Here is a 72,089-nt window from a genome sequence, read left to right on the forward strand (position 1 = left end):
CGCATTGAAACAAATGCACTTCAGTCCACCAGACCCTCTCTGATTAGCAATCCCACCCTGCCTACTGTTTCTCTGAGTCTTACTGGCCCTACTCTCTGGTTCCCCATCAGCTAATTCACCTTTGCTTTGGTTCCCACCCCCCTGCCAAACTAGTTTAAATCCTCCCGTTTAAACTCGGATGGTAGAAGGTGAACTGGTGGATCCAGGTCTTTTCTCATCTAATGATTCCTACTTCCCTGAGTGGTAAATCCTGTACCATCCAGTCATAGAATCACAGAAATGTTATGGCACAGAAAGAGGTCACTCAGCCCATCATGCTTGCACTGGTCAAAAAATTGAGTCACCCAGCCCAATCCCAGTTTTCAGTATTTGGTACATAGCCCTGCAGGTTACAGCACTTGAGATGCACATTCAAACAAATTGAGGGTTTCTACCTGCATCACTCTTTCAGACAATGACCTCCACAACCATTAGGGTGAAAATCTTTTTCCTTATCTCCACTCTAATCCTTGTACCAATCACTTTAAATCTATGTCCTGAGTCACTGGTCCCTCTGCTAAAGTAAATAGGCCCTTCCCAACCACACTATTCAGGTCCCTTCACAATTTTATACATCGCAATCAAATTGCCACTCAGCTTCTTCTGTTCCAGAACAACCCCAGCCTACCCAATCTATCCTCACAGCTGCAATTTTCCAGCCCTGACAACATTCTTATAATTCTTCTCTATTCTTTCTTATGCAATTACAACCTTTCTCTAATGAGGTGACCAGAACAGCACGCCATATTCAAATTATGACCTAACTGATGTTTTGTATAGTTCTAGCATTACCTCCCTGCTCTTATAATGTATGCCTCAGCTAATCATAGAATCATAGAATCCTTACAGTGCAGAAGGAGGCCATTTGGCCCATCAAGTCTGCACTGACTCTTACCCAGGCTTATCCCATAACCCCACGTATTTTCCCATTAATCCCCCTAACCTATATATTTTGGGACACTAAGGGCAATTTAGCATGGCCAACCCACCTAACCTGCACATCTTTGGACTGTGGGAGGAAACCAGAGCACCCGGAGAAAACTCACGCAGATTCAGAGAATGTGCAAACTCCACACAGTCACCCGAGGCTGGAATTGAACCCGGGTCCCTACCGCTCTGGGACAGCAGTGCTAATCACTGTGTCACCACGCCGTAATAAATGAAAGGATTCTGTATGCCTTCTAAACCACATCTTCAATCTGCTCTACTTCCTTTGGGGAGCTGTGGACATTCACTCCAAAATCTCTCACTTTACGCCTCCCATTTATTGTGTAATTCTTTACCTTTTTTGACCCAGAGTTCTCCGACTCTGTCAGTTGAGATGAAATGGGTTGCATCTGTATAGTGTAGTTCATGCCCTCACAGCATCCCTAAGTGCTTTACAGCAAATGCATTTGAGTCCAGTCACTGTTGTTACTTAACCATATACAGCACAAACATTGCATACAAAAAGGTCCCACAAATACCAAATGAGGTAACTGACCACTTGGTCTGTTTTGGTGGTGATGGTAGTGGGATCAATGTTAGTCATGACACAGGGTGAGTTCCCCTGCTAATGTTCAAATAGGGCTATGAAATTCCTTTATATTCACCTGAACAGGCAGACAGAGCCTGGTCTGAAAATTTGTCAGCAATGCAGAATTCCCTTAGTACTGCACTTACGGGTGCTCACACCCTGCAGTAGAATGAGCCCTTTGATTGAGTGCTACTATGGAAGCAAACTGTTCCTTCCTTCATCTAGCAGAGAAAAAAAAATCAATGACTGGAAAAGTAGGCCACAAGAAACTAAAACAGCAGACTACAAACAGAAAATACTGGAACCATTTAGCAAGTCAGACAGCATTTGCAGAGAGTGAAGTGCCACTTATTTTCCAGGAATGCCTGCATTGAAAAGATTCTGGGGGGAATCTTACCAAAAATTGGCAGAGTGTTGGTTCTGGTTATCGCTCCACGGTGGCAGAGTGGTCAGTGCTGCTGCTTCACAGCACCAGGGTTCAATTCCAGCCTCAGGTGACCGTCTGTCTGGAGTTTGCACGTTTTCCCTGTGTCTGCATCGATTTCTTCCGGGTGCTCTGGTTTCCTCCCACAGTCCAAAGATGTGCAGGTTAGGGTGATTAGCCATGCAAAATTGCCTCTTAGTGTCTGGGGGATTGACAGGGCAAATACACAGGATTACAGGGATAGGGCCTGGGTGGGGTTGTTGTCAGTGCAGGCTTGATGAGTTGAATGGCCTACTCCGGCACTGTAAGGATTCTATGAATTCCCTCCCTCCCCCATGAGGCTCCCACTGGGGTCTGCCCCAGCACAGTTGGCATTGACATGGTGCCAAACTATGCCGGAGTCATTGCCAGGCCACCGCCTGGTGATGTCCCTCTTTTCCCGGGGCTATACTCACCTTTACGTCCCTGGGGGGAGGGGGGTTCCACACAACCGGTTCATGTCTGGGTGAACCTGTTGTAAACCGCACCAACATAACATCAGAGAAATACCCCATTTATCCAACAATACTAAGCCCTTTGAAAGCGCATCCACAACTATCCATTAAAATGATAGCCAAGGATGCAAACAGTTAAATAAGTCCAGAACTAGACAATGTCCATTTCTTCCATGTTAGAAGACAATGAATGACCTTATTGCTACACCAGGGTTATTAGAATTTGAAGGAAAACAAGGTTTTGATCAAGTGTCTTCCTTACAGCTTCCTATTCTGCCTAAACAATTATTTCTAGGGGCAGCAGTAGAGGATTACCCAAGAGTTCACGAATAAGAGGCCAGAAGGAGTAATCACTGTAGATGGACAAAACCATCAAAAGCAACCAGGGTTAACTCAACTGACAAGGGTAGGGAACATACATGGCATCAACATATGAGACAGGTATAAGAGAAAGGAGAGGACAAAGAGGATAAGTCTAGATCCAGAGAAGAGAACCATCCGTAACACATTTGGAACAGCCAGATGTTGACTCACAAAATGACAATGTACCAAATACTGCAATTCTTACCAAAGACCAAAACAACAACATCTAAAGGGAGACTACCAAACTTCTTGATCTGACAACTGTAAACAGGGAGAGTTGTGAAACTTGCAGGCAGCTCAAATCTATGAAATCAGAGACAGGGGGTAGATGGTTTAGTATGCAAATATAACATATACTTGGGAGGAGATACTATTCGGTTATTCAAGATTGGAAGAGTTAATCTGTGGGATTGGAGAAACAGTATTATCACATGATAGTGTAAAACTCACATGACCAAGAGTCCAGAAGTAGAATGCTCATGGCTTAGACAGAGTAAAACCTAATTTTGTATATCTGTACATAATTGTGTACATCCAAATAAACCAGTTAGTGAGATGTTTCTATGTCTCAGCAATCATTTCTTAGACAGTCACAACCAATACACAACAGAGCCAAAGGTTTCTATAGGAGGGCTTCTATAAATGAGCTGAATGGTTTGTTCCATCTGTGCTGAAGTTGGTGAAGCCTGGAAGTAATGAGCTTAGAACAAGCATAGATCTTCTGCACAGAAGGTTCCATACATTTTGTGGTACTGGAGCACCCTCTCCTGGCTAAGTGTAACATTATCTATCTTTTGGATATCACCATTACAACCGGAAACTGTAGAAATAACAACAACTTGCATAGCATCTTTAATATAATAAAACATCCAAGGTACTTCACAGATCATCATGTGATACTGAAACACATAAGAATTTATTGGTCCAGATCATCCATTCTGTAGGTAGTCTTACCATGGAAATAATCCAGAAGGTACGCTGGATGTCCCTAGGAAGTCCCTACCAACTGACTACATGGGAATTGCCCAGTAAATTGGGCAATTACTCCACATCTGGAACCCTCTGAAACTCTGGGTTAAACTCAGAGACTGTGGATGGTCCTGACCCACTTTGCAGAATAGATACCAAGGAAAAATTGTAAGGGTTAAAACCAGTTCTAACTCCTGGATAGCTTATCCCACCCCTTGGACTCCCCACTGAACTCCTGACTACCACCCCTTGACTTTCCCCTCAACCACCCTACAACTCACCCCCAACTAAGAGAGAGAGTGAGAGAGGTCAACATAAAAAAAAACTGCATTAACTCAGATTAGAATAAACATCCCAATAATTAGGAGCAATTAGTCTTCTGCATGTTTAGCATGTGGGCTGCCAGTTGTAGACAATCGGCACCATTATCAGAGCTGAAGTATAAAACAGTCCGCTCACAAGAAACATGACACAAACACATTTCTTAAAGGCATAGTAGAGGTACAAGTGTTCATGAGTTCCTTCAGCTGAGCCTTCACCTCCATATTGAGAATCTAATAAGTATGAGGATACCCCCTGAAAGGGCCCTGGAATCCATCCATGAACATTTAACATACTGCCACAGACCCCTCTTTTGGAGATTTTGTTTCAGTTTCCTTTTTAAACTGGATAATTGATTCAGAGTCTCAAGATGCTAGTGTTGTACTTCTACTTCCAGACCACCTTCTCCCTGTCACTATTCAGGTCCCTCCGATCATTCTGGAACACCACGATGAACATATATACCTCCCTTCAATAATTCTTTGGCCTCCCCAAGTAACCCTGCAGCCCATAGTAATTTTAATGTACATTCCTGTTCTCCCCTCCAAAGTCATAACTGTGATGTTCCCATGTCACCTCAGCCCTCCCAATCTTGAGGCTGAATGCACAGTCACATCCAAGAACAAAGAACAGTACAGCACAGGAACAGGTCCTTCGCCCCTCCAAGTCTGTGTCGAGCACGTTTACCTATCTAAACCAATCGCTTATATCCCTCTTCCCCGTTTGATCATATGCCTATCAAGATAAGCCTTAAATGTGGCTAGCGTAACTGCCTCAACCAATTCACTTGGCAGTGCATTCCAGGCCCCCACCACCCTCTGTGTAAAAAACATCTCCCGCACATCTCCACTGAACCTTTCCCCCCTTATCTTGAACTTGTGCCCCCTTCTAATTGTCATTTCTGCCCGGGAAAAAACTTCCAACTGTTCACCCTATCTATACCTCTCATAATTTTATAAACTTCTATCAGGTCACCCTTCAGCCTCTGTCTTTCCAGGGAGAACAATCCCGGTTTATTCAATCTCTCCTCACAGCTAATACCCTCCAAACCAGGAAACCTTTTCTGCACTCTCTCCAAAGCCTCCACATCCTTCTGGTAGTGTGGTGACCAGAATAGGACACAGAAATCCAAATGTGGTCTAACCAATCTTTTATACAACTGTAACATAATTTGCCAACTTTAATACTTGATGCCGTCTGATGAAGGCAAGCATGCCATATGCTTTCTTCACCACCTTTTCCACCTGTGCTGCCACTTTTAAGAATCTGTGGACCTGTACTCCCAGATCTCTCCGTGTGTCCTCCTGATTGTTCTGCCATTTATTTTATACTTGCCACCTGAATTGGATCTACCAAAATGCATCACCTCGCATTTGTCTGGATTAAATTCCATCTGCCATTTCTCCACCCAATTTTCCAATCTATCTATATCCTGTTGTATTTTCTGACAATATTGATCACTATCCGCCAATCTTAGTATCATCCGTAAACTTGCAAATCAGACCAGTTTCATTTTTTTCCAAGTCATTTATATATATTGGGAATGGAGGGATACAAACGATTGGTCTAGTTGGACCAAGGAGCGGCACAGGCTTGGAGGGCCGAAGGGCCTGTTTCCTGTGCTGTACTGTTCTTTGTTCTTTTTGTATTACAAACAGCAGAGGTCCCAGCACTGATCCTTGCGGAACACCACTAGTTACAGACCTCCATTCAAAAAACACTCTTCCACCACTAACTCTGTCTTCTACGGCCAAACCAGTTCTGAATCCATCTAGCTAGTTCACCCCGATCCCATAAGATTTAATCTTTTGCACCAGCCTGCCATGAGAAACCTTGACAAATGCCTTACTAAAGTCCATGTAGACAACATCCACAGTCCTTCCCTCATCAATCATTTTTGTCACCTCCTCAAAAAACTCAATTAAATTAATGAGATGTCATCTCCCACATACAAAACCATGCTGTCTGTCGCTAACAAGACAATTCAGTTCCAAATGTGTATAGATCCTATTCCTAAGAATCTTCTCCAGCAGTTTCACTATTACTGATGTCAAGCTCATTGCCCTATAATTACCCGGGTTATCACTACTACCCTTCTTAAATAACAGGACAACATTGGCTATCCTCCAATCCTCTGGTACCTCACCACATCATGACCTCACCAGTGGCCAACGAAGAAACAAAGATTTCTGTTAGAGGCCCAGCAATTTCATCTCGTCTCCCTCAGTAATCTGGGATAGATGCCATCGAGCTCTGGGGATTTGTGTACCGTAATGCTTTTTAATTCACCTTTTAAAATTTTTAATCCAGAAATAATTCCCCCACCACAAGAACTTTTTGTACCCCCACCCATCCCACTATTTTGTTTTTCTCATTTACAGGTTTCAGATTGTATCGACATTTCAGTACCAAGTAAATCACCCAGGAACACCATGTGTGAAGAACTGACTACGTCCTGCACACCAAACTATGCACGACCCCCATTGGGCACACTGGCCTTGCCCCTCCCTGGACCGTGGAACTATGTGTGTGCCATGCATAGCCTTGGAACATGCTGCACAACTCAGGATTGCATTTAATCCATCACCCCGACAATCTGGTGCACAAAGCCCAAAGAATGCCTTTAATCTCTTGTGCATCACTCCCTCATTAATACTCCTCTTAGAATGCATCACCCCCTCATTAAGTCAACCGACTTTTTAGCCTCAATCTCAGGACTATCACTGTCTGTCATTCAGCTCCCTTTTTCCTTCAGGACTGAACATACCACCCTTTTCCCACCCTTTCGGCTCTTGGGTCTTTCTGTGACCCTTCCCTCTTTGCAAGCCTCATACCCCTCCCCTGTCATAGGTCAGTGCGCAACACTTCATTCGTGTGCTACACCAATCCCCTCCTTCCTTAGTCTTGAGTCTGTGTGCATCCTCTCTTTCACATGCTATTCAAAGCCTATCCACCCCACTGACAAGTCTGCATGCACCCCTTCCATGTCGGACTCTCAATCTCCCACTGTCAATCATCCCTCTGGCGGCTGTCTTTCACGCCCTGTTCCCTTCACGCTCATGTCTCTGTCAACACCCCCACCCTTCCACACTGGTCTCTGTTGGTAGAGTACAGCCCTTCCTGAAAGCGCAACACACCTTGTGAGGAGCCCTGCTGAGAACTACATTGTGAATGGTCCTGCCTGACACCCCACCTGTCTCGCCTTACACAGCTGCTTTGACATTGGTGATGATTCGGAGCAGTGGTATTGCAGGTAGGCTTTCAATATTGCACTTATCTCTAAGTTACAAGGGATGTGAGGGTTGGCAGTTGCCTGTCACTTCAGGCATAATGAGAATGCTCTAATTTTCTGCTTGCACGGCATCTAATGAGAAGGGAGAACGTGATTCCAGCAAATTGCCTTTGTAATGAGTATTCATGATATGGGGTGGCACAGTGGTTAGCACTGCTGCCTCACAGCGCCAGGGACCCAGGTTCAATTCTGGCCTCGGGTGACCGTCTGTGTGGAGTTTGCATATTCTCCCCGTGTCTGCGTGGGTTTTCTCTGGGTGCTCCAGTTTCCTCCCACAGTCCAAAGATGTGCGGGTTAGGTTGATTGGCCATGCTAAATTGACCCTAGTGTCAGGAGATTGGCAGGGTAAATATGTGGGGTTACGGGAATAGGGCCTGGCTGGGATTGTGGTCGGTGCAGACTCGATGGGCCAAATGGCCTCCTTCTGCACTGTAGGCATTCTATGATGATTCTATGATATGTTAATGCATGCAAATTAAGTTCCCGACATGGATCAGTGGGAAAGTCGATTCACCTTTAGGCCACTATGAATGTGCTGAGAGGAAAATTCTGACTGGATTTCCCGCTGGTGGAAATCAACTTTTGGCCTGTTAGGGGCCAGTTCAGAAACTCCAAGGTATATTATGAAGTTAGCCTAGACCCCAACTTTTTTTGATTTTGGCATTAGTGTGAGCATAATGTATTTCCCGCAAGGTGTGATTCTATTGACCCACTAGGAAGCTTTTCTTAAAACAAACTTTATTTAACAACACAGTTGATATATAACAAAAATAATTAACATAACTTTTACCAATTGAAATACTGAAACATGACAACGTATAATTCTTAACTGGTAGCTATTTCTATAGTTCCAATTTAAGCAATATCACAAACAGTAAGGATAGGCAACCACCTCCTCCACGATCATCCTCATCACCGGTGTCCCACAAGGCTGTGTTCTCAGCCCCCTACTATACTCCTTATACACCTATGACTGTGCGGCCCAATTTCCCTCCAATTCGATTTTCAAGTTTGCTGATGACCACCATAGTGGGTTGGATCTCAAACAATGACGAGGCAATGTGCAGGAATGAGATAGAGAATCTGGTGAACTGGTACGGCAACAATAATCTGTCCCTCAATGTCAACAAATCGAAGGAGATTGTCATCGACTTCAGGAAGTGTAAAGGAGAACATGCCCCTGTCTACATCAATGGAGACGAAGTAGAAAGGGTCGAGAGCTTCAAGTTTTTAGGTGTCCAAATCACCAAGGCAAGAAGTGGGGGTGTAGGGATGGCCTTGGCGAGATGTTCGTCTTCATCGATGACATGTTGAAGGGTCCGGAGAAGATGTCGTAGTTTCTCTGCTCCGGGGAAGTACTAGACGACGAAGGGTACTCTGTCTGCCGTGTCCCGTGTTTGTCTTCTGAGGAGGTCAGTGCGGTTTTTTGTTGTGGCGCGTCGGAACTGTCAATCGATCGGTCGAGCGCCATATCCTGTTCTTATGAGGGCATCTTTCAGCATCTGTAGGTGTCTGTTGTGATCCTCCTCATCTGAGCAGATCCTGTGTATACGGAGGGCTTGTCCATAGGGGATGGCTTACAACCAATGTTTTAAGGGCTCTATTCTTTCCCCACAGGTCATAGAATCCCTACAGTAGAGAAGGAGGCCATTCGGTCCTAGTCTGTACCGACTACAATCACACCCAGGCCCTATTCTGTAACCCCAAGCATTTACCCAGCCAATCTCCCTGACACTAAGCGGCAATTTATCATGGCCAATCCACCTAACCCGCACATCTATGAAGTGTGGGAGGAAACCGGAGCACCCGGAGGAAACCCACGCAGACACGGGGAGAACTCCACACAGTGACCTAAGCCGGGAATTGAACCCGGGTCCCTGGCGCTGTGAGGCAGCAGTGCTAACCACTGTGCCACCCCTAAATGATGCTGTCAGACCTGCTGAGATTTTCCAGCATTTTCTATTTTTGGCTCAGATTCCAGCATCCGCAGTAATTTGCTTTTATCTTAAGCTCAAAGAAAATACCTCGCCAATTCCAGCTCCTTCGTCAAGTCACGCCCTTTGGGGGCGAGGGCTGAGTGTCAACCACGCCTGCTATCGCAAACATTCTCTCCATATTTTTATCGTAATCCCCTTCACCATAAAACCTGGCTTAAAACAAGGCTGGCTCCCTGTTGTCGCTGTCCCCACGGGGGAATATTGAGCGTTTGAGGGAGCTGCCGCGTGCCTGGCAGGTGGCCGTTGGGCGGGAATTTCAAATGCGGCTCGAGCCCCGGGGGCAGGGGGGAGAGGGGCTGGGAGGGCGGACGTCACTTCGGCTGACGTCAGCTATGGACGTCACGTGCTTTCTTCGCCCACAGCGGCGGCGGAGGCGGGGTGGAGGGAGTCACTCCTGCGTCTGAGCGCGCGCGAGTCGGTCTGTGCGTACGTGCGTGCGCGCCTGCCTGCCTGCCTGCGGGGAGCACGTCAGTCCGTGCGTACGTGCCTGCCTCCGGGAGCACGTCGGTCCGTGCGTGCCTGCTGCGGAAGCACGTTGGCCTGTGCGTGCGTTCTTGCGCGGGGGGGGGGGGCTCGTGCGTCGCGCACGCGCTGTGCGTCCACTGGACGTTTGAATGTAAACAGGCGACGTCGGGGTTAGCCGCACGCAGCGAGAGCGGGGGGTGAGGAAAGGAAGAAGCCTCCGACTATTAACTCCTGTTTCCCCTCCTTGCCTCCCCCGCTCTTTTAAAAATACAAAACTTCCGACGGTGTGTGCCGTGCCAGAGTCCCGCAGCTTCGTGTGTGTGAGGGAGGAACAGTGCGCGTGCGCCCGAAGAGGAGGAGGCAAACGCGGGGCCTAGGCCTCAGGCTCCGGCCTGTTCCTCACTCCATTCCCGCCCTGCCGCACAACCCAGCTCAGCTCTCGGCATCCCTGCTGCTGCTCATCCACCTCCTGCCTGATCAGCGGAGACGGAAGGTAAAATGACAACAACAGCAGCAAAAAAAAGCCTCGTGTTTGTGTTTGTTTTTGTTAAGTTGGCGCGCAGGTGAATTACATCTGAGTGAATAATTATCACAGAAATGTGACCTGACTCATCGTTACAGAGCCGGGGATGTTTGTACTGAGTCGGTGCCTAAATGTGCAGTGTCATACCGAGACTTCACATCGTTTAGTCTCGGGGTTTTTTTTATTCCAAACCTAATTTTATTTTCAATGCCAGTGGCAATAATTGGCCTGTGTTGTTTGTAAAGAAGTATTTTTTTTAGATAGTTGTTTCTTTAAAAATAATTGAGGCTGTTCGGTTCGGGGGGGCATCACTGGACCTAGTGTCGGTTTCCCTGGTGTTCCACTGTAGGAGGGTGCAAAGGGAAATATTGGACAATATTTTAAAAATTCATTAATGGGGTGTGGATGTCACACGCCAGCATTTATTGCCCATCTCTTGCTCCTTAAGAAGGTGGTGGGGTGAGTTTGTTTGAATCGTTCCGATCTTGAGGCCTTTTGACTCTGGCCTTTCCAGAGGGTAGTGATGGAGAGTCACCCATGTTCCTGAGAGTCTGCAATCAAATGTAAACTCGACTGGGCACGGCGGTAATATCGTTCCCCAAAGGATCTTAAAAGTTGGGTTTTTAGGAAAATCTAGTCGTTTCTTCTTCACCATTATTGAGAACTTTTTAAAGTCATCAGATAACCAGGTGTGGGATCTGAGCTGCTTTTTTGTTTTCTCTTCCCTATCCTGAGGATGTCATGGTCAGTTGAAATATGCCCAGAGGAAAGAGGAATTGTCTTTGAGCTTCCAGGCATGTCTAGCTCATAACTCTCTCTCGTTTACAGACTGCTACTAAATAGTGCTGTTCATTTTGGTTAAAAGTTAATATCAATAGCCAGGCATGTTGTGTATTATTGACTGAAATATTGAGAGTTCCCAATCTGGCCAAGTGACTAATTTGTGAAAATATTTTGGACGTAGTGTATTTTCCTGCTTTAACACACAATTGCGAGTGGGGTACCTGTGCGAGTACTCAGATGTTGCACGCAAAGCAACAGGCAGGAGTACTTGCAGATATCTTTAACCTCTCCTTACTCAGATCTGAGGTCCCTACCTGCTTCAAGAAGACGACCGTCATCCCTGCACCAAAGAAAAGTAGTAAGAAGTCTCTCAACACCAGGTTAAAGTCCAACAGGTTTATTTGGTAGCAAAAGCCACTAGCTTTCGGGCAGTGCTCCGAAAGCTAGTGGCTTTTGCTACCAAATAAACCTGTTGGACTTTAACCTGGTGTTGTGAGAATTCTTACTGTGTTTACCCCAGTCCAATGCCAGCATCTCCACATCATGACTACCAAAGAAAAGTAGGCAACGCACTTTGATGACTACTGTCCGGTGGTTCTGACATCCATCATTACGAAGTGCTTCGAAAGATTAGTCATGGCATGCGTCAACTCCACTCTCCCAGATTGCCTGGATCCACTGCAGTTCGCCTATTGTCACAACAGGTCCACAGCAGATGCCACCCCCCTAGCCCTACACTCAACCCTGGAACACCTGGATAACAAGGACACCGATATGTCATATGTTACTCCTGAAATCAAAAAAGAAAATGCTGGAAAATCTCAGCAAGTCTGGCAGCATCTGTTTTGAGTCCAGATGACCCTTTGTCAAAGCTGATGTCAGACTCCTATTTATTGACTACAGCTCAGCCTTCAACAACAATATTCCTCAAACTCATCTCCAAACTCTGTGGCCTAGGGCTTGGCTCCTCCCTCTGCGACTGGATCCTAGACTTCCTAACCCACAGACTGCAATCAGTAAGGGTCGGCGGCAACAACAACACCTCCATAATCATCCTCAACACTGGTGCCGCGCAAGGCTGTGTTCTCAGCCCCTACTATACTAATACACCTATAACTGTGTGGCTAATTCCATTCTAACTCCATTTTCAAGTTTGCTGATGTCACTGTTGCAATGGGTCAATCTCAAACAATGATGAGACGGAGTATAGAAAAGAGAGAAGGTACGATGACAACAATCTCTCCCTCAATGTCAGTAAACTGAAGGAGATAGACATCAACTTCAGGAAGCGTAGTGCACAAACTCCTGTCTACATCAACAGTGGTGAAGTGGAAATTGTTTCCAAGCTTCCAAGTTTCTCGGTGTCCAGATCAGCAACAACCTGTCCTGGTCCCTCCACACCGATGCTATAGTTAAGAAAGCCAACCAGTGCCACTACTTTCTCAGTAGGCTGAATAAGTTCTACATGTCTGCTACGACTCTCTCCAATTTTACAGATGCATAGTAGAAAGCATCCTTTCTGGATATATCACAGCTCTTGCTCTTACTAAGACCGCAAAAAACTACAAAGGGTTGTGCACGTAGCCCAGTCCATCATGCAAACCAGCCTCCTATCCATTGACTCCATCTACACGTCCTGCTGCCTCAGGAAAGCAGCCAACATAATCAAGGACCCCACACATCTCTGTACGTACATTCTTCCACCACCACCTTCTGGTGGAAAAAGACACAAGTCTGAGGTCACGTATCAACTGACTCTCGAACAGCGTCCTCTCTACTGCCGTCAAACTTTTGAATTGACCGACCAGATATTCAGCTGATCTTTCTCTACATCCTAGCTGTGACTGTAACACTAATTCTGCTTTCTCTTTCTCCCCATGTACTCTATGAAGGGTATGCTTTGCAGAGTACAGAGAAAACAATCCTTTTCACTATCCCAATACCTGTGATAATAAAAAAAAATGAAAATCCTGCCTCAGCCAGAGGTCGTGAGCTCCAGCCCCAGTCCAGAGACTTGAGCACACAATCCATATTGACAACTCCAAGGCAGCACTGGCTCATTGCCAACACAGTTGCTGACTTTTAGATGTAATCTTAAATCTCGGCCCTGTCTTCCCTTTCAGGTTCCATGATGCAATTTGAAGAGTTTTTAAAGTTTAATTTATTCGTCATAAGTAAGGCTTGCATTAACACTGCAATGAAGTTACTGTGAAATTCCCCTAGTCGCCACAGTCCGGCTCCTGTTCAGGTCAATGCACCTAACCAGCTCTTCTTTCAGATGTGAAAGAGCAAAAGGCTTAAGACATAAATAGGAATAAGAGTAGGCAATATGCCCTTTGGGCCTGCTGTTATAGAATCATAGACGTTTACAACATGGAAACAGGCCCTTCGGCCCAACTTATCCATGCTGCCCTTTTTTAACCACTAAGCTGTAGTCCCAATTGCCCGTGTTTGGCCCAAATCCCTCTATACCCGTCTTACCCATGTAACTTTAAATGCTATTTTAAAAAGACAAAATTGCACCTGTCTCTACTACTACCTCTGGCAGCTTGTTCCAGAGACACTCAACTCTCTGTGGAAAAAATACCCCACTGGACCCTTTTGTGTGTCTTCCCTCGCTCCGTAAACCTATGCCCTCTAGTTTTAGACTCCCCTACCTTTGGGAAAAGATGTTGACTATCTAACTGATCTATGCCCCTCATTATTTTATATACCCCTATAAGATCACCCCCTAAGTCTCCTATGCTCCAGGGAAAAAACGTCTGTCTATCCAGCCTCTCCTTATAACTCAAATAATCAAGTCCCGGTAGCATCCTAGTAAATCTTTTCTGCATTCTTTCTAGTTTAATATTCTTTCTATAATAGGGTGACCAGAACTGTACACAGTATTCCAAGTGTGGCCTTACCAATGTCTTGTACAACTTCAACAAAACATCCCAACTCCCGTGTTCAATGTTCTGACCAATGAAACCAAGCATGCCGAATGCCTTCTTCACCACTCCGTCCACTTGTGACTCCACTTCAAAGGAGTTGTGGATCTCTTTGTTTTTTAACTCTCCCAACACCCTACCATTAACTAAGTCCTGCCCTGGTTCAATTTACCAAATTGTATCACCTCGCATTTATCTAAATTAAACTCCATCTGTCATTCACAGCCTACTGGCCCAATTGATCAAAATCCCACTGCAATCCTTGATAACCTTCACTGTCCACTATGCCACCAATCTTGGTGTCATCTGCAAACTTACTGAAAAACAACCCTCCACAACCACCCTCTGTCTTCTATCATTAAGCCAATTTTGTATCCAATTGGCTACCTCACCCTGGATTCCATGAGATTTAACCTTATGCAACAACCTACCTTGTAGACAACATCAACTGCACTGCCATCATCTACCTTCTTGGTTACCCCTTCAAAAAACCCCATCAAATTGTGAGACATGATTTTTCACACTTGAAGCCATGCTGACTGTCTCTAAATGCCTGTATATCCTGTCTCTCAAAAGCTTCTGACAACTTACCCACTACAGATGTTAGGCTCACCAGGCTTTTCCCTGCAGCCCTTCTTAAACAAAGGCACAACACTGCCACCCTCCAATCTTCAGGCATCTTGCCTGTGGCTGTCGATGATCGGTTCAAATATCTCTGCTGGGAACCCACAACTTCCTCCCTAGCCTCCCACAACATCCTGAGATGCACTTCTTCAGGTCCCAGTGATTTATCTACCTTGATGCGTTTTAAGACTTCCAGCACCAGCACTTCTGTAACATGTATATTCCTCAGGATATCACTACTTATTTCCCCAAGTTCCTTAACATCCATTCCATTCTCAACAGTAAATACTGATGAGAAATATTCATTTAGGATCTCATCCGTCTCTTGCTGTTTTTAATAAGGTAATTGACCATGATTTTTTCCTGACCAATCCATATTTAATTCCCTCAAAAATACAGTATTCAACGACTGAGCATCCACAGCTCCCTCCTGTAGAGAATTCCAAAGATTCATAACCCTCTGGATGAAGATGTTTCTCCTCATTTCAGTCCTAAATGGCTGCCTCTTTATTCTGAGACCATGACCCCTCCCCCAGTTTTAAGCCTCTCTGACAGGGGAAACAACTTCTCAGCTGTAGATACTGTAGATACTGCTGAGAAGCTGTCTTGCTCTTGTATTCCAAAACCTTTGCCTTCCTAATTATTTGCTTCAGAATTACTTTTTGGCCGTAATATGCTTGGGGCCTGAGGACCTGAAAGATTGTGATGAAAGTAGTTACTATAGGTATATTTTTTATGGCTAAGCGGAATGTTTTAATATTCAGTTTCTTTTTCGACAGGTAGTCAGTATGTTTGGAGGGAATGCAGCTCAGGTGCTGGGAAAGCAGGATAATTACTCATTTTAGCTATGTACTGTTTGCTTAGAAGAGAGCTAATGGATTTTTGTTTACAGATGAAGATTTCCTCTGGTGTTTTATATTAGGTTGATAGTCTCATATGATAATGTGGTTAATGGGAGGAGCTAGGTTTGTAGCAGAGAAACAATTTTCAGTTCTGGGTTTGTTTGAAGACAGAGGTCTGCAAGCTGCTTTGAAAGTCCAATCTCTTTCTCTTGGCTTCAAGACTGTCTACACCCCTTATAGCAAGTATATTTATGATTGCTAACTATTTAAAGTGGAGTTTGAAATCTGTAGGAGAATGTTGCTTATTTGGAACTGAAACAGTGGAAAGTTAGAAATGAGTTGTTTCCATTCATTTTTTTAACTATTGGTCAACTGTTCAGAGTTAAGCTGCTTCAATTTGTTAAACTTTGTTCAATAAAGTTTCTTTTACTATAAAAATCCCTAATTTGTCGGCAGAATTACTCCTGTAGTGAAGCAGCCTGTCCTCACATTTATGCCAAAATATAAAATTTGTTGGTTTCTAGTCTGGCTTCCTAATTTATTTTGGGATTCTGGTCCAGGACTCTAAAAGACAATTATGTAAACTGTATGTTCCACCTGGAAGAACAAGTGTAACCGATGCGTGGGAGAGCCATCACTCCTAAGGCACTCATCTTTGGTCTCGAATATCTTCTTGTGCTTGACTTCACAGGAGATCCATAGCTATGTGCTAGCATATATAATGATTTTGCTTCCTTACATTATGGTATTGTAATTAAATTGGATAGCTATGTGCCAAATGTTTCAGTTGACAATGAGCTTCTCTTGATGATTTTCCATTCAATAATACACTTCTACATTTATGATTTTATGGTTCAAGGTGATGCATTTTTATAATCTGCAAATCTTTATAACTCACCTATAGACAACAACTGTACCTGATGTGTTTTAAAATAGTTTAGATGCCACAGGCTACCCTTTTCTGAAATCTATTCTGGCTTTCACCATACAGAGCATGACTGTAGAATTCCAAGGTACAAAGGGATTTGGGTGTTCTAGTTATGAATCACAAAATGTTAGTATGCAGGTACAGCCAGTAATTAAAAAGGCTAATGGAATGCCGTTGTTTGTTATGAGAGGAAGTGAACATTATGCTTCGTCATACAGGACATTGGTGAAATCACATCTCGAATACTGTGCAGTTTTGATGTACATATTTGGAAGTGGTTCAGAAGAGGTTTACTAGATTGATATTTGGAATGAGCAGGTTGCATTGTGAGAAAAGGTTGGACAGACTGCTTGTTTCTGCTGGAGTTTAGAAGAGTGGGGAGTGACTTGATTGAAGTATATAGTGAATAGTCTTAAGGTATACATGGAAAGAATGTTTCCCATTGTCATTTTTATGAAGATGTGACTAGGGCGGTTGATGGAGGAGAACCGGTGGATGCGGTGTTTTTGGATTTCCAAAAGGCGTTTGATAAGGTGCCCCATAAAAGGCTGCTGAAGAAGATTAGGGCACACGGAGTTGGGGGTAGTGTGTTAAAGTGGATTGGGGACTGGCTATCCGACAGGAAGCAAAGAGTCGGAATAAATGGGTGTTTTTCCGGTTGGAGGAAGGTAACTAGTGGCGTGCCGCAGGGATCGGTACTCGGGCCGCAACTGTTTACCATTTATATAGATGATCTGGAGGAGGGGACGGAGTGTAGGGTAACGAAGTTTGCAGACGACACAAAGATAAGTGGAAAAGTGAATCGTGTGGAGGACGGAGAAGATCTGCAGAGAGATTTGGACAGGCTGAGTGAGTGGGCGAGGATATGGCAAATGGAGTATAACGTTGAGAAATGCGAGGTTATACACTTTGGAGGAAATAATAACAAATGGGATTACTATCTCAATGGAAACAAATTAAAACATGCTACCGTGCAAAGGGACCTGGGGGTCCTTGTGCATGAGACGCAAAAGCCCAGTCTGCAGGTACAACAGGTGATCAAGAAGGCAAATGGGATGTTGGCCTATATTGCAAAGGGGATAGAATATAAAAGCAGGGATGTCTTGATGCACCTGTACAGGGCATTGGTGAGGCCGCAGCTGGAATACTGTGTGCAGTATTGGTCCCCTTATATGAGGAAGGATATATTGGCATTGGAGGGAGTGCAGAGAAGGTTCACCAGGTTGATACCGGAGATGAGGGGTTTGGATTATGAGGAGAGGCTGAGGAGATTGGGTTTGTACTCGTTGGAGTTTAGAAGGATGAGGGGGGATCTTATGGAGACTTATAAGATAATGCGGGGGCTGGATAGGGTGGAGGCGGAGAGATTCTTTCCACTTAGTAAGGAAGTTAAAACTAGAGGACACAGCCTCAAAATAAAGGGGGGTCGGTTTAAGACAGAGTTGAGGAGGAACTTCTTCTCCCAGAGGGTGGTGAATCTCTGGAATTCTCTGCCCACTGAGGTGGTGGAGGCTACCTCGCTGAATATGTTTAAAGAGCGGATGGATGGATTCCTGATCGGTAAGGGAATTAAGGGTTATGGGGATCAGGCGGGTAAGTGGTACTGATCCACGTCAGATCAGCCATGATCTTATTGAATGGCGGGGCAGGCTCGAGGGGCTAGATGGCCTACTCCTGCTCCTATTTCTTATGTTCTTATGTAACTGAGCACAGTTTTAAAATTGCCCTTTTCGGACAGAGATGAGGAGCAATTCTTTGCTGAGATTTTGGAACACTGCTTCAGAAGGTGGTGAAGATAGGATCATTGAGTATTTTTAAGGAAGAGGGAGATAAACTCATGTTGGGCAAGGGAATCAAAGGTTATTGGGGGGTTTGGGTCTGTGGAATCGAAAACACAAACAGATCAACCATGATTTTATTGAATGGCAGAGCATGAATGAGGGGTCAAATGGCCTGCTTCTGCTCCTATTTCCTATGTTCGTATTCATGCATCAGTCAAATGATCATGTCCAAATGCAGCAAGACCTAGACAGTATCCAGACTTGGACTGGCAAGTAACATTCGCGCCACACAAGAACGATCTTCAACAAGAGAGAATCTAATATCTCCCCATGACATTCAATAGCATTACCACTATTGGGTTCTCCCCACCCACCAAAGCCTATCCCCCATCTGCAAGGCACAAGTCAGGAGTGATGGAATATTCTCCACTTGCCTGGGTGAGTACAGCTCCAAATAACACTCAAAAAGCGAGACACCATCCAGGACAAAGCAGCCTACTTGATTTCTACCCCTTCCACAGACATTCAGATCCCTCCACCACTAATGAACAGTGGCAACAGTGTGTGCCATCTACAAGATGCACTGCAGGAGCTGATCAAGGTTTCTTAGGTAGCACCTTCCAAACTCACTACCATCTATAAGGACAAGAGCAGCAAATATCTGGTAAGACCACTACCTGGAGATTCCCCTAAAAAGTAGGTTTTCTAATTCATTGTCTTTATTTTTTAAAAACTTATTTTGAGAATGGGGTGGCTTGCTTGTCAGATTACTTGATCCACTTGGAAAATATAAAATTTTAGGATACCTTTCTGGTCCCATTTCTAGGGGTGGGAAGAGGTGACCTTGAGATGTGCAGTCTGGCTGGAAATAAACAATTGGCAAGAGTGCGGCAATGTAATTTGTAAGAAGAGGGTGAATTCTAGTGAGATTTGTATTGCTATGTGTTCTCATAAGTGGATCTATATATACAAAGGTGTTGATGTTCTAAATTCTGAACATTCACATCTTGGAAATGGACAGACTCCCCTCAAATGCAGTTTAATTATGGATAGTTGTGAAGAGATACATTTTGGAGAAATAACATGGCGAAGGCAGCCTCCTCTAAATGGGCAGCATGGTGGCACAGTGGATAGCACTGCTGCCTCACAGCGCCAGGGACCCGGGTTCGATTCCCGGCTTGGGTCACTGTCTGTGTGGAGTCTGCACATTCTCCCCGTGTCTGCACGGGTTTCCTACGGGCGCTCTGGTTTCCTCCCACACTCCAAAGATGTGCAGGTTAGGTGAATTGGCCATGCTAAATTGCCCCTTAGTGTGAGGGGGACTAACAAGGGTCAGGTGGGGTTATGGGGGTAGGGCCTGGGTGGGATTGTTGTCGGTGCAGGCTCTATGGGCCAAATGGCCGCCTCCTGCACTGGAGGGATTCTGTGATTCTAAATTGTACTATTTTGAGGAGAGTGCAAGAGCAGAGAGACCTGGGAGTGCGTATTCTTTAAATCCTTGAAGTGGCAAGATAAGTTAATCAGGCTTTTTAAAGGAAAAAAACGATGTTACATTTGACTTTGTAGACAGGAATATTTAAGTTGTGGTAAACCTTTCTAAATCACTGAGCTTCAGTAAGATATTTGTGTACAGTTTTGAACACAATTTAGGAAGGCTGTTGAGGTCCTGGAAAGGGTACAGAGAAGGTACACCAGGATGATATGAGGGAGTTCACTTATGTGGTGAGATTTGAGAAGCTGATGCTCTAAGGAGAGACCTGAGAGAGAGAGATTCAAAAATGATAGATTGTGATATTGCAAATGGGGTGATAATCAGAGAACATAGATTTTAAGAAATTATTTCACATGGGGTTGTTATGATCTGAAAGGGTAGTAGAATCAAGCTCCATACTAACTTTCAAAAGGCTATGCGCTTGGAAGGGGGCTTGATTTGAAGAGTTGTGGGGGTTGAGGGGAAGCTGCACTGTGGGGCTAATTTGAATAATTATTTCAAAGAAAAGAAGATTGTCATCGACTTCAGGAAGCGTAAAGGAGAACATGCCCCTGTCTATATCAATGGGGACGAAGTAGAAAGGGTCGAGAGCATCAAGTTTTTTTAGGTGTCCAGGTCACCCAACAACCTGTCCTGGTCTCCCCCATGCTAACACTATAGTTAAGAAAGCGCACCAACGCCTCTAATTTCTCAGAAGAATAAGGAAATTTGTCATGTCAGCTACGACTCTCTCCAACTTTTAAAGATGCATCATAGAAAGCATTCTTTCTGGTTGTACCACAGCTTGGTATGGCTCCTGCCCAAGACCGCAAGGAACTACAAAAGGTCATGAATATAGTCCAGTCTATCATGCAAACTAGCCTCCCATCCATTGACTCTGTCTACACTTCCCACTGCCTCGGAAAGCAGCCAGCATAATTAAGGACCGCACGCACCCTGGACATTCTCTCTTCCACCACCTTCCTTCGGGAAAAAGGTACAAAAGTCTGAGGTCACGTACCAACCGACTCAAGAACAGCTTCTTCCCTGCTGCTGTCAGACTTTTGAATGAACACACCTTGCATTAAATTGTTCTTTCTCTACACCCTAGCTATGACTGTAACACTACATTCTGCACTCTCTCCTTTCCTTCTCTATGAACGGTATGCTTTGTATAGTGCGCAAGAAACAATACTTTTCACTGTTAATACATGTGACAATAATCAAATCAAATCCAAGACACGACACATGGCATCCTGTGCTGTAAGAATCCATGATTCCTAAATGTACCTTTCATATCCTCTGGATGTTCCAAAGCAATTCACAGCAAGTAAGCAACTTCTGAAGTTATAGATATGAGACAGCCAGATTGTACATAAATAGCAATGAGATGGGGGCAAAATAATTGAGTGACTTCTGGGGGGGAAGGATAAATCTTGGCAAGGACACTTAAAACATCCCTGGTTTTCCTTGAATAGTGCCATGGGATCTCTCCTTTCAAGACACACAAGGTTTTGAGTTTAATGCCTTATCTGAAAATAGCACTTTTGACAGTGCAACACCCTCAATACTGCAGCAAAATATCACGCTAAGATGTGCTCAGGCCTCTGGATGGTAGGGACATTCAGAGAACAATGGCTCAGTAATTATAGCATTGACCGCATAAGGTACTCTGGGGGGAAACATGAATAGGTGCACTTAGTAGACTTCTCGAACCAGGGCAGAACTTACTCGGTTAATAGGGCATTGGGGAGAGTTATCGAGCAAAGAGATCTAGGGGTACGGGTTCATAGCTTGGAATACTGTGTACAGTTCTGGTCACCCTATTATAGAAAGGGTATTATTAAACCAGCAAAAGTGCAGAAAAAATTTACTAGGATACTATCGGGACTTGATGGTTTGAGTTATAAGGAGAGGCTGGATAGACTAAGACTTTTTTCTCTACAGCGTGGAGGGTTAGGGTTGATCTTGCAGAGGTCTATAAAATAATCAGGGGCATAAATTAGGTAGATAGTCAATATGTTTTCCCAAAGGTAGGGGAGTCCAAACTAAAGGACATAAGTTTTAAGCTGAGAGGGAAGAGATACAAAAGGTGCCAGAGGGGCAATTTTTCTCACACAAGGTGTTGAGTGTCTGGAATGAGCTGCCAGAGGTAGTAGGAGAGACAGGTACAATATTGTCTTCTAAAAAGCATTTGGACAGTTACATGGGTAAGATGGGTATAGAGGGATATGGGCCAAATGCGGGCAACTGGGACTAGCTTAATGCTAAAAACTGGGTGGTATGGAGGAGTTGGGCCAAAGGACCTGTTTCCATGCTGTAAACCTCTGACTTCTAAGACCCTCAAATGTGCCATTTTGTGCCACTGCTCCTTGTTCAAAGACCAGTTTGTATTATGGCCCAACAGGACCAAAAGGACAACTGGTCAAAACGAAAATCCCTACAGTGCAGAAGGTGACCATTCGGCGCATTGAGCCAGCACCGACAACAATCCCACCCAGGCCCTATCCCCATAACCGCACATATTTACCCTGCTAATCCCCCCCGACACAGGGCAATTAATCATGGCCAATCAACCTAATCCACTCATCTTTGGACTGTGGGAGGAAACCTACGCAGACACGGAGAACATGCAAACTCCACACAGACAGAATGATCTGAGGCCAGAATTGAACCCAGGTCCCTGGCACTGAGGCAGCAGTGTTAACCACTGTGCCACCGTGCTGCCCCTGACTATCGTCTTTAGATAGCACAACTAGAAATCCCAGTGCATGTAGGAGGTATGAAGAAATAAGTGACAAGGTAAAGGAGAATTTTGGAACAGTTTAGTCATGGGTTTCAGCGGGTTTTGAAGGAGGAATGGGACGTGGAGGAGATTGAAAAGAGCATTCAAGCAGAGGGGACTGAAGGTGTAATAGGCAAAGGTTGGGATTGGATGTCCGAATCAAGGAAATGGGGAGGTGAGATTGTAGGCTTGGATCAGGCTGGAAATTTAGAAGGTAAAGTCTATGAAGATAGTAAAATTCAGAATGAGAATTTGGGACCAAGGATTGAGGATATGGGTAATATGGACTCAGTAAATGATAGGATCCAGGCAGTAAAGGTGAAATTTACGTTGTCATTGATCGCAGGCTGGCTGAGTACTGGAGTAATGTAGTCTGGAGGTCATGGCGCAGGGTAAAGGCCTCTATTGTTATAGAGGTGAAAGAGGTTTGTGGCTCGGAGGGAATAGACAATGAGGATGTTAGCATACTGCTTTCACCTAAACTGGTGACCAGAAAGTGAGGTGCAGTTGGTTGTGACAAGTATATATTTTATAGTTTAGCCTGAAACACCATGGGTTCTGCCTTCCCAACATGTAGCTGGAGGAGATTACTGCTTATCAAGGAATAGCATACCTGGCAAACTGATAGTGTGGAGGGATGAGACTCACCGGAATGGAAAATGTTATCAGCAAGCATGATTGCAATGTTCCTTCACTTATTGTCAACCACTCAATCCTATTCAGCTGTCTTTCCTCTACCCAACTGTCTTTCCTTTCTTCTGTGGTCCATCTTTAAGAGGGTTCTTTTATGGCTTCACCTGCTGAGAGATGTTGTACTTTCAAAGCTGTTTTTCAGTTGAGACATCACACCAATGGCCCTATCTGCCCTTCAAATGGATGTAAATAATTCCATAGTACTATTTTGAAGATGTCCTGGTTAATATTTAGCCCTTAGAGGCTAAAACAGATGACTGTCATTATTGTTTAGAACTTGCTATGTGCAAATTAGCAGCCATGTTTCCTACAAAGTGCGATTGCACTTTGGAAATACTTGATTGGCTGTAAAGTGGATTGTGATATCCAAAAATTGTGAAAGGAGCTGTATAAACGCAAATTTTACTTTCTAGCTAATACGTTTGGTTGCTCTTTGTGTGTTCCAAGGTTTATCCTTTGCCATATCACATGTCTTCCCTAATTCTTGGCTCTGATGGTGTCAGTTTATGTACGTATTCTAAAGATGATGCCTACCTTGCATCTCAGTTTCATCAGTTGGCCAAATGACCTCTTTCTCTGCCTTTGATTTATTATTGTCACGTATTGAGATGCAGTGAAAAGTATTGTTTTTGCACGCTATACATACAAAACATACCATTTGTAGCATTCGTAGGAGAGAGTGCAGAAGATAGTGTTACAGCCATGGCTAGGCTGTAGAGAAAGATCAGCTTAATATATAGGTCCATTCAAAAGTCCGGCAGCAGGGAAGAAGCTGTTCTTGAATCGGTTGGTACGTGATCTCGGACTTTTGTACATGGGGTCTTTGATTAAGCTGGCTGCTTTACCGAGGCAGCAGGAAGTGTAGACGGAATCAGTAGATGGCTGGTTTGTATGATGGACTGGGCTACGTTCACAACCCTTTGTAGTTTCTTGCAATCTTGGTTGGAGCAGGCGTCATACCAAACTGTGACACATCTGGCAAGGAAGTTTTCTGTGGTGGACCTGTAAAGATTGGTGAGAGTCGTAGTGGACGTGCCCAATGCCCTGAGCCTCCTGAGAAAATAGCCCACTGCATGGGTGGGCTTACTTAACTATAGCACCAGCGTGGAGACATCAGGACAGGTTCTTGGTGATCTGGACACCTAGAGACTTGAAGCGCTCAACCATTTCGACTTCATCATTGTTGATGTCGACAAACATGTCCTCCACTACACTACACTTCTTGAAGTCAGTGACTATTTCTTTCGCTTCACTGACATTGAGGGAGAGATTAATGTCATTGCACCAGAATCTCAATCTCTTTCCTGTACTCCGTCTCGTCATTGTTTGAGATCCCACCGACTACGGTAGTGTCATCAGCAAAATTGAAAATGGAATTGGAGCAGAATTTGGCTGCATAGTCATGAGTATATAAGAAGTATAGTAGGGGCTGAGGACATAGCCTTGCGGTGCACCAGTGTTGAAGTTAGTCATGAAGGAGATGTCATTGCCTAACCTTACTGATTACGGTCTGTGGGTTCGGAAGTCAAAGATCCAGTCGCAGAGGGAGGAGGGTGAACATTTTCCTCCTACAATAAACACAGGAAGAGCTTTATTTGCATGAATAAATTAAGTGGCTAAAGTAGACCTCCTTGAGCAACCGTTTGAGAAGTGGGGGTAGATATTTGTTCTTGGATGAAGGCTTGGATTGAAGTTAAAGTCCATGTCTTGAGAAAGATCACATTGTTGCTGACACTGGGTCTTGAATATATCAAGCAGGCAGTGGGGCGGAGAAGGGCACAGTCAGCAGAGGAGGTAGCCCAAGGACTTGCCTGGTAGTTTGAAGCTGTTCATTGAGCCATGGTTTGTGTATTGAGGTTCTTTGAGGGTCTTGTAAGTGGTAATCGAAACATTTCATTGTCTAATTATTGTCCATTTTAAAAGGTGTATTAAGTCAGTTGCCATGTCCAGGCCTGAGATGTAATCTTGACTATCATTTCAGTATGGAGATACCAACTGTTGGTCTTTACATTGCTACGTCGTTTGCTGTCAAGTCATTGACTGCCTAGACCCTACACTCTGACACTCCCTCCCTAAACCTCTCTACCTTGCTGCACCTTTCCTTCTTTAAGATGTTCCTTAAAGCCTACCTTTTGACCAAGCTTTTGATCACCTGCCCTAATTTGACATGCCACATTTTGTTTTATGACAACCTTAATGCCCTAGGACATTTTGTATGTTAATGGTGCTACATAAATGCAAGTTGTTGTTTGTTGTCTGCCTGCCTTAACGGACATCAACTTTCTACTGCTCCAGTAGTTTTATGTGGCCCTAGCAAATTATCTCCAATTTTACCAAAGAAACCATTTAAACTGGCTATGTCTAGAAGGTAACTGATATAGAGTAATTACTGTATTTGCTCAACAAATACACTGTGCTTTTAAATTTTATAAGGGAACTTTAAACATTCTTATTGTGAGGCTCCTAGCATTGCACTGAATTGAAGATGCTGCCTGTACTATAAATTTGACATCAAGCAAGTCCGATGTCTGCGGAAATGACTTCCAGCTGATCCTTGTAGATGATGCAGTTGCTATAGTGATCAGTCCATGTTAAACCTTTTAAATCAAAACACCAATTAAAGAACGTGCTGTATTTCAAGCATGTGACTGGAGATATTAAGTTACATATTTCCTTTTTGTGGCAGTGTAGATCCGAATGGCCTTCTCCACCGTAGGAATTCTATGATAAGCTGTCGTACTGAGGTTAATGGTTGTGGAGAAGTCCCAAAGTTCATCCAATTTTTAAATGTTCTCATTGTTGCTAAATGTTAAACTGGCTTATGTGTCAAAATGGAGCATAAAATGTTATCTGCCTGGTAAATTATGCTTAATTCTACCACTGTAGCATACTTTCATCTAGTTAGCATCTTTAATGTAGTAAAACATCCTAAAGGACTCTAGCCATTTACCCAACTTGCAAGCATGATGCAAAAATGGAGTGTCACATCTATCCTGCATACTAATAGCTATCCTGATTTGATTATAATTCGCTTTGTGTCCTGCAAATGTTCCAAAGAGTGCCACCTTTGGGCATGAAAAGTGTCCATCCACCTCAAAGTACCCAGAAAAGGCAAAGTTTCTCAAAAATGTGAACAAGTTAAACAAGCTGTTTCATGTTGCTATTGTGCAATGGCTATGTGAATTTCATTTTCCACCAACAAGTTGCTGTTGTCAGTCTAAAAGTAGTTCCATTTACCATACAAATGAGCAATGTTGTGTATAAACTTCAGTCTCGGTGTAATTCCAGGTGCATAGGCTATAAATCCCAGTGACTGACCGATCAAATCAAACAGTTGTTCATAATAGGCAGAGTAGAGATTGTACTCGCGCTTGCAAAATCCAAAACAAAATATCCGTTGTTAGATGTGATTTGGTGATTGGGAAGCACTTGCTGAACAATCCTGATTGTGTGAATGACTATACTAACCATCAATTTAAGATATCAGTGGAACTTGCAATGGGGTCTGTAATGTTGCTTCAAGTGAGTGAAACATTCATACACGTTCCTATTATCAGCAAACAAAAGAATTTGTTCACCCCCCGTTGCTTTCTCCATGGTAATGCCTCAACTAATCAGTCAACTTGCACAGCTAGCATCCTTTTCTCTCATAGTATGAAATATCCTGATCGTTTGAAATTTAGCATTCTTGTGTTTGTCCTGATGAGTGGCTTTGACAGCATGCCTCTCTTTTTAGCAACATCCTAAATTGTTTCACAGAAGCGTATAATTCCCACATATGCAAAGTGAACCAATCGCCAGTTTTGGTGGCTTCCACAAAGTGCCTTCTTCATAAACTGGATATTACTACTTGAATCTACCAGTCCAGAAAGATCTCTCTTGATATTCTATTTGCTGGCTGCACACTGAAAGGAAGGACTGTTGCTCTTTGTCAGCTGTTTTTCTCTCTGTTGCTGTAAACATGCAGTGTGACAGTGGTGGTCTCTTTGATTCTGAGCCTATACGTTGAGGCAGAGGCTAACCTTCTATATTTTACGACAGGGGTATTTGCTCCATATTTCAAGCTCTGTTGTGTCAAACTTATCTATCAATGTTTTTATTTGTGTTTTGGAAGGGCACAGTTACTGTTTCTCATTCAGGGTAAATTGTAACATCACCCAAAAACATGTTTAATTCTGCTTGTAAGCTGCCTCATCTCTCACCACCTCTCTTGACTACTCCACTGTCTCTTACTTTGTCACATGCTTGAAAAACATCCAGTACTAGATGAGCAGCAATCTTCTACAAATGTCAAGAACACTGAAGGTATTGTCTTCAGTCTGTGCCTTAAGCTCTGTTTCTTAGCCACTGACTCCATTCGGTCACACGCTAAACCAGCCTATTTGCAAACTTGACTTTCTATTTGATCCTGAGATAAGCTTCTGAACCCACATTATACCGCATTGCCAAGCCCAGCTACCCCTCCTTCTGTAATGTCACCTGTCTCTACCCTTCCTCGGACCATCTACAGAAACCTTCATCTGTATTTCCCATGTCTGTTATCTCTCGTCTTGACAAATGTAAGGTTCATTTGGCTGACCTCTTTTCCACCGTGCATAAATTCAAGCTATTCAAAAACTGCCTCTTTCCTCGCTCGCTCCAATTCTGATTATCCATCGCGTCTGTGGTCATTGACGTACATTGACTCATGTTTAATTGATTTTAACATTCTCATTGTTTTCAAATCCCTCAAAGGCTTGGCATCTCCATAACTCCAATCTCCTCCAAGCTATAACTCTCCTCATTCCTCTACTTGTGACCTCCTTGCATGTCCTAATTTCAATCTTCCCAATGTTTGCGATTGTGCTTTTGGCTGTGAAAGCCCTGAACTCTAGAATTCTCTTCCCATGCAGCTGTCCTCTCTAATTCTAGCTCCTCTGTAATATACTCTTGATCTCCCTCTTTTGACCAAACATTTTGTCACCTGTGCTTATATAAGAAGTCTACAGCACAGAAAAAGGCTCTTGGCTCATCACGTCTGCATCCTCAAAACCAAACCACCCAAATATTCTAATCCTATTTTCCAGCACTTGGCCCATAGCCTTGCCTGCCTTGACATTGCAAATGCGCATCTAAATACTTAAATGTTATGAGGATCTCGGCCTCTATCACCCTTTTCAAGCAGAGAGTTCCAGACTCCCACCACTTTTTGGGTGAACATGTTTTTCCTTGCATCCCCTCTAAACCTCCTGTGCCTTTATCTTAAATCTATGGCCCATGGGCATTGATCCCTCCACCAAGGGGAAAAGTTTCTTCCTGCCTATGCCCCTCATAATTTTATGCATGTTCCCCCTCCGTCTCCTCTGCTCCAAGGAAAACAACCCCAGTCTATCCAATCTCTCTTCATAACTAAACTCTTCAGCCCAGGCAATATCCTGGTAAATCTCCTCTGCACCCTTTCCAGTGCTATCACATCCCTCCTATAATGTGGATTCCAGAACTGCTCCCACCACCCTAGCTGTGGCCTAACCAACATTTTATATAGTTCCAACATAATCTCCATGCTGTTAAACTCTATGCCTCTGTTAATAAAGGCAAGTATACCATGTGCATTCTTAATCACTTTAGCCACCAGTCCAGCTGCCTTAAGGGACTGGTGTACAAGCACACCAAGGTCCCTCTGATCCTTGGTGCTTCCCAGGATCCTGCCACTCATCATGTATTACCCTTGCCTTGGTTGTCCTACCCAAGTGCATCTCCTCTCACTTATTCGGATTGAATATCACGTGGCTCAATGTCAAACTTTGTTTGCTAACACACTCTGGGGTTTAAGGTGCTGTATAAGTACATGTTATTGAGTCAGAATAAGTTTCCAGCATTCCATTTTGGTTTTGAGCTTCAAGCTTAATCCAATTATGATAAAATGGAAAGGGCTGGAAGCAGACAAAAAGTTTGATCTGAAAAGGAAGACAGTGGGTTGAGATTTTTAATGGAACTCCTTCATTGGAATTTGCTGAAGGATCTCTGTCCAAAGCAGCAACCTGTTTTCTCTGTTCAGATTACTCTGATTTCAGCATTCATAGTTTTTTACTTTTAATTGCTTTTACTACAGGATTTGGGGAAAAGTGCCAGATATGTAAAGGATCAAATTAAAACCCACAAAGAACATTACTTTTTCCCAAATGAGTGCATTTTCATGTGTTTGTGATCAAAATCTGTTTCCTGTTAACACGTGAGGTTTTCCAATATGGAAATTTAATGCATCTTTCTTGACTGCATGTAGGCAGTACTTATTACATTATTTCAGATGCTACACGTGTTCATGCATATTCACCTGTTATCTATTAAATTCTGCATTCCTACATAAGTGTAGCACCAATTAAAAAGTTTGTTTATTAGTCGCAAGTAAGGCTTACATTAACACTGCAATGAAGTTACTGTGAAATTGCCCTAGTCACCACATTCCGGCGCCTGTTCGGGTCAGTGCACCGAACTAGCACGTCTTTCAGACTGAGGAGAAACCGGAGCACCCGGAGGAAACCCACGCAGACATGAGGAGAACGTGCAAACTCCACACAGACATTGAACCAATTCGGGAATCGAATCGTGCCGCCCAATTAAAGTAGGGTCTCCCAATTATTTGCATTAGCAATGGATCCTGGTTCCATTAGGTGTTGTATAGCATGTTGGTAACTTGTGTGGGTCAGTCTGTAGAAGCATGGTCATAAACTAAGCTGTGTGTTTTATATATATTGATAGAGGAATGCAGACTTTAAGATCAATTATACCATGGGTGGTATATGTTCTTTGCTGGACTTTGAGATATAAAATTTCCTGTGCCTAAAATGAGATTTTGTTTGTGTGTATTTTTAAAAATGCCAAGTTGTTCATTCACAAACTTTCTTTCTCTTTCACATGCAAGGATAACTAGTCAGTGTTTCACCAGACTGCATAGAAAATGAAAATGAGAGCGAGATTAAGATCAGGGACTTCGAGAAACTAAATGAGGGAAATTCCAGTTGCTTGTCCGACTGCGTAAAGGTAGGACTGAAGTTGGAGAAGGGAATAAAAAGAGAATCAGCATTTGCTTGAAGATAATTTGATGTCATTGTGATATTAAAAAGAATAGTCCTTCATCTGTTTTAAACATTTATTGGGCCAGAGAAGAAATGTAAAATTCTGCCATTTGAAAAATGTAACGATTCTATTTTGATCCTTCATTGAGATCAAGCAAGCAAATAACCTAAACTTGCTATGAAGGATATCAGTTTCTCCATTTCTTTGGCCTTTCTGTGACACTGCTCATTCTGTGCGCAGCATGTGATAACTACAGTATGGAGCACATGAATCCTGGTTTGTTACTTGCATAATGACCAAAGATTACATCGGACACAAGTGCACGCACAGACATTTGGTTGAATGTACTGTATGACCACCACAAGTCGTATAATTTTATTTAGTTAAGTACTGACTAACGTGAATATAAAAATGTTACAAAGGAATTAAATAAGAAATCAGTCTTGTCTTGGCACAAGATTTTTGAGCAATTACATCATCAAAGCTGGCCATTGCATGCGTGACCATTGCAGCAATATGTTCCTGCAGCCTGGGATGCAGTTTAGTTGCTCATTGCATTGCTGGCAACCAGTTCTAGTGTGAGGGCGCTGCACCTGAAATTCGTTGGTGATATGTTTCGCTTTCACAGCTTTGGGCAGTGAACTCAGTGGATCAAGCACTCACCATAGAAACTGTTTGATTTTCATTTATACGAACAACTAAACTGCATCTCAGGCTGTAGGAACATATTACTGCAAACGCCAAAACAAAGCCAATTTTTCATTTAGTCTTTCTAACATTTTAGTACTTAAGACATGCAATGTATTCAACCAACCGGTGTGTCTGTGTGCGTGCCTGTTTCCAATGTAACTTGTGGTCAGTATGCAAATAACAAGCCTGGACCCCATGTGTTTCTTACAGTGCCATTATCAAGAACTGTACACAGAATAAACACTGTAGCAGAGAGATGAGGGAAATGAAAATTATACATGTCTATAATGGTCAAACAATCCACTTTTCCAGTCTGCTGCCCAAATCAACGGGAAAGAGCCACATAGATTCATGAACAGGCAAAATATCCCTTTGAATTTGTTTCTGGTTTGCAGCAATTTATATGAACTGACGTATGAAACCTCTTCTCTCAAATGTTTGATAACTGTGATGGGAAGCCTTGAAATAGCTTACAAGAGTGGTGTAACATTGCTTCAGTGACAAATCTAACAATTTGGACTTTCCCCTTCACACTTTTGATTTCTGTTTGTAACCTGATGTTCATGGGCTTTCCCATGAGTAGCCCAAAACTACTTTGAATTGAAATATGTGCCTGTATACATCCCCTGTGCAGGCTGTGTTACCCAAACATAATCATTAACCTCCAATCATTAGACATGCCCTGAGCAATTTTGCTATCCATTCTATAGGCAGGCAATTTGCCATCAGGGGAATAATATCAGGCTAAAAGTTGGTCAGCTTTATTTGTTTTATAAATGCGTGTGAACAGATGCAGCAACACATTGATCAAAAGGAGTTGATATCCATTGTAGAACTGTGTATTTAGAGTTTAATCAGCAACACAACTCCTCTTTGACAGAGGCAGGCTTGTGTCTTGGTAAACTTTCAAGTGAGATGTTATATATTGACAACGTGAATTCTACAGAATTCAGCTGTGTTTAGCAAAAGCTTTAGCTGATGGAGTTATGACTGATACCTGTCTCATTTTGGTCATTACTTTGAGTAAAGGTGGAGCAGAGGTTGGCATATCCTTTTTACATGTTGTATTAAATGTCTGAAAAATACATTTTCTATCTCAAATGGGTTCTTTCTTTAATGGAGTCCCCTGTGATTACTTGGCGTGATTCTAGGTAGGTTCCTTCACTAGCTGATAGACAATAACATGGCTATCACCAGCTGGCTTGTCTCCGAGGCTTAAGTATTTTTTATTAGCTTATTTGCATTTTTTTCTTTATATTGAGTGTGTGAGATAGTTTGTAACTGAGGGTGAACACAGTAAAGTTCACTTATTAGTCACACATAGCCTTACTTTAACGCTGCAATGAAGTTACTGTGAAAATCCACACTTGCCACTCTGTTCGGGTACACTGAGGGAGAATTTAGCGCGACCAATGCACCTAACCAGCACGTCTTTCGGACTGTGGGAGGAAACTGGAGCACCCTGAGTAAACACGATATGCAGTCTCCACACAGACAGTGAACCAAGCTGGGAATCGAACCCGGGTCCCTAGCGTTGTGAGGCAGCAGTGCTTGCCACTGTGACTGTCATTTAGTTCCCTCCATATTGGAGAGCGGCATTAAATAAGGTCAGTGATTTCCCATTATCACAGTCTCCACTTTTTTAAAGCGCATGGTAGAATCTATGATTTTACTCACTTTTATAGGTCTGCTCTGCTGATTCATATTTTAAATGATAGCCTTTGAAAGAAACCTTTGTTAGGATCATGGCATTTACTCAGGGGTACAAAGGCCAGTTGTCCTATCTTATCACTACTCAATGGTTTGATACTGTAATTCAGTATCAGTGTTGTACAATTATCTGCTGTACTTTGGAAGTTGTGGGAAGGTCCTATTCATTTTAACGTATTAGCTGATCTCTATAATAACTTACTCAGTTACTCTGTCCTCCCAGGTTGGAGCTCCTTCACCTTGATACCAGTGTTTGCAAAAACTTCCTGAATTCTTATTTTTCAGCCCTATCTCACAGGCACCTTGCACTAAACCTTCTGCCTTTTGTATTTCCTCCCCCTCTTAACTAAACACTGCCCCCTCTTCTTTTGTAAAGCACTTTGAGATATTTTTTGATGTGCGAGGAGCTCTTTATTCTGCGCAGGTTTTCAAATATTGCAATGATTTTGGGAAGAGTGTGAATGAATAATTCAGCCCATGGTTTTCTACTGACAGCCTTCTGGTTGCATTGGTTAGGTTAAGCAACTGATCACCCCTTTCTGGACCTGAAGTTGTGTGATCCAGTAGAACGGTAGTCACAAGACAAAACTGCACATTTTATCCAACCTATTTTTGCTGGGAAACGCCAAAGTTGTTGGTATATCTCAACTAAGAGTTGTAATGGAGAGCTAAAGTATCTTTAGTTTGGAATCTTTCTGTTTAGTGGCATGACTGCTGGTTACTCTTTTACAAGATTGAGAGCATAAATATGAAATTTTAAAGTAACCAGTTGCAATAATATGAAAATGTAACAGCCTGTTATCAGCTGTCATTAAGATCTCTCCATCAGTGGTTTCCATGGCCACTGTGCCTCAAGTGGCCTGAGAGACCAGTACAAGCTTTGTCTTGGGCTTGTTCCAGAATGGGCTTAACTGGACAGGTGTCTGCTGGAAATGATACCCTGTCGCTTTGCCTGATGCTTGTTTTGTTTCCTTTTGGTGTTCCAACCATGCTGAACACGGGATTCAGTAACTGTCTTTCACGTCTTTTTCCTGAATTCTGTATCTCGAGAGTCACAAGATTGACTTTCGTAAGTTGAGGCCTCACTATATTCTCGCTGTATTTCACTGGAAGAAAAATCAGTCAACATCTGAAGTGGGTCAGTCTCTGGGTGTTTCCTCTGGAGGTGGGGTTCTGGGCTGGGGTATTCACCTGTTTTGTCTCTTTGGTACTGCTGGACTTTGCTGAGATCACATATCTAGCTCTGCTTTCGTCATTTTAGCTTCTGTACTCGAGTTAGATTTGACTCTTCTTTGCCTCACTGAACTTTTTTTTCATTAGTCCTGCTTCTCTTTGAAGCAATTTGGAAGTCGTTCAGCTTCCAGTGACGAGGGAAATTTGCCCTTTTCCTCGAGCATCATTCCCCTCCCTCCTTGTTCCGTTCGTTAATGAATAAGTATGGTTATCTTTTAGTTTTGCAGTTTACCTGTTGCCTTACATATGTTGATTGACCTACTGTGGCACTTTTCTTTGACTGCTCATAAGCCGAATTTTAAAAATAATATTCCCAGGAAGTGAATCAGGTGATCCTGTACATAACCGCATGAAATCCACTGTTGTAATAGCCAGTAGGTGGAGCAATAGCGAATTGCAGTACAGAGCTAAGCTCCCACATAGTATTGCCTGGTGGCCATGACTGAATGTAAAGTGGATAGACATCAGCATTTTATCCATTAAAACATTGACACGTGTTTGATTTTACTTCTGTGTAAGCTGAAATAAATATAAAACTTGAACTGTTACAGGTTAGAAAGACATTTTATATATTTTTTTAAAAATCAACTGCAGATGCTGAAAATCCGAAGCACAAACTGCTGCCAATGCTCAGTCAGGTAACATCTGGAGGGTGGGGAAGAGGGATTAGTGGGTATGAGTGGGTATTGCCAGAATTCAAAGTAATGAGCGACTTACTAAATGTTTTATGTTATTAAGTTGGACATTACAATCTGGAAATTGTAATTGGCAATAGAATCAGAGGCAATATTTTAAAAACAAACCAGTGAGTTATGAGCTAGAACGTACTGCCTGAAAGGGTTGGTGGAGGCAGATTCAATAATTTACTAAAGGAATTCTTGAAGGAGAAAAATTTGCAGGTCTATGGGGAAAGAGCAGCGGAATGGCTCTAATGGGCTTTCCAAGCACAGGCATAATGGGCCAAATAGCCTCCTGTGGTGTATTATTCAGTCATTCTAAATAAGACACAAGTATTTTGAAATTGGCTAAACTGTTGCAATTTTAGTATGCCAACATAGTTTGATCTGTGATCAGTTCTTGGGGGCTGAATTCTGCCTGACAGACCTGTAGTATTCCAGAAAATGCCAGAAACACTCTAAGTCTGGCACCATCTGTGGGGAGAGAAAAAGAGCTCACATTTCAGGTCAATGACCTTTCATTGGAACGACAGACCTAAAACATTGGAGTGAATTTGCCCATTCTGCCCACCATAGGAATCATAGCGGGCAAGGGGTGGACCATGGAACGGTCCACCCCTTGGTCTCTGTCAGATCTCTAGTACCAAGGCAAAATATTGTAGATGCAGAACGCGAGATTAGTATACAGGTATAGCAAGTGCTTAGGAAGGCAAATTGTCATTTATTACAATGGGAATGGACTATAAAAGTAGGGATGTTTTGCTGCAGTTGTACATGATAGTGAGACCACATCTGGAGTACGGTTTACAGTTTGGTCTCCTTTATTTAAGGAAGGATGTGAATGCATTTGAAGCAGTTCAGAGCAGGTTCACTAGAATGATACCTTGGATGAAGGGATTATCTATTGAGGAAAGGGTGGACAGGCTGGGCCTTTATCCATTGGCGTTCAGAAGAATGAGAGGTGATCCTGTTGAAACATCTCAGATCCTGAGGGGACTTGACAGGGTGTTTTCCCCCTGTGGAAGAGACTAGCACAGTTTAAAAATAAGGGGTCTCCCGTTTAAGATGGAGTTGAGAATTTGTTTTTGTGTTGTGAACCTTTGCAGCATTCTTACCCGGAGAGTGGTTGTGGCAGGGTTGTTGAATATTTTTAAGGCAGAGGCTGATCGGGGGTAGGCATGATCTGATCAGCCATGACCTTAATGAATGGTAGAGCAAGCTCAAGGGACTGACCGGCTTACTCCTCCCTAATCTGAATGTTCATGTGTATGTATCCTTATATGATGTTGGAAATCTGAAATAAAAGGAGAAAAGGCTGGAAAATATTAGTCTGCCATCACCTGTAGAGGGAGAGGAACAGAGTTAATGGGCGGAATTTTCTGGCCGCGCTCATCCCAAAACTGGAAAATCTTGCCTGAGGTCAAGAGACCGTTCCATGGTACACCCCTTGCCCGCTATGATTCCTATGGTGGGCAGAATGGGCAAATTCACTCCAATGTTTTAGGTCTGACGTTCCAATGAAAGGTCATTGACCTGAAATGTTAGCTCTTTCCCCCTCTCCAAAGATGGTGCCAGACTTACTGAGTGTTTCTGGCATTTTCTGTTTTGAATTTAAATTGTGTTTTTACATTAACTCACTAGTTCAGCAAATAAACTGGAGTGAGGAACAGTGAAAGATACTCGCATTGGGACCTCTGCTGTTAACTTTGGCAGGGGTGGGAGAGCATCACTGGATCACTCCAACCTTTTGGGAGATGGAATTGTGCATAATTTATGCTGTTATTTTTTCATGGAGCCAAGTGGTTTTTGTACTGCAACACATCAGCTGCATATTATTGGGGAGTGAGATTGCAGATTTGATAGCTCAATGAGTTTGGTCAGGTTGTGCGAGGGATCGGCTTGCACACTTTTTAATGTTGGCAAAGAACTGCCTGCCTATCCTATCATCATTACAAATTCGACTGACAGTGCTGATGAGCAGAGAGCTCTGAGCTGTCATGAATAGAGAGAGGTGCTTGCATGACTTAGTGTCCGACCACTTCATTGAATATAACATGACTGTTGATGGTACTGAACTTTCTGCGACTGGGGCTGTCTGTTTTTCTCTCTTCCTGAATCTGTTTCTACAAAGTTTGTGGAAAACATTCTGGTGTCTGCTGATCTTTAAGGATTGATGGTAGCTGTTTCTGCCCGACTTTATTCAAAGGCTCCTGTTTAGGACTGACCTCATCAGACCCGTAACTAATAATCAGCAGTAAAAATGAGCAACTTTGTTCATGCACACAAGTGTCTCAATTGTCAACCTTTGACAAGAAAATATTTACTTGGAAATAAATATTGTTTGTTTCGATGGTTGCATCATTTCCTTATTTTCCTTATTTCCACAATAACTAAGATATAGTAGCAGTTTATTTGAACTTTTTCCAATGGCTGTCATGGGAATGTAGTTAAGACGCTAACTATATTAAAAAGAGATGATTTATCCTTAACGCGGCAAAACATCAGTCATATGAGCCTTATACCGTCTTACATTTTTTAATTTCCCCCTTCGAACATAGATCACATTTTATTTTGCCCAATCATGGGTGTATTCACATGCTTGCCATCCCTCCCCAATAGACATTAAATGATTCCATGATTTTCACCTCATTGCCCTATACAAAAGCCTAATTTTATGAAGAACTTCCTGTTTGAAACCATGTTCTTTGTATAATTTCAGCCCTGATGTGGAGATGCCGGCATTGGACTGGGGTAAACACAGTAAGAAGTTTAACAACACCAGGTTAAAGTCCAACAGGTTTATTTGGTAGCAAAAGCCACACGTGTGGCTTTTGCTACCAAATAAACCTGTTGGACTTTAACCTGGTGTTGTTAAACTTCTTGCTGTAATTTCAGCCCTCCAGGTTTTATAATTTGTCCATATTATCATAGAAATCATAGAAACCCTACAGTACAGAAAGAGGCCATTCAGCCCATCGAGTCTGCACCGACCACAATCCCACCCAGGCCCTACCCCCATATCCTTACATATTTTACCCACTAATCCCTCTAATCTACGCATCCCAGGACACTAAGGGGCAATTTTTAGCATGGCCAATCAACCTAACCCGCACATCTTTGGACTGTGGGAGGAAACCGGAGCACCCGGAGGAAACCCACGCAGACACGAGGAGAATGTGCAAACTCCACACAGACAATGACCCAAGCCGGGAATCGAACCCAGGTCCCTGGAGCTGTGAAGCAGCAGTGCTAACCACTGTGCTACCGTGCCGCCCGTTATGATCTCCATCTTATCCAGTATTCTGTTGTCCAGCATTCTAATCCTCATTCTCCTGCACTGGCTTCCTGTTATCCCAAAATCCCTCAGTTGTCCCATTTTAGAAACTCCTTCCAACCTCATAGCCCTCTTCACGCCTTCCATTTTTGTTACTGACCTTACTCCCCCTCTGCTTCACCAGCAATGGGTGAGTCTGGAACTGACTCGCTTCTACACTTGTTTTTCCTCAAAGCCTGCTTTTAAACACTGTTTGGTTATCACCTAATTTCTGCTGTAGTCTGAATTCCTGTGCCTTTTTATTTATTTGTTCAGGGCAGGTAGGCGTTGCTGGCTAGGCCAGCATTTTATACCTTCCTCATTGCTCTTGAGAAGGTGGTGGTGAACCGCTGCAGTTCATGTGTTGTAGGTACACCCATAATGCTGTTAGGAATTGTTCATTTACGAAAACCAAATGCTGTGCTACAGATAGAACATGCTGGAAATACTTAGCTGGTCAAACAGCATCTTGGGTGAAGAGTCATTATTGATCTGAAACATTAACTCACACCTCTGAGCTACAGTGAACCATGACTCTTTGAAGAACCGGCCTGACTCCATGAAAATTGCAGAGGAGTAGGACCTGTCTAGCCTTGCAGTGGAGCCAGCCAGGTTTGAAACGCAGGTTGTGGGCTTGCAACCTTAAAGGGCCTCGGGGTTAGGGTCAGAAATCACAGAATTGGATCACAGCTATCATTTTTAAGCTCTGCGGAGTCTCTCTCTCTCTCTCTTCCCCCCCCCCCCCCCCCCACCCCACCCCCGACTGAAAAAAGCAGCCCAATGTGTTTTTGCAAAAACACTGCCTTCAATTAAAATCTCTTCAATAAAGTCTCTCCTTTTTGTTCCTATCTAATCTACTTGTGTATTGAGGCAAGGTGGCTAATTGCCTTAACGTCACTAATTACATCATAAAAACATGTAGCACAGAAGGATTCCGTGCATGCTCTTTTAAAAAGAACTGTGCTTAGTACAACTCCCCTACTCTTTCCCCATAGGCATGCAATTTTTATTTGCGATTCCCTTACTGTCGTTATCCATTTGCAGTTTGTGAAAGGAGTTAAAGATATTTCAAAATGTCCTGGAATGATTCTTTTACATGACTGTGATTGAACAGCCAGCTGGGTGCTTTTACTGTACTGAAATACTGCTGTACATTTTGTTGGCCGCATGATGGCACCAAAACATCAAAGACTACCAGAGGTTCTTTGTTTCAGATTTACACAACTATAACACTGAAGGGCCAATATCCTGGAGCAGCCAATTTTACAGCACTGTGTGGGTGTACCTGTACCACAGAGGCAGCTCACCGCTACTTTCTTGAAGGCAATTAGGGATGGGCAATAAATGTTGATTTTGCCATTAATTATCACATCCAGTGGAGAAATTTTTAAAAAGGTAATTTGACCCACTGAGTCTGCACTGGTTTGTTGGGAAAGGATTGCAGTTAGTTCTGTTTCACTGCAAATGCTTCTCTGTTTCTCCGATTTCCTTTATGAAGGGTGCAGGTTTTGAATCCCTTGAGGCAGTCGCTGCAATCCAAATCCAATTGCTGTGTTTTTTTTAAAAACTTTTGGTTCTATTTCCCAGTCAACTTAAATCGTGCCCTCTGGTTATTGACCTTTTTGTTAGGACCAGTCCAGGTGAGGTTCCCTAAAAGTTGTTGATCTGTGCAAGACCCCTCAATTTGTCACAATCCAGCTGGGATACCCCCAATATGTTGCAAATCCAGGTAAGGGGGAATAATGGTTCTGTGTCTTTATTCAGCCCACCCTCTGCTGGTAGCAACAAGGTTTAATCTAACATGGTTCCCTTTCCCTTGGATATCTTTTCCAGACCCAGTGGCTATGTTTTAAAAAGGAGCCAATTTAATCAGGCTTTCTTGAGCTAAGATAGAGCAAGTTTATTAACTACAAAAAGGGAAGGATAAATGATAAATACATGCATCTACATTCATGCCGATTAGAAATAAGAATGGAGTCCGATACATTATATAGGACAGAATTTCGAGGAGTACGTAATGACGCATTGTGGTCGTTGTGAATTGATTCCAGCATAGTTGCCGTCTGAAGGCAATTAATTGGTTCTTCGATTCAGATGTTTTGTAGTTTGTCAGAGGGAATTTAGTTCTTTTTTCCAGCTGCAATCCTTTTTTGCTGGTTGGTTGACTTCCACAGTCAGAGGGAGAGTTTTTAGATATTTTTGCAGGGCACTGCTTCTGGTACTATATCACACACCTTCAGTGTGGGGAAAATGTCCAGCTACTTTTTTTCACAGCACACACACGAACACGGAGGCAGGCAGGCCAGCCCTGGAAGTACTTTTTTTTGGAAACACGGAGAGGTTCCATTGTCCCTTGGAGAAACACCTTGCAAAGGCCAACTGTACATTCTCAGCCATCTTTGGGGTGTGTGTCCATTTTAAATATAAAACGCAGATCTTTTTAAAGTCCAATATTTCCATGTATGTATTCCATAATTTTTTTCTCCATCATAACACTGAGGCAATGGATCAAGAACAAAAAACTTAATGTACATGGGGCTGTGAAATGCTTTTGGAGAGGGGTGTCTAACATACAAAAATGTTTCAGGGCACTTCATAGAACTTATCGAAACACATTCTCACGAGGTTTCTAATCTCCATGTTCAAAGAACTCGTCTGGGAATCCTCTCCAAGTGGCTTCAACAAGAATCCAACCCCAGGGTTTTAGTCTTGCCTTTTGAAATTCCTTTCCCCTGGATCTCTGCATATAGCGGAGCTTCGTTTTCCAAGCACAATTTCAGATCTTCAGCTGTGCTAAGCAGAACACCACTCCAAATGGTACATTTGTCCTTGTGGCCCATAGCATGGAGTCCGCAAATTTCGGCTCTCCTCAGATGCTCACGACTTCTCTTGAACCCACTTTGCTTCGAGTCTACTTCCCATAGTTAGCCCTCTCTCTTTGATTAGTTCTCCTTTCCCTCAACTTTACTTAACAGGATATGTTTCTAATCTCTGTCCTTGTCCCTTACCTGGGCCTGTCTTCTGAGACCTTTTTCTGTAACACTCCCAATTTTTGGGACCACCTTCTTGATTTGGAGCCTTCTTTCTCTGTCCCCCTCTTCATGTCCTCATCCCTAGAACACCTTCTCTGCAATGGTGCTGCTCTTCAGGTCACCTAACCAGTTTCAAACTGTTTCTTTTTTTCCTCTTCTGTGTGTGTGCAGTGCCATGTGCGCAGAAATCCCAAGGTGCATTAGGAACTACTGTTCCCGTACTCCCGATCTAAACTTGAGGTAAAGGATTGGGGTTTTTTGCAATGTTTTGGGAAGGATCTGCACAGCTGGAAAGGAGACACAGCACGATATTTAAGTGGCAGTCATTCAGATCAGGTTTGAAAATCAGTAATTAATGAATCTTGAATCCCAGGGAAAAGTTGAGATCGGTTTTGTCATCTATACTCCATGTGTTTGGCAAGAAAGAGAGCTATTTTGCCAAGTTTTACTCTGGCTAACTTAATTTAGTTTTAGTGTTTTGAATTTAGTTAGGTAGGGGATTAATAGATTGGCAGTTGGAATCTGTGACATTTTTCCCAGTGCTTTTTGGAAGTCTTATGAAAATGCAAAACACATTTTTCGAGCGAACTTTGAATTGGTCCAAAATTGAAATTGTACTCGTATTCTCGGTTCCAGATAACATCTCCCAAGCTGTTTGTCCCAACATGGAATCGGAGAGCAAAGGTGGTGAGGATGATGAGAGCCTGCAGATGGCATTCAAAAAACTTAAAGTGGACTCTGAACGGTAAGTGCAAATGGCAGTGATACTGGATTTCGCATTGTGTGGCTAATGTCGGGGATTCTGAACTGGACGACAACATAATGGAGGTGCAATACAGAAGCAATCAACTATTTAGGGTAGAGAGCCAAATCCTGTGGAGGGAGAAGGCTGTGGCAGTGATTGCCATTTTTCTGAAGAATCATCCAGATTCAACATTGGCTCTATTCTCTCTCCACAGATGCTGTCAGACCTGCTGAGATTGTCCAGCATTTTCTGTTTTTGAATAACTTCACCACATCATACTTGTTCTGCCATTTTGTTGCACTCTGACTTGTCAATATCTCTCTGTAGCATATTTGTCCTCCCCATTGCTTGCCTTCCCACCTAGCTTTGAGACATTACTCTCTGTCTCTTCATCTAAGTAATTAAGATCAGTTGTGAATAGCTGAAGCCCCAGCACTGAACTTCGCAGGTCTCCATTATTCACTGTCTGTCAATGTGAAATAGCCCCATTTATGCCCACTTTTTACTTTGTCAGTTAACCAATCCTCTCTCCATGCTAAAATATCACCAGCAAATCCATGAGCCGTCATTTTGCTTTTTGTGTGGCATTGAATGCCTTTTGGAAACCTAGGTATGCTGTGTCTGCTGGTTTCTTTATCTGCCTTACTTGTTGCATTCTCAAGGATTCCCCTTCAAAACCATGTTGACTTCTTCTAATACTATATTTTTCTAGGTGAATTGTTAAGACTTCCTTAATAGCAATTCCAGCATCTTCCCAACAACTGGTGTTAGGCGAACTGGCCTTCTATTTCTGGTATGAAACTTAAGTCTACTACTGGGCGGCACGGTGGCTCAGTGGTTACCACTGCTGCCTCAGCACCAGGGACCCAGGTTCAATTCCGGCCTCGAATCACTGTCCGTTTGGAGTTTGCGTTTTCTAACCACTCATTAGTGCAGTAGGCAGTGCATCAGTCTCTTGATCTGAAGGTCGTGAGTTCAAGCTTCACATGGGGCACTTGTTTAAGGCAACGCGGTGGCACAGTGGTTAGCATTGCTGTCTTTCAGCTCCCAGGACCTGGGTTCAATTCCCGGCTTGGGTGACTGTGTGGAGTTTGCGCATTCTCCCCGTGTCTGCGTGGGTTTCCTCCGGGTGCTCTGGTTTCCTGCCACAGTCCAAAGATGTGCAGGTTATGTTGATTGGCCATGTTGAATTGCCCCTTGGAGTCCTGGGATGTGTATGTTAGAGGGATTAGGGTAGATATGTGGGATTTCGGGGATGGGTCCTGGGTGAAAGTACAGGCTCGATAGGCAGAATGGCCTCCTTCTGCACTGTAGGGTTTCTATTATTCTATGATTCTGCATGGGTTTTCTCTGGGTGCTCAGGTTTCCTCCCACAGTCCAAAGATGTGCAGGTTAGGTTGATTGGGCATTCTAAATTAACCCTAATGTCGGGGATTAGCAGGATAAATTTGTGGGGTTATGGGAGTAGGGCCTGGGTGGGATTGTGGTCAGTACAGATTTGATGGGCTGAATAGCCTTTTTGTACTGTAGGAATTCTACTATGAAGACAAGTTGTTGAAGATTTTGAATTATTTCGTTAAATGTTTTGTGCTGATCACTTATCACCAAACCCTTTAATCTATTTCCCAATTAACCATAGCCAGTTCTCCCCTCATACCTATGTAATGTCACACGGTTTAAAGTAGTATTATGATCACTCTTTCCCAGTGGATCTTTTACTTTGACCATACTAACCTGCTTCATTACACAATATTAGATCTATAATAACTTGATCGCCAGAATGGAACTTGATTATTCCATACTGATTCTAGTTCATGACCTTCTGAGGCCAGATCCTTTCTCCATAATATTCTTGTCATTGAATCTCTCTGAATTGCCAGTGCTGAAGGAGGCCATTTGGCCCATCGAGTCTGTACCAGTCTTCCAACAGAGCATCTTACCCAGGCCCTATCCTCGTAATTCCACATATTTACCCTGCTAATCATAACCTACACACCTTTGGACACTCTGGCAGTTTAGCATGGTCATTTGACCTAACCTGCACACCTTTGGATTGTGGGAGGAAACCCACGCAGACACAGGGAGAACGTGCAAACTCCACATAGACAGTCACTCGAGCCTGGAATTGAACACGAGTCCTGGCACTGAGGCAGCAGTGCTAACCACTGTGCCACCGTGCTGCTCAGTTCTTCCTCCCCTCAGTGTTCCAGCTTTTTATACATCGACCAATACCCATCACCTGTTTAACAATGCAGTTGCCTTACTATAATTACTATTAAACCTTTTCAGTGTGATTGCCATTGGGCTGCAACGTGATTAAGGCATTGACATTGTACATCCAGATTAAAAATCCTGTAATTTAAATTTTTTTTGTCTCCCCTGCAATGTCCTTATTTGCCAGCGTACAATTTTTTGATAAACACTGCCCCTTCCTGTCCCACTCTGCATGTTTTTATCCATATTGCTATACTGTTCTTCTAATACTTTGAATGTTTCTCTGTTCACTCAAACCCTCTCCCCTCCCGTTAGGTTAAAGCCTGGTCTACAGCCCTAGTTATGCGATTGGCCAGGACTCTAGTCCCAGCCTGGTTCAAGTGGAACCCATCCCAACAGAGAATACCTCACTCATCATTCACGATCCCCGATTTGTTTCGGTATTTGGTGAACAGGGCTTGCCTTTAGAAGTTTGTGTTGAGCACAAAATGTATTTGGAGCATGCTAGAATTTTAAAATCATCTTTGTGTGTTTCTGTTCAGTGCTGCACCTGCATCAGTCCGCATAAATACCGAAACGACAACTTCAAGGACATCCGTGCGAAGCAGTCCCGAAGGAGCTAAACCTAGGACAACATGTGCTTCCAAAGAAAGCTGGCATGGGTAAGCAGCTTATTTGCTTAGTCAATGCTTTTACAGTTCTGCCTGAGGTTTTCGAAAATCCGTCCACTAAACCATTCTGGTCTGTGGTTCCATAATGTTCCAAATTTTCCAGTTCAGCTGAAATACCCCTGAACAACTAGAGGGTGGCTAGTGTTTGGGGGGGGAGAACATTGCAGAACCAGTAAGCTTGTACAGAGCTCTTTCTGTTCTGTATTCTAACCAAAATCCAGCATCTTGTGTTGAGCAGACCAGCAGAGGTGCTCAGAGCAGCAAATAAAGACCACATGAAAGGAGTGAGTGAGAACTATAAACAGCACTCAGGCCACATAGCAAGGTGGAGAAGGTTCCTCCTGTCTTCCCAGCCCCGTGCCCCCCACCCCCACTGTGAAGCACCCTAAGACATTACATAATACTAGGAGCCATCGCATATTTTTATTCTATTGTACATTTTCATTAAATCCTTAGCAATAGAGTCATAGAGGTTTACAGCATGGAAACAGGCCCTTCAGACAACTTGTCCATGCCGCCCCCTTTTTTTTAAAAAACCCTTAAGCTAGTCCCAATTGCCTGCATTTGGCGCATATCCCTCTATATCCATCTATACCTATGTAACTGTCTAAATGCTTTTTAAAAGACAAAATTGTACCCACCTCTATTACTACCTCTGGCAGCTTGTTCCAGACACTCACCACCCTCTGTGTGAAAAAATTGCTCCTCTGGACCTTTTGTATCTTTCCCCTCTCTCCTTAAACCTAAGCCCTCTAGTTTTAGACTCCCCTACCTTTGGGAAAAGATATTGACTAGCTATCATGACCAAGCAATCAAAGTGAATGAATATTTGCACTGAGTTTTAAGAGCCAAGAAAACAGAAGGTGAAGCATGTTCAATAGTGTATGCCACTCTTGGGCTATTGCAGAGCAATGATAACCAGTAATACAAAATGTGACGCCACTGTTTAAAAAAGGAGGTAGGCAAAAGGCGGGTAACTATAGGCCGGTTAGCTTAACCTCTGTAGTAGGGAAAATGCTTGAATATATCATCAAGGAAGAAATAGCGAGACATCTGGATATAAATTGTCCCATTGGTAAGACGCAGCATAGGTTCTTGAAGGGAAGGTCATGTTTGACTAATTTGGTGGAATTCTTTGAGAACATTACATGCGCAGTGGACAATGGGGAACCTGTGGATGTGGTGTATCTGGATTTCCAGAAGGCATTTGACAAGGTGCTGCACCAAAGACTGCTGCATAAGATAAAGGTGCACGGTGTTACGGGTAATGTATTAGCGTGGATAGAGGATTGGTTAACTAACAGAAAGCAAAGGGTGGGGGTAAATGGGTGTTTTTCTGGTTGGTGATCAGTGACTAGTGGTGTGTCTTAGGGGTCAGTGTTGGGACTGTAATTGTTTATGATTTGCATAGAAGATTTGGAGTTGGGGACCGAGTGCAGTGTGTCAAAATTCACAGATGACACTCGAGTGGCAGATCAAAGTGTGCAGAGGATACTGAAAGTCTGCAAAGGGCTATAGATAGTCTGAGTGGGCGAGGGTCTGATGGATGGAGTACAATGTTGGTAAATGTGAGGTCATCCATTTTGGTAGGAATAACAGCAAAATGGACTATTATTTAAATGGTAAAATATTGCAGCATGCTGCTGTGCAGAGGGACCTGGATGTCCTTGCGCAAGAATCTTGGGTTGGTTTGCAGGTGCAGCAAGTAATTAAGAAGGCAAATGGAATTTTGTCCTTCATTGCTCGAGGGATGGAGTTTAAAAACAGCGAGGTTATGTTGCAGCTGTATAGAATGCTGGTGGGGCCACACCTGGAGTACTGTGTACAGTTTTGGTCGTCTTACTTGAGAAAGGTTATACTGGCACTGGAGGGGGTGCAGAGGAGATTCACTAGGTTGATTCTGGAGTTGAGAGGGCTGACTTATGAGGAGAGAGTGTGTAGACCGGGACCATACTCATTGGAATTCAGAAGAATGAGGGGAGATCTTATAGAAACATATTATGAAGGGAATAGATGAGATAGAAGTAGGGAAGTTGTTTCCACTGGCAGGTGAAACTAGAACGAGGGGGCATGGCCTCAAAATAAGGGGGAGCAGATTTAGGACTGAGTTTAGGAGTAACTTCACCCAAAGGGTTGTGAATCTGTGGAATTCCTGCCCAGTGAAGCAATTGAGGCTACCTCATTGAATGTTTTTAAGGCAAGGATAGATAAATTTTTGAACAGTAAAGGAATTGAGGGTTATGGTGAGCGGGCGGGTAAGTGGAGCTGAGTCCACAAAAAGATCAGCCATGATCTTATTGAATGGCGGAGCAGGCCCGAGGGGCCAGATGACCTACTCCTGCTCCTAGTTCTTATGTTCTTATGTTCATCAGTGTCAGCCTGCCTTTATAACCTTTGTCCTATGGTCAGTGAATTTTTGTAGGTCCAGAGCTTGAGTACCTAATGGAGGCAGATTTCCACTGTATTGTCAGATTTCAGTCTTCAGATGAGACAATTCACCAATGTGTCACTTGCTTATTCAAGAAGTAGCAAAACAGTGATAGCGTCAAACAAGTGAAACATTTGTCTTCCTGCAAAGCTGTCTTGTGCAAGTTTGCCACTGTTGTGTTTTTCATGTCTCCTAAACCAAACTCTTAAGAGATTTTGGGACTTTGGAGTTTTCACCCACTGCTAAATAAAGCCAGCTGTTCTAAAATAACTTTTTTTCTCTTTTTGTCTACTTGCCTGCACCTGGGAAAACCAAATGTACAGTTCTACCAGGAAACCAGCACGGGGTGCCATCAGAACACAGCGAAGACGACGTTCAAAATCACCAATTCTTCATCCTCCTAAATTTACCTATTGTAGTTCTGCAGCTCCTGCAGCTAGCTGTCAGGTGAAACACAGCAACCAAACAGAGGCTTACCAGGGTCTTGCCGTCCAACCTCCAAAAGAGTGCTGCAAAGTCGGACAGCCAGAAGCTGTGTTCGGTGCTAAAGTTCCCACCGTCTTCTCACTGGAATCGTCATCATCAGAAGAGTCTGCTGGTGGAAACAGCACTGAACCTCACAGCAGCTCCCCACTGGAATCTCCGAAACTGGTGGCGGCAGCAGCCTTGGAGTCGAGCCAGATGTCCAAGCCCACCTCTGATTTCCAATCCCTCTCGAAGCTTCACCAGACCGACCCATGTCACTGCTCACAGAAGGAGAAGGAGTGCTGCTGCAAGCGATGGCAAGACGTTGAGGTGTACTCCTTCACCGGGCTCCGCAGCGTCATATCGGAGTGCGAAATAGCCGCAACCGAGGCCAGCCGCCACACATCACCTCGCAGAAGAACTCAGACGGGCTCCGGGGTCTCTGGTTCCCCACGTTCCTGCTCCGAGGAAGCCAGGACATTTGTCGAAGACATCACAATCGAAGACCTTTCGGGATATATGGAATATTACCTGTACATCCCAAAGAAAATGTCACACATGGCAGAAATGATGTACACTTAAGAGAAGGATCTGATCCTCAATGGCCGATTATTTTCAAACTTATGTGACTGAAATGCAAACAGGCTGCAAGGAATGCTGGCTTAAAGGAATTATGCAAGACCTAATTTTGATTTGGTGATTTTAAAAAAAGATTCTGCCCCCCTGCCCTCCCTCCTCCCACTGTTTTTGTTGGCCCTTGATGTAGTTTGGAGGTTTTGTGTAAGTCACAAGTAAAAACATGAAGCTGTTAGACTAATGTGTTTTTTTTTGAGGACACGGGCTTAAGATGTCTAAAGTTAACTGTTTACATAATAAAGTCAGCAAGCAACTTGACCGGCAAAATTTATTGCATTCACACAATACAGTCAAAGCAAACAGATGACTTATTTGACCAAAAAACAAGAATGGATAATGGGGAGGTTCCCTGGCTGCTTGCAGCCAGTCACTTGTGTGCGTGTTTTCCTCTAACTGGAAAACATCTTGACATCCCTTGGTTTAGAATTTTAAAGCTGCTTTGCTGTATAATTTAAATCTATTGGTCCCAAGATAACTATGTCCATATGACAGCCATTTCTGACAACACATATTCCTGCAAGTATTAATTTGAGTGACGCCAAGCCTTGTGGCCTTTACTCCTTTCTGAGCAGTGTTTACTTTTGAACTGGGAAGGGATGAGTGCTGCCCTGTTCTAATTTATTTACAGAAGTTGGATCTCTTCAATAGATTAAACTCTAAAACTTTCTAAACACAACATAAGACTTTGCACATTTTATTCAGCAACTCAGTGTTTCTGCCACCCATACCACGTGTTCCTTTGACTTTTAAGGCATGCAGACCAAATGTTGCAGTTTTAACAGAGCTATGCTTAACTAGAGGTTGCCAAAAATGACACACTGCATTGAGCCCAGTGCCATCTCTTAGTGTTTTTTGAGAGGTATGGGTGAGAAGTGGGGGGGCCCTTGTACCGTATTGAAAAATGTTGCGAATTGATGGTTTATAGAAGGGTTTGCCTGGCTTCTTGCCATTTCACTGCTCAGTTCAAAAAAAAGCTGGAGCCACTTAAAGGAGGACCTTTGATCTGATCGCGCTATTATCAAGTATGAAAAAATAATTTTAGTATCTGGTGAGCTGTAAATTTTTTCTTGGCATGTCCACTATTGGTTTAAAAAAAAAAATAGGCAAAGACTAAGTTGTTATACATCAGTGAAATGTCCCATTTACATTGGAGCTAATTTCTGTAATTGAGATTCCCAAAACATCCCTATTTCATTGTGAGATTGCCTTTAGCCAAGCAGACAATTCACTTTGCCACAGCTCACCAATCAAATCTCAGTAGTTTACAGCTCCTGTGTGGCAGAGATTTAAGGTATTGCCTCCTACTATCTGATACTTGGCTTTAAATCCAGCACCACCCTGGGGTGAAGACATTCTGTATTCCAAATAGTGGCAGAGTGAGACAATGTGCTATAAGGCTAACTGATTTCCAACAGTTCCCGCTTAATGTTTATCCAGGTGCCTCCAACAGTACCAGAAAAATGGCTATTGTTAAAAGATGGCACAACTGCATTCAGTGGGAAACCCTTTAATGATTTGAAGCATGATATTGGGGGCAATGGAAAAGGATTTTTTTTAGTCCCTTTCTCCCCCACACCACTACCATTAGCCCTGACATAGCTGACTGGAGAGGCTGTGGCTGAGCTGCATGCTAATTCCCCAGTAATAACTATTAAATGTAGAACAGTGATTTACCTACAAAATAAATATTGAGGATGTGCAAAACTCGGTAACAGGAATGTCAGGACTGCAATCTAATTAAGAGAGTTGTGTAGTAATGATCTGCATTAATGATATTACAGCATTACTTTGATCTCTTTATTTTTATAGATGTAAAAATATAAATTTATTGGAGTGCTGATCCATTTTGCGATAGATCTTTCCTAGTGTCAGCTATTCCTGATGTCAGAGGAAGTTAACAAGTGTATTAATATCTTGACAGCCAGTAGAGCTTTGATTTGGGATTTGTTTACCAGGTGTTATTGGATAGATACTGTAATTTGCAATTACCTGAGCTAATCTGTACCCTCCAATTTTTTTGAAGAGCTTGACATTGAAGTTTTCCACTCTGGTTAAGTTATTGAGTGGCAGAGTAACGCAAGGAATGAATGTCCCTGGATTGATTCCTCGTCCACTGAGTTGTATGATCTCAGCTGGACTGACATGAAGACGCTGTGGTTGATTCTACTACTCCTAGAGTTTGTATGTTTGTTTGTTGAATCGCAGGCGTCTACACTCCTGGATTATAAAGGTGAGGGATTATTCAATAGTTTGCCATAGTTCAAATTTTAAGGAAGTGTAATGCTGAAAATTGATCTAATTTGAAAAACATCGTTTAAGAATTTTGTCAAGTCGGTCTGTTTGCAATCTGTTCAGCATTGTAACTCATAGCAGTTTGGACTGAGTCAATTGAATTAAACTGTTTCTAATTTCCTGTTTTAAAGTTAAATTGAAACAATGATAAAGTGCCCTGATGTGATCTATTGAGTTAAAGCTAACTCCTCTGGTAGCTCTCGAAGGTAGAATTAAATGTAGTAACAATTCAGATGTAGTCCTGAGAACTCTGGATCTATACACAGTTCACTATCTTTTACACTAAAAGAAACTGAATTCAAGTCCTTTTGAATGGGCAAATAGAATTTAGCTGTGAGAAAGGGTGAAAGACTTTGTCCAAAGTTCTAAACTACCGTCACATTTTGGAACACTTGTTTTGTTCGTGGCCTTGTTTGCTCTTAATTGGAGTGGTGGCTTGACTGAAATCCTAGACTTTAGTCTGACCAGAGGTGCTGAGGTTCCTCTTGCACTGCTGGCTATGGTTTGACCACTTAAGGTGAAGCTTTTTTTTGACAGTGGAGGAAAAGTGTGAGGTAATGCAGCTTTAATGTTTTTTTAAACACCCTGAGCATGTGTATCAGGGGCAAGGCTGGCATTTGTTTTCCACTAAATTTCTCTGAAAAGACAATTGGGTAATTTGAAGCAACCAAATGGCTTATGAAGGCTGCTGGAGAGGGCAGTTCAGTCAATCAGAATGTAGCCACCCTTGAGTTCTAGATTGAAAACCATATTATCACTAATAATATTTGTAACTTTATACAAGTTCATCTTTTGTGGTTACTGTGCCCATACATGTCCAGCTGCATCCAGTTCCTTCTCGAAGCTGCTGATTATTTTTTTAAAAACATCAGCATGATAAACACTACACTCAAACAATGTGCCAAAATTACTCGTAAGGGTGCAAACTAAATTCAGGAAAACACATTTTAACGGGGCAGTTGTAGCAGGGATGTGAAGTGCAAATGGGCATTAAACACACCAATTGCAAAGTGATCAGGGATGGAAACTGCCTTTTCAAATAAAAGACCCTCAATGTTTTTTGAAAATTTATCACAACTTCATATAGCAATTTTAATGATGTGTGCTAACTAAGTCTGCAATCCATTGAAATTAGAGAACTGCTTCCCTCTTGCTTACATGCTTTGGAAATTTGCATCGTGGTAGATAGATTTCCGTTCCGCGATGCTGTGCTAATCATTTCCATCCCTAGGTGATGCTGTTTGCAAAATATTTGCATTGTGCACGACATGTATATTCATAGCCCAAGCGAGGTGGGCCTCAAAAAAGACTTGAAAGGTAGATTCTGGAATTTGCAATTTTCCGTGAGTGCAGTAAAACTTCGCCAAGTTCCCATTTAAGAAAAATTGCAACAATTCTCGTGACAGAGCTGTTGAGGATTGATGTGTTAAATGTTGACTGTATAGATTGCAGTGTGGCATCCTCTGAACTGTATAAAATGTGTAATATTACCTGAATTATAAAATTTGCTGCTTATTGTTCAGTGTTTGATTTTTGAGTTTTATTTTTAATTCCTTCCCCATCTCTGCCCGCTCCTACATACTGCACTTGGATGTACAAATTCCAGTGATGGTGGTGTCTCATCAACAGAAGCATCATAGGATCATAAGAGTATAAAGATGCTTGCTGCTTGGACAAGCTGTTAACCTCTGAAAGTCGTCTCCTTGTTAATTATCTTCCAGATAGGATCTGGAGCACCTGTGCATGCTTTTTATAACACACCAGTGCTGTTCAAAATGGTTGTGATGGGAGGGAGCCGATATTCTGCAAGATGGACATTCAAATGGGTGGAAGAATTTTCATTCCATTTTGATTTTCATAGCTTTGGAGGGTTTAAAAAAAGCACAGACTGGAACATTGAGGTAGGCAATGGTGAAACGCTAGCTAACATACAAAAACAATGGATCTGCATACATGTGTTGTATCTTTCTCAACTCTGTTTCACAGTAGGTACTCTGAAAGTGGTAGGTTTTAATCCAGTATCATATTTGAATTGCTGTATTGTCTGGATTCTTAGTTTTACACAGTTAATTGGACAGTTGCAATTCTGCAAAGGCTGTCAAAACCCTGTTTTGAATTTCTCCAGAATCTTGTGCTAATACTGTTCCCATTTGTAGTGATATTTTATGCATCAAAAATAAACCCACATGTAAATATATAATGGGGTCGCTGTGTCTTTGTATTGGTGAGCACACCACTCAAAGAAACATTATATGCGATTGGATGTCGACTTGATGCAATTAACCCTGAATTAAGTTCGTGGGCCTTTTAAATAATATTGACTTTTTCCATTTTTAGTTTTCTACAAGTAGACAGAAGTAGGGGAAAACTCTTACAGCTATAACACCATATTTTGCTGCGTAGCTCCCCTTCAGGTAGCCACACTGAGGAGCTTCAAGTCCTGACAAGCCTCCGGTGTATCTCGCATACACTACTGGGAACAAGTGGAATCTGACATTTTGTTTTTTCAGTCGAAGATGGGCCCAGTGCATCTTTGCCAAAAGAAAATTGTGCAAAGACACCATATTTAAAAAGTCGCAAGCAGAGGACAGGATGGTGGCACTGTGTACTGAGCCATTAGGATAAAGGTGCCTGTTTGGAGCATTAGTCAAGTGCAACCAGAGAGCTGAAGTGCTTTGAGAATTAGTGCTAGAGAGGAGACTTGGGAATCCAGGGGTGGAATGGTGGGGGATTAGATTAAACCCGTATGAGATGTGACATCAACGAGGTCATACAAGTTGGAATGACCTTTGGAGGGTATTCCAAGGTGAGATCTTCAAAGGAGAATACTGGAATTTGTTTCTGAGGGACAGGACTCCAATGAGATTGGTTAACTCCGTGTTTAATGATGTCTGGATGAGTTACTGAGAAATCTGTGGAATCTCTCTTGGTCATTATCTGCCATTGTGAAGTGTAGTGTGATATTCTCTCCTAATTCCCATACCCCTGCCAAGTTAGTTTAAACTCCTCCTGCGGCAGCACTAGCAAAACGTCCTGCAAGAAACTCAGTCCCGGCTCTTAAGCACAGGTCCCATCTCCTCCAGTCAGTTCCAAATGCCAAGAAGCTACAGCCCTCCCTCCTGCACCATTCTCTTAGCCACGCATTCATCTCCATTATCGTCCTACTATAATACTCACTTGCATGTGGTACTGGGAGCAATCTGGAGATGACTATTTTGGAGGTCTTGCTAATTTTCTACCTAACTTCTAACTGCAAGATCATATCTCTCTCTCCTGCCTATGTCGTTTATACCAATGTGGATCATGACTGTTGGCAGTTCACCATCTTCCTCTCTGTATAGCATCCATTTAAGTGACATCCTTGACTTGTGACACCAGGGAGGCAACACACCATCCTGGATTTACATCTGCAGTGGCAAAAATGTCTATTTGCCTAGCTAGTGAATCATCAGACCGTAAGAAGCAGGAACAGGATGTAGCCTGCTCCACCATTCAATAGGATCATGACTGATCCAAAATTCCTTATGTCCACTTTCCTGCAACCCTTGATTCCCTTACTGATCAAAAATCTATCTCCGCCTTTAAATACACACAATGACTGCCCCCAAAGCTCTGTGGCAAGGAGTTCCAAAGACACTCAGAACCCTCAAGGAATTCTTCCTCATCTCAGTCTTAAATTTTTATGTTGAGACTTTCCAGTCATCTCTTAAAGCTCTACCGCCATATAAATACTTTTTCCCATGTTTGTGATTACTCTTTGACTCATCATTTTCTTTTTTACCACAATAACTTTGATCACTGATTAAATAATTTCTGATCACCGCCATGTAGCTTTCATTACCACAACCCCACTTCCTGTTCCACACCCACTTAAAACCTTGAGGTTGTAGTCTCAAGGTGTTGCTCATTTAAGATTGTGATGAGGAATTTCTTCACTCAAGGTTGTAAATCTTTGGAATTATCTACTCCAGAGGACTGCAGATGTTCAATAATTGGGGGAATATTCATGGCCAAGATGGATTGATTTGTGAACTCTAGGTGCATCAAGGGATATAAGGATCAAGTGAGAAAACTATTTTATTGAATGGTGTACCAGCCTTGGGCTGTATGACCTACTCCTATTCTTTATGTTGTAAATCTTGTGGCTTGACTGCTTCCTGTTATAATTGCCACACTCCGTCATTGATTGAATTGGAGAGCAGCAGTGTGAAGAGAGGGAAAGCGAGTGGAGACTGAGCACATTGATAAATATTGTCTTTCCTTAGAACATTTTAACATACAACAAGGCGGCCATTTGACCCCCTCATGCCTGTGCTGGCTCTTTGAAAGAGTTATCCAATTAGGCTCACCTTTCTCCATAGCTCTACAGCAGTTGTATTTGTCAGACTAATCCCAGGAAAGGGTGGGTTGTTTTATGAGGAAAGATTGGTGAAGTTAGGTCTGCATCCACTAGAGTTGGCAACTCTAGAGGCAACTTGATCAAAACATTTAAGACCTTGAGAGGTATTGACACGATGGATTTGGAGAGGATGCTTCCTCTTGTCGGAAAATCCAGAACTACGGTTCACTGTTTAAAAATAAAGTGCTGCTCATTTAAGCCAAACTTTTTTGAGTCCTGTGTGTCTGGAACTCCCTTCCTCAGACAGTGAAAGCAGAGTCTTTGAATGTTTTTAAGACAAAACTAGATGGATTCTTGATTTATTATTGTCACATGTATTGGGATACAGTAAAAAGTATTGTTTCTTGTACACTATACAGACAAAGCATACTGTTCATAGAGAAGGAAATGAGAGAGTGCAGAATGTAGTGTTACAGTCACAGCTAGGGTGTAGAGAAAGATCAACTTAATGAGGTAGGTTCATTCAAAAGCCTGATGGCAGCAGAGAAGAAGCTGTTCTTCAATTGGTTGATACGAGACCTTAAACTTCTGCATCTTTTTCCTGACGGAAGAAGGTGGAAGAGAGTATGTCCAGGGTGCGCGGGGTCCTTGATGCTGTCTCCGAGGCAGCGGGAAAGACAATGTTTTGACCTTTTGTAGTTTATTGTGGTCCTGAATAGAGCAGGAGCCATACCAAGCTGTGATGCATCCAGAACGTATGCTTTCTATGGTGCATCTGTAAAAGTTGGAGAGAGTTGCAGCGGACAGGCTAAATTTCCTTAGCCTCTTAAGAAAGTAGAGGCGTTGGTGGGCTTTCTTCACTATAGTGTCGGCGTGGAGGGACCAGGACAGGTTGTTGATGCTCTGGACACCTAGAAACTTGAAGCTCTCGACCATTTCCATTTCATCCCCGTTGATTAACCAGCAGTGAAAGGTTATTCCGGGGTATGCAGGAATGTGGAGCTGAGGCTACATTACATCAACAATGATCTGCTTGAATGGTGGAGCAGGCTTGAGGGGCCGAGCAGCCTATTCCTGTTCCTAATTCCTATGTTTGTATTTGAGACCTTGTATATCCAAGTTCTTTTCTAAGGTACTGGTGAATCTGCTTTGGATCAGCTGTATTTATTTTTGGCCTTAAAATGCAAATATACTGGCATATCGATGGCCATTGAAGATTGATTCAATGCTGCTGTTTTAATATTGATTTAATTGAGGTTTTTTCCACTGAGGTGAAGTCGAGCTAAAGATTGTAATTCTGTAACATTTCTAGGTATAAACAGCTAAACAAAGCACCCTGTGAGAAAACTAAAGCCTTTGACTGTAGTAACTAAAATCAGGGAGATGTTTGTACTTGACTATGATTTAATAGAGCGTTGCATTTCTCTATGGTATGCTTTGTCTGTATAGTGCGCAAGAAACAATACTTTTATCTGTATGTTGATACATGTGACAATAAATCAAATCAAATGATTTCTGTGGAGACGAGGATCCACTCGTGAATTTGTCTCAACAAGATGACACTTGGTCCAAGTGAGCTGCTGGGCTTGTTTGATATATGTTCAGATTTATTTTAAATGATGCTGGGTTTTCCTCTTCTGGGAGAGAGACAGATTAGTCACGATGTTACCCCCATTGTGATGGGGTTGGGGGGGGGAGGGGTGGGGGGAGGCTAAAAAGATCAACTCGTCTTCTCAATTTTGTATGAACATACATTCATATTGCTTTCCAAAAACAGGAATGTTAGAAGTTGGTAATATGGAGGAAGTCACCTGTATTGCAGGTCCGGGAATATTGGTTTTTGATTTGATTTGATTTATTATTGTCACATGTATTAGCATGCAGTGAAAAGTATTGTTTCTTGCGCACTAAACAGATAAAGCATACCATTCATAGAGAAGGGAAGGAGAGAGTGCAGAATGTAGTGTTACAGTCATAGCTAGGGTGTAGAAAAAGATCAACTTAATGCAAGGTAGGTCCATCCAAAAGTCTGACGGCAGCAAGGAAGAAGCTGTTCTTGAGTCGGTTGGTACGTGACCTCAGATTTTTGTATCTTTTTCCCGATGGAAGAAGGTGGAAGAGAGAATGTCCAGGTGCGTGGGGTCCTTAATTACGCTGGCTGCTTTTCCGAGGCAGCGGGAAGTGTAGACCGAGTCAATGGTTGGGAGGCTGGTGGGAGATGGATTGGGCTTCATCCACGACCTTTTGTAGACTTGAGCACTCTTCTGCCAGAGTCACTGGCAAAAAACTAGGAAGAGGAACCATGGTGGCACAGTGGTTAGCACTGCTGCCTCACAGCGCCAGGGACCCGGGTTCAATTCCCGGTTTGGATCACTTTCTGTGCGGAGCTGACACATTCTCCCCGTATCTGCGTGGGTTTCCTCTGAAAGATGTGCTGGTTAGGTGCATTAGCCATGCTAAACTCCCTCAGTGTACCGAGTGTGGTGACTTGGGGATTTTCATGGTGACTTCGTTGCAGTGTTAATGTAAGCCTACTTGTGATAATAAATACTTTAAACTTTTGATGGAATTTGCTGATCCAGAGCAGGGCTGGCAAGATCCATTGGATCATGTAAGGCCTACTGGTATTATCGCTAGACTATCAATCCAGAAACTCAGCTAATGTTCTGGGGACCCAGGATTATTTTATTATTTTATGATTGCATTCATGTCTGTTTCTCTATTTATTTAGAATCATAGAATTCCTACAGTGCAGAAGGAGGCCATTCAGCCTGTTGAGTCTGCACTGACTCTGACATTCTTACCCAGGCCCCTACCCCTACCCTATCCCTGTAACCCCATATTTGCCACGGCTAATCCATCTAACCTACACATCCTGGGACACTAAGGGGCAATTTAGCATGGCCAGTCCACCTAACCTGCACATCTTTGGACGGAGAAAACTGGAACGCCTGGAAGAAACCCACGCAGATATGGGGAGAACATACAAGCAGTGACCCATGGCAGAGTTCAACCTGGGTACCTTGTGCTGTGAGGTAGCTGTGCTGACCACCGTGCTGGCCATTTGTGCCTCAACATTTGATCATAGTGGTTTTGTGCAGCTTAAGTTTATTAATCTAGTAGCCTTATTCCAGAGGATGCTACCTATGATATAGAACATAGAACAGTACAGCACAGAACAGGCCCTTCGGCCCACGATGTTGTGCCGAGCTTTATCTGAAACCAAGATCAAGCTATCCCACTCCCTATCACCCTGGTGTGCTCCATGTGCCTATCCAATAACCGCTTAAATGTTCCTAAAGTGTCTGACACCACTATCACTGCAGGCAGTCCATTCAACACCCCAACCACTCTCTGCGTAAAGAACCTACCTCTGATATCCTTCCCATATCTCCCACCATGAACCCTATAGTTATGTCCCCTTGTGATAGTTCCATCCACCCGAGGAAATAGTCTTTGAACGTTCACTCTATCTATCCCCTTCATCATTTTATAAACCTCTATTAAGTCTCCCCTCAGCCTCCTCCGCTCCAGAGAGAACAGGCCTAGCTCCCTCAACCTTTCCTCATAAGACCTACCCTCCAAACCAGGCAGCATCCTGGTAAATCTCCTCTGCACTCTTTCCAGCGCTTCCACATCCTTCTTATAGTGAGGTGACCAGAACTGCACACAATATTCCAAATGTGGCCTCACCAAGGTCCTGTACAGTTGCAGCATAACCCCACGGCTCTTAAACTCCAACCCCCTGTTAATAAAAGCTAACACACCATAGGCCTTCTTCACAGCTCTATCCACTTGAGTGGCAACCTTTAGAGATCTGTGGATATGGACCCCAAGATCTCTCTGTTCCTCCACAGTCTTCAGAACCCTACCTTTGACCCTGTAATCCACATTTAAATTAGTCCTACCAAAATGAATCACCTCACATTTATCAGGGTTAAACTCCATTTGCCATTTTTCAGCCCAGCTTTGCATCCTATCTATGTCTCTTTGCAGCCTACAACAGCCCTCCACCTCATCCACTACTCCACTAATCTTGGTGTCATCAGCAAATTTACTGATCCACCCTTTGCTTGCTTCAGTTTCTCACGAAAAATCTTTTTTATTCAACAGACATTGCTTTAACGCATTTCATTCCTGCATCAAATGAATGAATTCCTACTTCAAATGAAAAATGCAGCTGATAAAAATAGAACCACAGAAATATATGGCACATCAAGACTTTAAAATGATCAAAGGATCAGATCATTCTCTTCTGGTCCCAAAATAGACCCTCCCTTTTGGCTGTTGCTAAGGATGTGGGACACTTGCTGTCACTTGGCATGCAGCCTTTGTGGTTACAAAATTTTTCTATTGTCTTGTCATGGTGGTGATTTATATTCCTCCCCCATGACTATGTCTGACCCAATGTTTACTAGGTTACTGTGCGCACACACTTTAAAGACTTGTTTTTAAAAGAAGAGCTGCATACATTTTTGTGTTCAATCCCACATTAAACACCAGACAAACAGTGTTGGATTGCAACAAAAACAGAAAATGCTGGAAAATCTCAGCAGCTCTAACAGCAGTTGTGGAGGGAGAATAAAGCCAATATTTCGAGTCTGGATGACCTTTTGTCAGAGCTGAGAGCAAAGAGAATCAGAGGGGGGGGGGTGGTATTGGATTGCATACTTTTTTTCACCAGTTTCTTATTTCTTGTAGGTACACTTCCACCCTAATGGCATCTCGTGTCCCTCAAACTGGGTAAACACAATGGTTTATTACAGAGCTCCCTTTGGTCAGTGCCTACCCTCCCTCCCTGGTACAGTGCATCAACACTCCAATTCTTGTCCTCAACCTTGGCTTAGTGGGTAGCCCTTTCACCACTCCCTCAGGTTGTGGGTTCAAGCCCCACTCTAAAGACTTGAACACAAATTGATGCTGATTCTGCTGGTGTAGTGCAGACAATGTTGTATGTGATGGAGGTACTCTCCATTGAATGCGATGTTAAACTGAGGCCCTGACCATTCCTTCAGTTCATGTAAATGATCCCATGGCACTATCTTGAAGAGCAGGGTAGTTTTCCCCAATGTCCTGGACAATTTCTATCCTTCAACACTACTTGGGTAGACAACAGGTAATGTTTTGCTAAGTTTTATACCAATTTTCCTACATTACAACAATGACCGCACTCCAAAATACTTCAGTGAATGAGAGGTGCTTTGTTTCACTGCGTCTGTTTTTTCACTTGCACTGTTTTGAAATTCTGAAGAATTGTATGGATTTTTAAAGCTGACTGGAATTAATTACTTGGGCTTGGAGAGTGGTGGAAACCACAGTGTGCTTGACTTGATTCTAACTTGCCTAATGCGTTATATGTTTCTGACCATCGCAAGAACAATCAAAAGGTTGGCCATAAAGGATACTTCCATCCTTCTGAGTCAGATTCGGGCCTAAGTTTTCTGGCCCTTCATACCAGTAGGATTCTCTGGTCCTGCTGCAGTGAACGGAGGTTTGGCTGAGTGCCAAATTCCCTGTCCTTGCTTGCAGTGGTGGCAGGGTGTGAATGGCCAGAATTTTCCAGCCCATCTGTGTTTAAGTCATGCTCCAGCAATGTGAGCACAGAAATCTATGCTGACACTCCCAGTACAGTACGGAAGGGGTGTTGCACTCTCTCTTGGATGGGGCATTACACTGGGGTCCCATCTGCTCTCTGGTGAATGTAGAAGATCCCATGACACTTTCACAGAGGAGCAGGGGAGTTGTACCTGATGCCAATATTTAATCCCTTAAAGAATTTTTTTTTAAATGGTCATTATTTCACTGTGGAACCTTTTGAACTTTGACTATACTTCAAAAACACTTCAATGGCTGTAAAACACTTTAGGGTGTCTTGAAGTCATGGGGGCCCTATATAAATAAAGATATTTTTTACTTTCTGAGAAGCTTTTGCCACTTCAGTGTGGAAATGACGGGAATTGAAAAACATGCCTGCACAAGTTGAGTGTGTTTTATCTGTTTGTGATTTAGGGGATTTGATATATTTTAAAAAACACTCAATAGAACATGAAAGAAAAAATGACCTGGATGCTGATGACTCAAGTTGGACCTGGTCCGGAACTCCTGAAAGATTGAAGTAGTTTCTTGTTTTGGACTTGCGATTGATGTCAGCTCTTGAAATTGTCCTTGAGATAAAGTCTCAAGCCAGAGATCTACGAGATGTTTTGTTTGATCTGTCAGAAGATACACCTTCAATTTCAGTTTGGGGTTTGAGATTTTCAAGATCTTTTCTACAATGTGTGTAAAAATGATAATATTTGAGGGTAGGGCCCAAATCTGCTGTAAACGCAATGGGTTATGGGTGGCGCACAATGGTATTGCCAAATCAGGAAGAGAAGCTATCCTGGGAATTGCAAATCACCATGAGTTTCTGAATGGTTTCCGTAGTTTCATCATTGGCCTCCCATCCATAGTATTTCACTCTCCATGATGTTCGCATTCATTTTCCACAAAATCTTAAGCTCGAGTACACTTCAGCGATGTGATATTGTTAATGACTCCAGTCAACCTCTCTGGCCCAAAAAATGCCAACTATAAGTGTGGAGTCTCATTCAGGAGATGATTAACAATGTCAAATGTTCCTTTACTTTCTGTCTTTCTCAACTCTATCCATCTTTCCCCTCTTATTTTTCTTTTTGTATCTGGTTTGACAATTTGCTCTACATCCTCAGTCACCCACTGATTTTTTTTCAGGCCTTTAAATCTCATTAGTTAAGGAACAAGACTTTTGGTCCTGTTGTTTATGCGATGTGCCGTTGAACTCACCGTAATGTTCATTATAGGCTTGCGCTGCCAAAAGATTTAGAGGGCAAAATATTTTTGAGCTGATGAGTTCAGGAAGCTGTCTGTCTAACTGAGCATTTTGAGGGGCTCTACTCCTAAAATATCAAGCCTTGTATTTTATTGCTGATGTGATTTGGATCTGCAATTCAGCTGAGACTCAAGTTTGCAGTGATGAGTGCACGATGCTCGGTACCATTCATGACGACTCAGTGAAGCAGTCTATGTCCAAATGCAGCAAGACCTGGTCAATATCCAGGTTGGGCTGATCAGTGGCAAGTAACATTTGCACCACACAAGTGCCAGGCAATGACTATCTCCAACAAGAGAGGATCTAACTATCATGATGTGCAATGGCATTACCATTGCCGAATCCCCCATGATCAACATCCTGGGGGGCTTCACCATTGACCAGAATCTGAACTGATAAATACTCTGGCTACAAGAACAGGTCAGAGGCTGGGAATCCTGCAGCGAGTAATTCGCCTCCTGGCTCCCCACTCCCCAAAGCCTGTCCACCACCTACAAGTTGCAAGTCAGAAGTGTGATGGATTAGTCTCCACTTGCTGGATGAGTGCAACTTCAACACTCAAGAAGCTCAACATCATCCAGGACAAAGCAGCCCGCTTGATTATCACCCCTTCCACAAACATTCAATCCCTCCACTATCGAACCACCACCAGCTGGAAACTCCCCTCCAAGTGACTTACTATCCTGACTTGGAAATATATCGCCGTTCCTTCACTGTCACTGGGTCAAAATCTTGGAATTCCTTAACAGCACTGTGGGGGTACTGGCACCACATGGACTGCAGCGGTTCAAGAAGTCAACTCATCACCAGCTCTTAAGGGCAACTAGGGATGGGCAATAGATGTTGGGCAACTAGGGATGGGCAATAGATGTTGGCCAGCCAGCAATGCCCACATACCCTAAATAAATGGAACAAAAAGTGGCACTTTAAACCTTTTGAGTTATGTGGTTATGAGTTCAAATCCCTCTCCAGGACTTAAGCCTAAGATCAAGGCTGACACTCCAAAGCAGTACTGAGGAAGTGTTACACTGTTGGAGACCCCATCTTTTGGATGAGATGTTAAACCTTCTCCCTCGGTTGGATGATGAAAATCCCATGACACTATTCAAAGCAGAGCAAAGAGAGTTAGTTACCCCTGATGTCTTGGTCAGTATGTATCCCTCAAAAAAGTCTCAAAAACAGAGACCTGGTCATTTAAAGTTTATTTGTTAGTGCCACATGTAGACTTGCATTAACACTGCAATGAAGTTACTGAAAATTCCCTATGGTTTTTATCATGTAGAGTGTTTACTGAGTTGCAGTCTACACCATACGTGGAAAAGATCAGGGCAGTGAAAAGTGGAATAAAGATGCACGTGTCATGTAGCAACTCCTCCTGTACTCCTAACTCTACACACTTTAAAAATCCAAACTCGGTGACCAATCAGCTTCCTGATTTACGTTCTCTTCTCTTTCTCTCTCTTTCTCCCCCCCCCCCCCCCCACCCACACTTTTTATAGCATAAAAGACCATTTGGCCTATCAAGCCTGTGCTGACTCTTTTTGTAGAGTTGTTGAATTAACGTCCCCCCTCCCCCCCACTGCCCCACTCTTTCCTCAGTCCTGTAACGTTTGCCGTGTTGAATGTTTATCCAATTTTTTGAAAGTTCCTATTGGATCTGTTTCCATGCAGCTCATTTCAAATTGCATCGACTCACTGTACAGAAAAATAAACTCCTCATTCCTCCTCCAATTCTTTTACCGGCCACCTCAAATTTGTGTCCTCTGGTTACCTATTCACCAGCCACAGGAAACCCCAGCTAGAACTTTCAGGAGGAGAAACACCTCCCTGATTATGGGAGGTGATTGACTACCGTCTGTACATGATTAATTTAATGGTTAAAAACGTGTAGGATTCATTTCACTTCATTGTAAGGCTGAGATAAGCTATTTGAAGCAGGGACGAGGTCAGCATTTAAGATGAGGTTAGACGTGATGTGTTATTCACCATGATTGCCACATTAATGTTTCCACAGAAACTCAGTTGTGCAATATATTGGGTAAGTATTGATGATTCACTACTGACTAATCAATCATTCCAGATAAACAGCAACGCGCTCTGTACTCAGAATTTCCATGAATGTCAGAAAGGATGTTTCCAAAATGAACTCCAACTCATGATTTCTGTGCAACACCAGTGGGAGTATTGGCGTAATAAGTCAGAATTATCACTTGCGTTGAAAAGAAGATGCAAAATGTTAACCAAATTAATGTTTACCGATATTGTGCGTGAACTTTGTTAAACATCCATGCAGTTCCATACTTCCTGCTTTATAGAAATATTTTTTCATGGTTTACAAACTATCCACTTGCTAAATGTGCAGGATGGTAAACATTAACCAGGGGAATGCTGCAGTGATTAGTGTTGGGGCCCTAACTGTTTACAATCTATATTAAGGGACAAACTATTGCAGACAAATTTGCTGCTGATCGAGAGTTGGAAAAGCAAACTGAGGAGGATTCAAAGAGTCTGCAAAGGGATGTAAATAAGTTCAGTGAAAGAGCGAAACATCAGATGGAGTATAATGTGGGAAAATGTGAATGTCACTTTGGCAGGAAAAACAACAAAGCAGAATATTTAAATAGAAACTACAGAATGTAGTAGCACAAAGTGATCTGGATGTCCATGAATCACAAAACATTAGTATGCAAGTACAGCAGGTAATTAGAAAGCAAATAGGATGTTCACCTTTATTGTAAGGCAAGTATATAAGTAGGGAAGCCTTGCAGCAATTGTACTGGGTTTTGGTGAGACCAGTACACCTGGAGCACTATGTGCAGCTTTGGTCTCCTTGCCTAAGGAGAGAATATTCGCATTGGAAGCGGTTCAGAGAAGATTCGCTCGACTGATTCTTGGGATTGTCTTATGAGGAGAGGTTGACAGCTTAGGCCAGATTCATTGGAGTTTAGAAGATTACGATGTGATCTTATTGAAATGTATAAGATTCTGAGGGGGTTTGTCAGGGTGTGTGCTGAGTGGATGTCTCCTCTTATGGCAGAATCTGGAGCCAGGGAGCGCAGTTTAAAAATAAGAGGTGGGATTTACCACACAACTTGCCGGGTGTTTCTCGGCAGCAGGAGGTGGCCTGCCATTGGCTGGTGGCGAGATCTTCTGATTGTCAATGAGCTTTCCCATTGAATGCATCCCTTACTACTAGGTGCACCCCCACCACGCATTTCCTTCAATGTGACTGGAAGATTCCGCCAGTGTGAATGACCGGAAAGTTCCAGCCTAGGGGTCTGACATTTAAGACAAAGTTGAAGAGGAATTTCTTCCCACAGAGGGTTGTTAGTCTTTGGAATTCTCTTCCACAGAGAACTCATTCATAGATTCATAGAAGAAAGGAGCAGGAGGAGGCCATTTGGCCCTTTGAGCCTGTTCCGCCCTTCATTACGATCATGGCTGATCATCCAACTCAATAGCCTAATCCTGTTTTCTCCCATAACCTTTGATCCCATTTGCCCCAAGTGCTATATCCAGCCGCCCCAAGTGCTATATCCAGCCGCCTCTTGAATACATTCAATGTTTTGGCATCAACTACTTCCTGTGGTAATGAATTCCACAGGCTCACCACTCTGGGTGAAGAAATGTCTCCTCATCTCCGTTCTAAATGATCTACCCCAAATGTTCAGACTGTGACCCCTGGTTCTGCACACACCCACTATCGGGAACATCCTGTCTGCATCTACCCTGTCTGGTCCTGTTAGAATTTTATAAGTCTCTGAGATCCCCCCCACATCATTCATCTGAACTCCAGCGAAAACAATCCTAACTGGTCAACCTCTCCTCGTACATCAGTCCTTCCATCCCTGGAATCAGCCTAGTAAACTTAAGGCTGAGAGAGATTTTTGATTGACGAGGGAGTTAAGGGTAATGGGAGACAGTTAGGAAAGTGGAGTTAAAGCCACAATCAGATTAGCCATGATCTTATTGAATAGTGGAAGAGACTCGAGGGGCTGTATGGGCTACTCCTATTTCATTGGTTTATTACCACTGAACAGTGGCAGTGAAACATTTGTTACCTCTGGCAGGTGGAAGGTTAATTTTATTTTATTCATGGGGCAATGGTGGTGTTGTGCTATCGCTACCCTAAATACTTTGAATTTAACTGTGCAGGATCTGGTAGTTTCTCTTAAGTGACTTGCTCAATGACTTTATCAAGGTATTTTCCAATGTTCGTTGTCATTTCCTCCAAATGGTTTCACATCCGACCTCTGCACTTGGTCCTGTGTCTAGCTGCAGAGGAATTTAACCAGAGTCAGGCTCTTTTTATGTTTGTCATAATTCAGCTGTGCTAACGTAAAGATTTACAAAAGCTGATGCAAGCTCCCTAAAATGCTGACCGCTCAACAAGTAAGAAGGAACTAACATTTATACAGTCACAACTTCAGAACAATGAAGTACCATGGAAGAGTAGTCACTGGTGTGCACAAAAGTTCCCTCAAACAGCAATGAGACAATTATTTTTTTTAAGTGATGTTAGTTGATTTGATTTATTATTATCATATGTATTAACATACAGTGAAAAGTATTGTTTCTTGCACGCTATACAGACAAAGCATACCGTTCATAGAGAAGGAAACGAAAGAGTGCAGAATGTAGTGTTACAGTCATAGCTAGGATGTAGAGAAAGATCAACTTAATGCAACGTAAGTCCATTCAAAAGTCTGACAGCAGCAGGGAAGAAGCTGTTCTTGAGTTGGTTGGTACGTGACCTCAGACTTTTGTATCTTCTTCCCGAAGGAAGAAGGTGGAAGAGAGAATGTCCAGGGTATGTGGGGTCCTTAATTATGCTGGCTGCTTTGCCGAGGCAGCGGGAAGTGTAGACAGAGTCAATGGATGGGAGGCTGGTTTGTGTGATGGATTGGGCTACATTCACGACCTTTTGCAGTTCCTTGCGGTCTTGGGAAGTGCAGGAGCTATACCAAGCTGTGATACAACCAGAAGGAATGGTTGTATGGGTAATGACATCAATGGGAGTGTCTGCTTATATGTGCCTGTGCCTAAGTTGCTGTTCATCCAAATTATCTCACTATTGTTTGTGCAAGTTGTATGTAAATTGGCTGTCACAGTTCCTACCCTACAACAATGACTATATTTCAAAAGCTTATAATTAGCACTAAAATGCTTTAATCCATCTAGAGGCCGTGAAAGGTGCCATAAATTATTTTTTGAGAACCAAGACACCTAGAAATGTCATCAACGAACATCTACTTTAAAAACTGATTCAAATTGTCCCGGTTCATGTGAATTTTAGATAGTGATATTGTTAGGTTGTTTCATGATCAAAAAAGGCCATTGCAGAGACCAAACGTGAGTTAAGTTGTCTTGGTACTGCTATGTACAGGAACTCAGCCATCATATCAATGCACAAGAAGGAAAGAAGCCATTCCAAAACCCTGCACAGCCAATTAATCACGTTTGAAAGGTAAGACCCTGCTGTTTTGTAGGCTCGATAATAAGCAATGAAATGAATGGTCAGGTAAATGTTCTTTTTTGGGCTGATGATTGAGGGAGGAATGTTGGCCAAGACAATTTCAGAATATTTTCATTTCATTCATAAGTATGTCCAGGCAGTAAGTAGCAGCAAGCTCCTTTATCACACCATGTCTAAGCTTAATCCAGTCCACAGTTACATGGACATAAGTGAGCTGACATACACGCACTAGATACACACCAGCATGAGCACATTCAAACCAATACACACACTGACGCATGCACACAGATACGTGCACTCCTACTTTCGTTCATGGGATGTGGGCGTTGCTGGCCAGGGCAGCATTTAATGCCCATCCCAGAGGGCATTTAAGAGCATTGCCCTGGGTCTGACGTCACATGTAGGCCAGACCAAGGCCAAAATTCTCCAGTCTCGTGCACCCTGTGACCACTGCCAGAGAGAATGGAGAATTTGGCACTCAGCCAAATCTCCATTTAGGGCAGCAGGACTGGAGAATCCTAGCTGCTGGCGAGGTCGGAGAATTAGGGCCCAGGTAAGGACAACAGATTTCCTTTCCTAAAGGGCATTAGTGAGCCAGGGAGGTTTTTATAACAATTGACAATAGTTTCATGTTCATTGTTAGACTTTTAATTCCAGATTTGTTTTTGAATTGGATTTGAACCCGGGTCCCCAGAGCATAACCCCAGAGCATTACTAGACCAGTGACAATACCACTACACTGCCTCCCCTTATGTTGACATGGACATGTGCACAGACACATGCAGCAACATGGAAACAGAAACACATACGCAGATATTAACATGTAAACACTGACATGCACATAGACACATGCCACAGACGCACAATGGCACAACACCAACATGGACACGTACACTGACATGGACATGTGCACCCAACATGGGCAGTTATACATACATGCCAACACGGGCACAAGCACACAGACACACTCACAGATGAACATGTGCACAGACACTTTTAAACGTGCATATACATACATGGCTACAAGCACACCCACACACAAACATGGGCACCCACGCACAAAGTAGGGTGTCCGTTCATTGGGTTTCATACTGAACAGTCCAGTTTTCAGGTAGTCTGATATGAGATTCTTTAAGTCTGGTATTTTTATTTTTGTCATAACCTTTCTATTTAGTACATTCGATCTACGACTGCAAAATCTTCTTGCAAAGGACTTCCCTTTAGTATGCAAATAACTCTTTGAACCCCAATTGAGTTGTTTTACACAATAGCAGACAAAACTCAACAAATAGGCACTCCCTATAAAAGCAGAAAAATTAGCACATCGATCTTCCCAATAAGCAGGGGTACAATAGATAGTTGAGGCTTTATCCTTGCATTCTGGAAATCTAGCTCTGCTTCTCATGCTGCATTTGAAAAGGGAAAAAGATTTGGAGCCAGGGCCGAGACCTGGAAGTCAATTGTTTTGAACGGCTATTACAGATAAACTACAGCGAGGTTCATGTGAAATAGAAAGGCTAGGGGCAGAAAATCGTTGCGAAGGGATAAGTTTAGTTGGTTAAAACTGTCGTACTGATTACTAAACACACACGTACCCACACTCTCAGATATCTGGCTGGAAGTTTCCGATCTCGTATGTCCCACCACCACTTCCGGCGAGAACCGAGAATTTGGTGCTCAGCCAAATCTCCATTCACAGCAGCGGGATTGGAGAATCTCAGCCGCGGGCGAGGTCGGAGAATTCCGGCCATATATATATAATTATATATTTATACAGACGCACATTATGTAATTCGACTTGATTAGAAAATTGTGAGCTGCCTTCTGAGATAAAACATTTTGTACCCAGTGCTCTTACTCACGCTATTGTAGAACATTGAGCACACGCCTGTGCTTAGGAAAGCTTGAGGTAGAAATTAATTCCAAACACACATAGCAACAGTTGGACAACAACAATCCACAATCAGAGCACATAACAATGTTTTTTTTAAAATTAGGTTTTATTTCCTGAATGATGGGCGATTTGTGTGCTGGGTTGAGAGCAGTGCAAACTACACCATTGTCTCACCAACCACTCCCATCTCCCCTCCCAGCAAAGATTTAAATGAACTTCTTTCATAGTTCCAATAAATATAATTAACATGACCCATTGCCAACAGTGAATTTGGACAAGTTTTGGAAAAGGTTGTGGTTGGTAGGGGGTTGGCCCTGGTGTGCCAGGAACTCCATCAGGGACCATCCTAGCTGCATGTTGGGTAATGATCAAGAGTGGGAACTCCCATTCATTTTTGTCCCCTTCCCTAACCCAAGGCACTGAGGCCAGTTGCAACACCAGCACCAACTGACTGAGATCAATTAACACTGCAGAGGGTAGGAATCAAACAAGATTTTCTTAGAGACTCTGACACAGTGATTAAACTGGATAAACTTGCTGATTTACTTGGGAAATCGCATTTTATTGTTATTTGAATATGAACAGGTCTCCATCAGAGAGGTTTCATTAACTGAGTAGGAGCTAACGGTGGAGTGACAGTAGGTTGAATTTGTCACTATTGTATCTGCAGATACATGAAGTATCTAAATAAAGAGATCCTCTTATCAATCAAATCCTGTACCATACAAATCCAAGAGAGATGGACACTGAAACAAACATGCAGCATTATTTCAGAGTTGCACAAATCCAACTGTGTGTAATATTGATACACCCATATCACGAGAACAAAAGGAATAGGCCATTTGGCCCTTCAAGCCTCTCGCACCATTCAGTAAGATCATGGAGATCCTCCACCTCAATATCATGTTCCTGCATTATCTCTGTACCCATTGATTCCCTTATAACCAAAAATCTTATCAATATTTGTCTTGAAATTACTTAATGACTGAACATCAACAACTCTATGGGACAGAGAATCGCAAAGATACAGAATCCTTTCAGCAAAGAATGTACTCCTCATTTCAGTTCTAAACAGCCAACTCTTTATTTGCACCACACAAGTACCAGACAATGACCACCTCCAACAAGAGAGATACTAACCATCTCCCCTTAACATTCAACAGCATTTCCCTTGCTGACACCCCCACCACCATTAACATCTTGGGGTTACCATTAACGAGAAACTGACTTGATCAAGCATCCCAGATACGCTTGTCGCTAGTTTAGCCAATCGTCTTAAATTGATGTCCTCTATTTCTGAAATCTTCTGCCAACGGGAACAGTTTTCCCTATCTAATCTTTCGACATCCAGTTGATATCGGGGGGGGGTGGGGGTGGCATCAGTCAGGAGAGCATTGGAACAGTAGAATCTGGAGATGCCGAAGGCATTTTTTTAAAAAGGGGGAGAGATGGCCAATGTTACTGAGATAGAAATATAGACCGTCTTTATGTTGGAGAGAATATGTTGTCAGAAGCTCAACTCGGGGTCCAAAAGGACACTAAATTTACAAACATTTTGGATCGACCTGGGAAATGGTCAGGGAATGAGAGCTAAGAGTGAGGGAACAAGGGGTGTATCCATCCTGTGTCATATATTCTGCTCAGTAGGCCTCCTAAAGTAGTTCAGAGGCTTGTCCGGTTGAACATTAACTGTTTATTAACAACTCATAAATATGTACAAGATATTAACCAGACTTGGCTAATTCCACCCTTACTTCAACACATGTCTCTACATACTCTTCTTTGTCTCGGGTCTCTTGTTATGTGATTGCATCACTGTGGGCGGTAACACTTGCTATGCCAGATACCCTTATATGGCACTTTCCCCAGTGTTAAACTGGAGGGAGTTACACCTCCATATGACAAACAGGACAGGCAAATGACTGGTGGAGTGGGCTAGTGAGTGTCATCAATGTCTGGAAGTTAACTCCTAACTTTGAATGATGGAGAAGCATGTAGTTGAGGTGAAAGACCGGGGGCAAAGGATGAATCCTTGAGAAGGATTCCCGCGATAAAAGTGCGGCAACAGGAAAGTAGTAGATTGCTTCATTGCCGTCAATCATCTGACTCAATTCAAAAGAAGGCCTTATAATTATGGGAAAGACCAGGGGAGTGGGATCAATTGGATAACTCTACCAAAGAGCCAGTACAGTGCACAAATGGGCTGAATGGCCTCCCTCTGCTGTATCGTTTTATGATTCTACAATTACGCTGTTCAAACAATATTAGGAGACACATTATGGATGGATCATGGCCACTTGGTACCCTGCAGCTTAGCTGTCCCATTTTAACTGGAACATCCCATTAAACTGGGAGTAGCAGCAGTTGTACAGCAGGAATTTCAGCAATCTTACCCCAAGACTGCTCCACAAATCTCCCAGTCAACATGCCATGATGACAACCAGCCTGTACACTGAATCTCCTGAACCTGAGCATAAGATAGACCAAGACTGTAGAGCAGCAAAGGGAGAAAGACTGTTACATTCAATCTAATATACGGTGAACTCATTCTCAGCTAAATACTAACGAGTAAAACAATTCCACAAATTTTAGCTCCCTTTTTAGTTAAAGTCCAGTCTTTCATTGTATTTTTGTGATGTGGTAGGTTTTTCTGCTGAATAATTAAGTATTGGATCACAAGATGTTTTTGCTGATTTGAGGTCTTTCCCAGCCACTGCATATTTCCTCTCCATGTTCTGTGTAAAGGAACTTTGACCTAGATTTTGCTGTCACAATAATGGGGACGCTAGAGATATTCTTCATTAGTCCTGCTGCATCATCAATGACCTTCCCTCCGTCATAAGTTCAGAAGTGGGGATGTTCACCAATGATTGCACAATGTTCAGCACCATTTGCAACTCTTCAGATATTGCGCAGTCCATGTTCAAATGCAACAAAATCTGGACAATATCCAGGCTTGGGCTGACAAGTGGCAAGTAACATTCATGCCACACAAATGCCAGGCAATGACCATCACCAATAGGAGATACTCTTAACTACCACCCCTTGACATTCAATGGTGTAACCATCACTGAATCCCCCACTGTCAACATCTTTGGGGTTACCATTGACCAGAAACAACTGGACTC

The 72,089-nt window shown here is 42.9% G+C and overlaps 1 protein-coding gene across 2 annotated transcripts; it reads left to right on the forward strand.

Annotated features, from left to right (window-relative positions):
• Positions 1–9,968: 9,968 nt before the first annotated feature.
• Positions 9,969–51,924, forward strand: oser1 (oxidative stress responsive serine-rich 1). 2 transcript variants are annotated; one of them, XM_078236883.1, is made up of 5 exons: positions 9,998–10,373; positions 30,142–30,260; positions 41,588–41,696; positions 44,453–44,572; positions 47,333–51,924. In XM_078236883.1, exons 3-5 carry the CDS (start codon positions 41,617–41,619, stop codon positions 48,054–48,056), a joined length of 924 nt encoding a protein of 307 aa, XP_078093009.1. In that variant the 5' UTR covers positions 9,998–10,373; positions 30,142–30,260; positions 41,588–41,616; the 3' UTR covers positions 48,057–51,924. The 2 variants fall into 2 exon arrangements, with proteins under 2 accessions (XP_078093010.1, XP_078093009.1); XM_078236884.1 differs by lacking the exon at positions 30,142–30,260 and having other exon boundaries at positions 9,969–10,373.
• The last annotated feature ends 20,165 nt before the right edge of the window (positions 51,925–72,089 follow it).

The sequence above is a fragment of the Mustelus asterias genome, chromosome 20 (assembly GCF_964213995.1).
Source record: "Mustelus asterias chromosome 20, sMusAst1.hap1.1, whole genome shotgun sequence".
NCBI lineage: Eukaryota > Metazoa > Chordata > Chondrichthyes > Carcharhiniformes > Triakidae > Mustelus > Mustelus asterias.

Bases quoted from the DNA above. Each gene is read 5' to 3' on its own strand.
- oser1 (XM_078236884.1), top strand. From the start codon at position 41,617: ATGGAATCGGAGAGCAAAGGTGGTGAGGATGATGAGAGCCTGCAGATG. The intron at 41,697-44,452 runs GTAAGTGCAAAT...GTTTCTGTTCAG, and splicing joins CTTAAAGTGGACTCTGAACG to TGCTGCACCTGCATCAGTCC. The intron at 44,573-47,332 runs GTAAGCAGCTTA...CCAAATGTACAG, and splicing joins TCCAAAGAAAGCTGGCATGG to TTCTACCAGGAAACCAGCAC.